This window comes from Rutilus rutilus (assembly GCF_951802725.1).
Source record: "Rutilus rutilus genome assembly, chromosome: 24".
Classification (NCBI taxonomy): Eukaryota; Metazoa; Chordata; class Actinopteri; order Cypriniformes; family Leuciscidae; genus Rutilus; species Rutilus rutilus.
In genome coordinates, this window is record NC_140228.1 from 17179244 (window position 1) to 17241231 (window position 61988).

A 61988-nucleotide genomic window follows, 5' to 3' on the forward strand; every position below is an offset into this window, starting at 1 on the left:
ACTCACAACAAAAATATGACGCTGCATGGATAAGTTGGTTTGAGATGATAGATAGATAATTAGATGATATATATATATATATATACATTTAATCCCAGTTTTTCCAATGTGGTCTCAGACTTTTGGATCCATTGTATATCAAAAGTGAACAAAACCCATTCTGTCCCAATGTGGTAAATGAGCCTCAGACAGAAATCTGGCTTCTCCTTCTTTTTTTTTCTTTTTTTTTTGCATTCCAAGGATAACAGCCCTATCAGCTCTTCCTGGCAGCCTTTAAACCCCCTGGCATATTGCTTAGATGCCATCTGAAAACATAATTGACTTCAATATTTGTAAAATAAGATTCCATGAATGCTTGATTCTTCTGAGCACTTGCAGGAACGCCTCTATTCCTCTGCCAGTCTCTCGTTACATCTTCATTTTGGCCACCTCATAAAATCAGCCTCATAAATATTTTTCATGCGTTATATAAACCAACTCCACTCCCAACTGCAAGTGGCCGAGCTGTGATTTTTTTTTTAGAAAAACACAGGGAAACATTTGTGGAGAGGAGCTGTTATTGGAAGCATTTGGCTGTTCTGCAAAGAGAAATCACAATTAGGTGAGGGTTTCACCTTCAACTTTCCCCAAGAATAACACAAACCGCCCGACTGACAAATCGCTGGTGCCTATGTAGCACGATTATAGCGTATTCCCCTCATCTGAATCCAGAAATACAGCTAAAACTGAAAATCAAAGCTTCTATCTGTCTCTTTATAAAGAATATGATCAGACAGTAGTGATGGGGACGAGACCGCCTATGCCAAGTCCGAGTCAAGACCGAGTCTTTGAAGGGTCGAGTCCGAGTCGAGACCGAGTCCGTCGGTTTTCAAATTCAGTCGAGTCCGAGTCAAGACCGAGTCTTTGAGGAAGCAAGTCCGAGTCGAGACCGAGTCTTTAGGAGTCGAGACCAAGACCATAAAAACATGTCAGTTTTCATATTCATGATTTAATATCACCCCAGTTAATAATCAACAGTTAGGCCTACAGACTAAGCTAGATTGGAAATTGTTTAGAGGAGCAGTCTTAACGTCTTAATATGGACTATGCTTTTACTATCATTAAAAAAATCCCTACCACATGCATCATCTTCTGCCTATTTTTCTAAACTGCTTCAACAGTGCTGCTCTGTCATCAACATGTTAAGCCCACCCTGACTTTTTTAATCATAGTTAGGACATGCAGAGCATTTAAATTTTCTAGTGGTATGTATTCTAGTGGACTAGTGATGGGGACGAGACCGCCTATGCCGAGTCCGAGTCAAGACCGAGTCTTTGAAGGGTCGAGTCCGAGTCAAGACCGAGTCTTTGAAATGTCGAGTCCGAGTCAAGACCGAGTCTTTGAAGGAACAAGTCCGAGTCGAGTCCGAGAAAGCAGAAATCGGTCTCGAGTCCGGACTCTGATAGTACTACATATCAGACAGTATTCATACCAAAAGAAAAGATACATTTCTGTCAATTTGTGATCAATTTAAACATCTAACATTGTTTTTGCATCATATTGGGCCCTATTTTAACGATCTAAACGCATGGTCTAAAGCTCACGGCGCAAGTGCACTTAGGATGTGTCCGAATCCACTTTTGCTAGTTTAACGACGGAAAAAATGGTCGGCGCACCCGGCGCATGGCCTAAAAGGGATGTCCCTATTCACTTAATGAGTACATTTACATTTACATTGATTCATTTAGCTGACGCTTTTATCCAAAGCGACTTACAATTGCTATATATGTCAGAGGTTGCACGCCTCTGGAGCAACTAGGGGTTAAGTGTCTTGCTCAGGGACACATTGGTGTCTCACAGTGGATTCGAACCCGGGTCTCTCACACCAAAGGCATGTGTCTTATCCATTGCACCACCCCAACCACCCCAACCACCCCAACCACCCCAACCACCCCACTGGGTGTGTTTTGGGTGTAATGGGTGTGTTTTGGGTGTAACGTGCAATAAACCAATCAAAGTCTCATCTCCCATTCCCTTTAAAAGCCAGTTGCGCTCGCGCCATGGCGGATTCGCTATTTACATGGCGGATTTGCAAGCGGAAAAACTGAAGTGCAAGTGGTTAAAAAGCGCATGCAGACCATCTACGGGACAAAGTGTACGCATGTTGTGGACCCGCCTAGGCGCATATTACTAACGTGCTCTTTAAAGGAGCATTGCGTAGGTTCTGAAATTTCTAACAGTTACTGACACCAGTGGCCGTTAGAGGAACTGCAGCCAGTCTCATGCTCGTTCTCGGTGCGCACACGCTCCTCGTACGAACACGACCACATCAACCAGGGTTGCCGCAGCAACCACTCACGGCTCGTCGAGATTCACCAGCATAATGTTTGAGGTAAGAAAACGCCATTGGAAAACACTACCGATTGCCGCTGCTTACTAATGGCTGCCGTGCCGTACGGATGTAAGCCCAAGTAGACGAGAACGCGCATGACGTCACATTTTGTGAATTTTCGCGCCGATTCGGGCCCGACTCCTCCACACACAATTGAGCCTACAGGCTGATAGAGGCAACCGTGGTGGACAGTCAAGGTGTCATTCTTTTTATTACATCATGGTTGGCTCATACATGTACAAATGAAAACTCTATCTTAAAGATTTTTTTAAGTAAAAACCTACGCAATGCTCCTTTAAATAAAAAATAAAATAAAAAATACTGCGCCATTGACTTTAGACCAAGTTTCAGTTGGTCAATGGCGCAGTCTATTTCAGTTGCCTCAAAATAGCAATGCGCCAGAATACACCTCGTTTTCAGACCAGCACGCCCATGGGCGCACAAATGCATTTGCTATTTAAACAATGTGACTTTAGGTCGTGAAAATGATAACTGCGTCGGGCTGAAACTAGCAAAAAAAAACTTGCGTCGCGCCTGGTGCTGCATTGCACCGGGTGTATGATAGGGCCCACAGACTGGAAGCGAGTCCCTAAAATGAACTGAACATATTGACTTTAAATGTACTTTGAAATCCCACATATTGTTCTAACAGTTGCTTTGCACAGAGATGAGAGGAACGGAGAGCTTTATATGACATTACATCAGTTATGATGTTTTAAGCAAAAGTGCCATACATGACGTGTTGTCTGAGAATCTGTTGCTGGGGGAAATGCTGAATTGCAGACCACCAAATGACAAAAGAGGCCACACAGATATTACATTCCCAATCCCAATAAAAACTTTTATAACGTCATCCTTCTGTGCGTGTGTGTATGTATATGTATATGTAAAATGTTAATATAATGATCTCTGGACACGCATCAGTTGCTCATATGTTCAGAAGACCGCCATTCCAAAACACTTAATTTGGAGGCATTTGATCGTAGGACCAAACAGTCAATAAATACAAACTCCATGGCAGATTATTGCAAAGCCACCATTTCAATCACTCGCAAAAAGGGGAAATGTGTGTAACAGTTCACAAATCAGTTTTTATTAATTTAAACACAATCAAATAATAAATGTCAAAAACATCTGTACACATCTTTTTTTGTAGACACAACAAACTGTGTTTCACAATGAGGCCCACATATCGTAAATTATTTCCAGTTTGCATTATGATTGCATCATTTATTTAAAAAAAAAAAATGCTGTGTTAAATCTAGAAAACATCTACTGTTACCATGATCTAGCAGCAAAATGTGATTCCCCAGTAAGGGGGGGTGGCGGGCGACGCAATAAGAGGGGTGAAATTGTAAATGTGGTGAGAAAAACTAGGCCAGAGAAGACGACCTCACCTGCAGGAGTCGAACATCATCATGTGCCGGGAGGGAAAATTAGAAACAGATCGAGTTAGCTGGGGAAATTCACAGTCGATAGCACATGTATGTTCTAAACTCCATTGTGAGTGTGTGTGTGTGTGTGTAGGTGTGAGTGAGTAGTGGCTTTCTTTCTTAAAGTCTAAGAGCTAGAGTTTCCAGTCCACAGTTACCTTAGAACTACCAATATGCATCATGAAAATCCAACTACAGTGGACTCAATCAAAATAAAAAGACTACTTCATACAAAAATTACACTTGCTGTACAAGACTTTCTGCTTTAGCGCCAGTACAAAAGATAATAAAACCTATTTAAGCTTAAATGCCCGGTTCAATGTCCAGCTCGGGCAGGAGATAGTACTGGGAGATACAGACATTTACACTCAGTTTGAAGCTTGACATTCAGAAGATTATTATTCTTATTATGCTGTTTATGTTCTTCCTTGGGAGTTTGAGCTACCGTTGGGACTTAATTCACTCTATCCGGTATGAAATTCTGACAGAAAGAGTCACATTTCATTGTGGAGAAAGTCTCTACAAGTTCTCACCACCAGAAGCGTACAAAGGAGGAAACAAAACATCACTGAAGAAAAATACGAAATTATTGACACTTGACATCCATGCTTTTGGTCATGACAAAACAATTATCACAAAAAAAAAAAAAAAAAAAATCCTTATCTACATTTATTTATTGAATTAAACCTCGAACACGTCAACACTTTCAGGCTTTGCACGAGCTACTGCGGGCAACGCCTTTACGAACTTCCATGAAGCGCTTTCCACAGCATGTACCTTATCAATATAGGAAAGAATAGTCCAGTGATTACAAATTTACACACAAAAAAATGTCTGTACACGATTGTCTCTGCAATGTAAATAGTGTTTTGTTAAATTTTTTTCCTTAAATTACTTAGAAAATCCTTTTTTTTTCTTCCATAAACTTCTTGGTGTAGTGGAATCAAAGTACTTAGTAACACAAAAAGGCACAAGTCTCTTAAAACAAAGCGCCTTTTTTGGGGCCGGTGCCGCTCCACAAAGTCTCTTGAAGATTATAAATAAGAAGAGCAGGACATCCAGGGCGATGGGGCTGGAGAAACGAGAAAAAACGACTGTCTTTGTACCATCGATTGAGAAAGACGGAGACATAGAGACAAAACATTACACCAAGTCGCAGTGGGATCGGAGTCCTGCTGAGTTCCAAAGGCATCGGTAGCTCAGTTTTTGTCACAGGTGTGAACCCTTGCCGAGTCCCCCGCGTAGACAGGGCTGTAAAACATTTTGATGGCTTTGGAAAAAAAAGCCAATTCACAGTAACCAGGGCCAGCAGCTGCAGCGCCATAAATTCACTCTCCTCCACTTCGAAAAAGGTTTAGGGTTAAGACGAATTGCGGCCATGTGTCAACACGCTGAGAGTGTCGCTCTCTCTACGTTGTGTGTGTGAACGATTTTGTTTTTGGTCTGGTGCTGTTGGAACGCAGACGCTCGGGCGACGAAGCAGGCTGACGGTGCTGGGTTTGGGTCTTCAGGGCCCTCGCACGCCCTGGGACAGAGCCGTCACAGTGCTACAAGTACTCCAGGTCCAGAGCGTGGTGAAGGGCCATGAGGTCAGAGTGGCTAGAGATCCTCCAGAAAGGCATGTTGTGCTGGAAAAGACACAGAGAGCAAGAGTGTTTGAGGGTGAAAGAGAAAATAAAGAAACACAAAACCTGCAATGAACACTTCACTTAGAAAAACAATCACGCCCATGAGTGCCGACTGAACAGCCTTGATGGCCCGTAACATCACGAGACTTGAGAAGAGGAAGGACTTGCAAACTACAACACACCATACCATTGAGGTCACTCAGTAAATATCACTTTAAATAATAGGCTAGTAATAATATAAAGATCACATTTTGACAGTTAGCTTAATGACATATAAGAAAATAAAGATAAATATATTAAAAAACATGCAAAGTTCTTAGTAATGTAGTTTTTGTATGCATGTTGGTTTCATGTGGTTTTACAAAAAACATTTAGAACTTTTAATTGAATGTAAAAAAAAAAAAAGTGGTGTAACCATCAAAAAAAAAAAAAAAAAAAGTCTTACATTTTTTCATATATATGCACAAATATGACGAATTCATAAATATCATAAAAATTGACACATGACACATGACATTTTACAACCTGAGCTAATTTTGCCTTGTCATAAAAAGATTCAATGATCTGATATTTTAAGAAACTTGGACCTTGACACATAACCATGAAGGTGTCCTGTTTATCATTTCCTGTTTAATGTTTTTTTGTGTGCATGTTTCTGCACGATGATTTGGCAGCTAAATGTTTAAATATTAATAGGCAGTGAACAATTTAGACATAAAAAATGTAATAATTTTTCGAATTCAAAATGTCTTCAAAAATATTACATATTTACAAATATACAAAGTAAGGAATCCTCATAAACCCCATAATACTCCTCAGGAAAAAGAATCTCCAGGTGGGAAATGAAAACTATTAAATGCACTATATATACACAGCACCTCTGCACAAACTTATCCGGACACAACACTGCAAATGAGGCATTGTTCCTGGGAGAGGCCACAGGGAAATATGATTCTGCCAGAATGAAAGAAGCTTGTCAGCTCAGAGACGTCCACACACAAACCATTACTGAGTCTTATCAAAGGTATAGCCTCTCTCAGGCATATGTTCCGCTTAGAGAAGCTTGCACTGACCCTTAAAAGACTCTTTTCTTTTGTTTTGTAAATTGTCTTTGCTTTTAACTTTAAAAGCCAGAGATGGTATCTCCCTTTGCCTTGGTCGGTTATTAACTAGAGGGGAATTGTTTCTGGGATACGATGGAAAAAAAACGAAAGTATACAAAGGTTTGTCTTTGCTTTGGTGGTTTCATACAATGTCACCCTTGACACCAGTGTTGTATCTGACAAAACTGCAGGCTTCTTAAGTGCCAAGGACTTATTAAAATCCCCGGTGTAACATCTAAACACTTTGTTTCACAGGAAATGGGGACTGACATGTAAAACTTAAACTTGGTGTTGACTTCCTACGTTCACATTCCTTCTATGATTAATTGACAACATGGAACTAATCACTTGGCACAATATAATAAAGAATCACATCAACACTCATTCATCTGTTTGCAACCTGTCTGAACAACAATCGGCTTTGATAATTACATGATGAATAATTTCAGGTTTTGTGGTTTATAGCTCTGGATTTACATGAAAACTTGGCAGAGGTTCTGAATACACAGGCAGCAGGTAACATAAATCTTCTGGTTCGTTTCGTGAGTCGTGGAAAACAACACTAAGGTGTTTGGCTGCCCCTCTGACGGTTCTAATGTTCTTCTGAATATCCTCAACTTATCAAACAATGATTTAAGCCTCTCAAATGCATGTTAAATTTATGAAACGGGCTCTCTAACATGCCTGAGAGGACTTGTCTAGCATTACAAATGGTGAAACGGCACAGTCACATGCAGGGACGTGTAATTATGTCATCTTGCCTCCCTTTACACTTGAGCTGTCAAAAGAATTGAGCTGATTACAATGTGAGATTTATTCTCTCGCTGGTCCAATGACATTTTTCAGAGAATGGATTGAAGGTTTGAGGGAAAAGTGGTGTAGAGTTCTGGGTGTCTTCGTACCTTTTTCGACCCTTGCTCCTCCTCCACACCGTCCCCCACCACCACATAAACAACTTTCCTCCCGAACCTCTGGATTACTCTCTCGAAGCAGCTCTCTTTTCCTGGGGAGAGGAGAAACAGGTTAAGTTTGCTGCGGAAAGCAAGGAAGCCACATCCAAGACCAAGCCCCGGTGAGGGGCTCTTTAAATTCGCAATAAGTTACACAAAATTACGCAGTGTAAACACTTTGCCTTGGGTTGGAGATACGATAAGATCGATGCTAAAATAAAAGTAGTCTGAAAAGCATTATTCCTCCCAGAACGTGGGACAAATGGCTAAAACAAGCCAAATCAACCTCACATGCAAATGCCGCAGCAAGGGCTTTGCGCAAACGAAAGTACGAAAGTAAAGGTTGGTGTTTATTTTGCATTCGAAAAAGTGCAGAGGCTGAAAAGAAGAGAAAAAAAAAAAATGTCAAAGTGGAATGACATAAATTTGCCGAAGTGGTTTCATATGTGGACCTGAAAAGGAGAGGCCCAGTTCAGGCTGAGCTCCAAGAAAATAATCCCAGCCTGATTAGACCTCTTCCTGAACATCAACCCTCTCTTGTGTCTGCCACTTCTGCAGCCTAACCCAATCACACGCCATGTGTCTTGCGCTGTTTACACATAATATCATAGTAATTACGGCCACACTCCAATAGAATCCGTTCACACACAGGTAGTTAATACAGAGCTCACACTTACCTATTTTCGTGGCGCTATAAATGTTTTCAATTGGAAATACTACTCCCAGTCCGTACAGAAGGACCTTGGCGAGGGCAGGTATGAGCTGTGTTGTGGTCACTAAGATGTTCACACAGTTTGATCTGTAATTGAAAGGCAAATTATGTCAAGTTAAAGCACACAGGGGAGGACAAGTCTAACAGGCGTGCCATTCGTCATCCAAAATGCCCCGTGATAAATGGACCTTTAATTGTGCCCTAAAATGATATCTTTTTTTCAAAATAATACAGAGAATAAGTGTTCTTTGAGGTATTGGGGTATAAAGAGCACCGTTATTCATGCCTCTCCCTGATTTATGTGTATCAGTGATGGGCTCTATATAATTCGCTCGTGCTAAGGCCTACCTTGAGTGGATTAATGTTAGTGCTTTCAGTGCCAGTGTTAACCAGGAGTCAGTCAGGGCTTCAATTTCTGCTCGCAATTGCAACCAGGCTTCCCTTTTGGCCGGGCCAAGCAGACCTAAAATGAACAGAAACATTGTTTGAGTTGGACCGTCCTGCGAATACTTTGAGAAATTTAGAAATTTACCCAGACCAAGTGGTTTCTGCATAAGGGATTATTTGAGAAACTTATGAGTGCTTTTGTTGACGCACCACCCCTCTTCCCCAGCAATTTTAGAAAAGCAGTTTATTGGGGGATTACCTCCGACGTTATTTTTATAGGTGGTGTAAATTTCTTTTACTCGTCTGTAGCGGAAGGCAAGCTTTCTCATCCAGTCCACACCTCCTCGTACGCCGGTGGCCAGGCACAGGTTGGCACTAGTGGCAGCAGCGTGGAATCCGTCTGTGCTAAAATTATATGTACTGAACGGAGAAGAGAGAAAGAGAGAGGGCTTTTGAGCTCGACTTCAGCCAGAGTGAACTGTGAAATGGCTAGTACGATGCCAACTCTACCTTAGATCCTGCCCGTTGTCGTCCGACGACACATCGTCGATATGGACTTGATCGCACTCCTAGACACAAGCAAAACAAAGGATGGTGAGCCGACTGGAATTCAAATATACCAATTTGATTAATTGTTTTCATGTGCAAAATTGGGTTCGATTTGGCAGCTTGAATCCATGAAGTGAATAATGTCAACAACTGTTGAATTCCCAATTGAAAGCTCTCTCCTAAAAGCTCAAATCAACCCTCAACCACTTCCAGCCCCTAACCCCCCCACCTGCTAAATCTTAATGAAAATAAACACCATCATCAGGGGACCAGGGATCCAACCCATTTGGCCTCTACCACTAGGGGGATCTCTTGATATGCACATCTGCTGGTACGGAAAGTCAATTGGGACGGGATCGGTAGACTCCGGGAAGGTAGAGGTGGCCTCTCTGTGTTAGGTCTGCTAGTCCAGAGACTGGTGCCTGAACAAAGAGATAGCTGTGGGATAATGAGTGCGTCTGTGCCCCCTTCAGGGTCTCCACTTCTTGGAGAGGCTGAATGATTCTACAGCTCAAAGCTGATTCAGCCAGTGTACACAGTAACACAAACCAGACTTTCTGGTAAATGTAACGTACTAGAAAAATTGAACCTGATGCTAACCGCCAATGAAATTATGACCTCTGATTGCTGCTGAGCCACACACCAACACAGCCTGAGGCCAGCTTTTTGGAGAAAGCAGACTGAAAATCTGTTATTAGTTTTCCATTTATAGTCGTCCTCTCCCACCTCCCCTCGGAAGAGCTCTAGATATTAGTGAGCCTGAGCATTCAAATCAAACAAAAATCACATGGAAAGACAGAGTTGGTGGCTTGGGCGTTCCAAAAAAAAAAAAAATGTAATAAATTAAAAATAATAAATACATACACTTATAAATTAGCTGACCACCATTCAAATTTCAAGTTTAATCTAACAATTTACTTGGTAGTAGAATTTTAGAAGAGGCTATTTCCTTTTAGCCATTCCTTAGAATTTCCTTTCCAGAACATTAAGCCTTTTAATTAAGTTTCAACTGGCTGCTAAGACACAAAAATACAAAAAGGACTTCCTTGTTTTAACTCAATCTGAACCTGGCCAAATGCTGACGTTATTGCATTCCTGTCTAATGCTACAGCAGGGTAGGGGTAAGCGCTTTAGACCGTAAACCTTTTTTATTTTACTGGTTCCCCTCTGAACAAATTTTTCATCTCTCTGGATTTGTGGGGAGAGGGAGGGGAGAGCGACGTGAAGAGAAACTCAAACCAGCTGTTCTTTAACAGAATTAAAATCTTGACCCCCAACCCCTGCTCTAATGCAGCCATTCTCTCGCCAAGCCTCTCCCAGCAAGCCTCGAGATCCAAAGAGGAAAAGACTTTGACCTGGTGCCCTGCTCCTCCTCTCCAGGGCTCCACAGGCTCAGATAAGGGGGAGGGGGGAAGGAGGCGGGAGGGTTTGTGAGGGGGGAGTCGGGGTGACCTCACATGGAGAACTCGGAGTGTTGCGGGGCCAAAAGATGGACTGCCAATTGCAGCCGCGGCTCAGGAACACCTCCAGCTATTTGTGTAATCTGTTTCTAGATAGTCAGCAGTGGATCTGTAATACTTCTGAAGTACCAATTTGTTTTTCAAAGAGGACCTTTGGACAGGCCAAAATCATTACAGAAAGCTGGGGCCGCCGCCACAACGTTTAATCCTGAGTATTAACCGTTATGATGACAAATGCGCCATTGCAGATAAATAAAACATGGAGTATTTGAAATATTTCTAACCAAAAACATCCAAAACATAAAAACACATTCCAGTAGTTTTGCCCTTGTTCAATTGTGCGCAGCTGTCTAGGTCTCTTGACACGTTACCATCGCCCTTTGACGGAATCACCGCATGTTTACATTGCCTTTTAATTCTCTGGTTATTACGACACACAATTAACAGTCTTGTTGTGGGCTTCCAGACCTCCGGGATGAAAGTGAGGGCAGAGAAAGAATGCACAACCTCTAGCAATTACTGCACACAGCTGGAGCCCACATAAACCACTTGACTGCCACTCTGGTAGCTGCACCCGGACCCTAATGGAGCCGCCCGGTCCTAATGTCTTACAGTAACTCATGAGACTCATTAGGGCAGCTTCTTAAGCGCTCGTAAACACCGTTAAGCCTAATGACCGAGGATGGGCCAGCTTTAAGTGGTTAAATACAGCATGTGGTTGATCTTCAAGGGTGGCTGTCTGAAGGTATCTTCAAAAACGTGTTATGTTGAAAGGAAGAGATACTGTAAATATTGCTTGAAGTTTAGCACAATTGAGCTGGTGGTAGGAATTCAATTGAGATAATGGGGTCAATGATGTTTAAGAGAGTTCATGACAGCATGTACTTTAAACACACTTTTTCTATTCATGTTGGTTGCATGCTTTTGAACTTTTATACCATTTTCAAGGACGGTTTACATTTAATGAACTGGAAATGTAATATGGTGTATCCATTAAGTAAAAAGTGATAAATATAAATATACTATACATATTTAAATTTAGTTTTATAGCTAAAATGAAATGAAATAATAATAGTGAAGCAATTGAAATAATAATAAAAAATAATAATACAAGATTATGCAACAACAATCTCATTCCTGTAATGATTTTTCTGCATTGTAATATAAGGACATTTATTAATTCTTGACATTATACCTAAAAAATATAAAATAAAATAAAAACTAAACAAGCATAAATATTTTATGCATTTGGAATGAATATATAAGAAACAAATTGTGTCATGTTGACCCCTATAGATGGCAAAGTGTAAATAGGTCTGTCTTTTCTTCATTGTGGATCTCCTTGTTCACCAAGAAGTGGTTCTTACAAACCTAAAATCACACCTAACCAAGACCAGATGTTCCTACAGTAGGCTGTGTAAAGATCCTCCTCTGCAATCCATACATAATTACGTCTTACACAAACACTATGTCTCTGTTTAATTCATCAATTTTTTGATCTCCTCTCATTCGTTACACTATATGGCCCTGGTAGACAAAACAAATCTGTAAATGTGTGGGAAAAACTGTGGGAAACTGCAAGAGAAGCCTAACAAACTACAAAATAAACACCTTGAAATCAGCTCTTCTCTATTTCCATTCACTCGCTCTCATTTTCTTTTCAGTTCCTCCTCTGACTATCCAGGCCTAGAAAAACCTTTTCATTTATGCGAACTATCAGAGCCTCCTTTGTTCGGCTGGCATCTGTCATTAAGCAATCAGGCTGGACTGGCTGATTCTTCCTGTTGGCCAGAGGAAGGGCTTTGCTGCCGACTGCACAGAAGCAAATGCTGCAGAACGTCAAAAAAGAAAATGATTATTTAAAACTACAAACCTCACTTTCTCTCTCGTCCCGAGCTGGAAACATCCGTATTGCATTACTCTCCCTGGCTACCTCCGTTTCTCTTTTTTTTTCCTCTCTCTCTTTCTTCTCTCTCAGCCCAGGCTTTCATCCCTGGCCGTGCCTTTGGGCCAGACCCTAAACTTTGCTGAATCTCATTCTGGAGAAGGAACCAGCTCCCCACACAGGTGAGCGGCCCAGGTAACAAAGGCACAGTGTGAGTGATTACAGCCATCATCACAACATTCCTCCAAGCCTACAAGCTAAGTCCATGTGAAAAAGCCCAATCCATGGTTCGCAGGTTCTCAATGCTGCCACTCCATTGGCAGGGTCTGTCATCCCCCGTCTGTGAGGGGGGTTCATGACCCCAGTGTTTGCCCCCCCCCCCCCTCCCCCCCCCCCCTTCACTTTCCCACCACAGTTGGCCCACGCAAAGGGTGAGAGAGGTAAAGGGGAAAGAGGGAGGGTGCAGCTTACCTGTGGGTCGGACACAGGATATGGAGAACAAAGAGAGTTCTTCAGACCCACTTCATTCCAATCCACAGTTTGTGCTTGAACAGTCATGGAATTCAAACAGCCGAGTAAAACAAAGCTCTCTGGAAGCGCGACTTTCCTAAAACCGAGGCTTTTCGCACTCTCTCATATGAAGATAGAAAAGAGAAGGGGCCAGATTGATGAAAATCTTCTTAAGAAGATTAATTCTGAGAAGTTCATAAAAACATTCCTAAGTACAATTATTAAAGTTCTCCAAAAAAACATCTTATTCTTTTTCTTAAGAAGAAAATGACAGGCTTTGGTATTATTTGATTCTACGGCAGTTCTTGCCGAAGACAACACACCAAAGGAAGTCTTTTTATGCTGCCTGTAGATTACCGTAATAATCATAAAAAGCATGCACACTATTTTTGGTTTGTGAGGTTTGATGGGAGTTCAGCACTCAGAATCCCACTTTTTAGGGTTAGGTTAGGTTAGGGTGCCATGTATTTTAAATCTTTTTTTAAAGAGTATGTCACAAGAATGAGCAGAGATGTTGAATTCATTTGCGCTCCATTATTTTACGATGACTTTTAAGAATTCTTTTCAGCAATTTAAATACTTCTCAAGTTGTGTCTTTAGAACAATCTTAAGAATAAAAAAAGAGATAATAACAGTCTTAAGAAATGGTTTTGGGAATTAAAATTATTCTTAACTTTATTCTAAAGTTATATATATATATAAAAAAGCAGTTAAGAAGAATTTCATTCTTAAGTATGTTTTGTGTGTAGTAAAGTAAGTATGATGGTGAGAAGATAATGGAAAATATGGTTTGAATGTGGTCAAACATGGTCTGGTACATCAACACCAAATGTTCCACTGCGTTTCTACCTTATAGATGTGACGCAAGTAAAAAAAAAAAAAAATAGGAACACAAGCAAAACCTGCTCTTTTTAATACCCTACCGGTTTGAGGATTATATCAAATGATAAATTATTTTCACATTTTGTCTTAATTTAGGGACTTAAATTTAAACCACAACCTTGCTTTAATCCCAAAAAACTCTATTTATACATAAGGGTGAGCAATCAGCTTCTAAACCATCTTTTGCCACCACATTGTTTGTAACACTACATTTTCCACAGACGCATAACCTTTATTGCTTTTAGGCCCCATTACTGAGGGCTCCTGGGTAAGAGAGGGGCCGATGCTGAGAGAAGATAGACAGGCCGACTTTAAAAGCTCTCCTTTCTCTCTTTAGTCATTCCAAAACACATCAGGGCTCCTGCCTGGGGACCTCTGGAGCTCTGACAGCCAAAAGACACTACCTGCGTCTAGACGTAAAAACACATTAAATCCACCGAGTCAATCGTGTTCCCGAACACACAACACGTGCAGGGAAAGTTATGATAATGACTTATTTCACTTTCAAAAGAGTCACTCCTCTATTTTGGTTTGCTCCAAAGAGCTCGAGGAATTGTGATGGAACATTTGCTTGTGGTATTGGCCAGAAATACAGTATATTAAATAACAAAGCTATCTACCTAAATAACCGAGAGGACAACTGGAAACTACGATAGTTGAATTGCACTGTAAAGATGTTAAAGCACTGTGTTGTTAAATGAAAAGAAAATGTCACAATTATGCATTTGTAAAAAAACACAAAAAAAAACACCTCTACTTGATTCCAGCTGTAAACTGATAAGCGATGCCCCTCCATCCCGGAGGTGCTAAACCCGTCCCGTTTGCAATGTCACCGGGTTGGCCTCAGGTATGCATCGGCCGAGGTACGGCCGGGGATAATTGAAACCGTTCCCACCTCAGCAGAGTCAGGGAGGAGATCTCTGTCCCGCAGACGGCTCTATGTTGTTTTCTCTCCCGGCGAGCCGTGGCCCTTCCCTGCTGAGAGGGAGCACGGCCGGGCCTCCAGAGACGCACATTCCCACACACCAACCCGCACTCCACCTCTCACCCAACACACAAGAATGCTTTCATCCCCAAAACATCCTCACACTCAGGTACTGCACGCAGCATATCTCACAAGCTGGGTAATTGCATACAAGAGTTATGGTATAACCAGTTGTGGTATAACCAAAGAGAACAACGCCAACAAGTCTCTGCGTCCTGTGCACATGTTAAATGTGTGATTTGTCCAGTAAAAAATAACTTAATATTTCAACAAATTAAAGGATTATTAATTTGTTAAAAAAAGTTTTGGTTTAAAAATCATTTGTGCTTCCAATTTATGTACATCTTTTTAAAAGAAAAGAAATTAATATTAGGTAAATTCATAATATTAATATTAATATTTAGCAAGGCTGCATTACAACTGCTCAGTTGGTGACAGTAAAGGTATCTATAATGTTACAAAAGATTTAACTTTCAAATAAACATTCATCAAAGGATCCTTGAAAAAAAGTATCACGGTTTCCACAAAAGAATTAAGCAGCAAAACAGTTTTCAACTATGATGATAAGAATCAGCATATTAGATTATGATTTCTGAAGGATCATGTGATATTGAAGACTAGAGTAATGATGGCACAGGCATAAATTACATTTTAAAATATATTCAGATAGAAAACAGTTTCTTTAATGTTTTTTTTTTTCTTCTGTATTTTAAATAAAATAAAAGCAGCCTTGGTGAGCATAAGAGACTTATTATTATTTTTATTTTTTTTAAATATCTTACGGACCCCAAACTTTTGAATGATAGTGTACTTGTATTTATAAATGTAAAAATAGAAATGGGCCTGGAGATTTTTAAGAATATTATATTTTTAAATATACAATAAATTGTTCAGCAACACACATTTTGATTATCCATTTAATGAAGTTATTCGTAAAAATGGCACAGGACATTCTGCACACTCTATTTTAGTATAAAACTTGTGGTCCCTGAAATTTTCCTTTGTCATGAAGAAATTTGAATCAATATACTGCAATCAATACAAGGATCATATTGCTGACAAGCATGAAATATATTCCGTCATTGTACAATATTAATAATTATGTGAGCCAAAAAATCTAAAAAACAATACAGAGTGTCTCTTTTTCCAAAGACTTCTCTTTATGTGTCTGCTCGGTCACAGTAGTGTGTGTGTGTGATTTATAACCCTTAAGAGCAATACGACATGCCTCTTCCTTTTCATTACTTTCCTCTATATCAACATTCATCTGTTATTATCAGAATATATAAAACTCCCATCAAACACAGGTGCAAGAAAGCGGGCGGAACGACGAATAAATACCAACCCATCGACTGCACCGAATAGTGTAACACAACACAATGCAACATGACCCCACACATCACCAACACAGACCGACACTTTAATCAGACAGGATGTGACCACGAGAAAATGTATCCATGTGGATTTATACACTAAATACTAATAATTACAAGTCAAAGTCCCCAAAATGAGCATTGCAAGTGCTTGGCACAAAGCAAAAGCTGAGAGGCTGATAGTGTATTTCTGGATTGTGCCGGCTGTCCTTTGCACATTTGTCTAAGTTACACAGTTGACAATCACCAATCACCATTAGGCATTTGTATGTGCAAAGCCAGAGGGAAATCCCTTTATGGCTTTGACTAAATTAGACCGAGCATGTGCATTTCTACAAGGTCTAAAATACATATCTGCTGTGGTATTATTTACAGTTTGAAATTCTCCCACCAATTCAGTGCTGAATTATTTTTTTATTTTTTTGTTCTGTCCATCTGAACACCCCGTTTAGTTCAAAGAAAACATTCTGTAACGGTCTAAAGTACAGAAAGTGAAGTATTCAGCTATTGCATGCAATTGTCGTTTTAAGAGAAATGTCCTTAGCTTTAAAGTGTCAAAACGAAATGTAATAATTCCGTTGCTGAGATATAGCAGAAAGGAAAAACTGCACATTGCACAATCCAATCATTTTACAAGATGCCTCGACAGCCGAATCATACGCGAGCGGTTTAAACACATGAAACGAAATCAAAATACAGGACAGATGTTGTGAAAAAGCCACATTTAAGCTTTGTCACAAAACTGTCATATTTTTATTTTTTTAAATCGGGGGGGGGGGGGGGGGGGGGGGGGGGGGGGGGGCATACCCATTATACAAAGTGCAGCGGGCACAATTCAGTGTAGCCAAACATACGGAAATATTTAACAGCCAATTGCTGCCAATTAACTTTGATCAAGATGAGTGCGATTGGAATCTCCCCGTCACTCGAATGTCTCGGGCAGCACAAACATTTTCTTTCTCCCTGGTTCTCGTGGCAGGAAAAGCAGAGCGAGGCCGTTGACTAATGAGACTTGGCAGGCTCGCAACAGTTCTCCTCACACTTAAGTATCAAACAAAACATTTCCTCCTCCGCGAGGTCAGCCACAAGCAGGACACGGAGGAAAATCAATGGGTCAGTGGAGTTGGGTTCTGGGACGAGGGAAAGCGGCTCGCCAGCGGTGTCTGGGATCGGGTGGGTTCAGCGGGCTCGGTTAGATCTGGCCTGCAAAGTCTGCTACTTAAAGCAGACTTCTTTTATCGTTTATTCACCCTCATGTCGTTTCAAATCTGTATGACTTTTATTCTTTAGTGGAATTCAAAAGGATAAAGTTTGAAGAATGTTCAAGCTGCTCTTTTTCATGTAATTACAATAAATGGCAACTGAAGCTTTCAAGCTTCAAAAAGAAAAGTTATGTATCATAAAAGTGGTGCATATTACTCAATCGCTATATTCCAAGTCATACGATTGCTTTGTGTGGGAAACAGACTGAATTTTTCTATTTTTTTTATTATTCTTTGATAATCTTCCACTGCAACTGGATCCATGAATCAGTGAGTTAAGTAAAAAACATTTTTTATTTTTTGTCAGATTACGTTTATTGAACCAAAATATAAAGAAGTTTTTTGTTGAGTGTTGAAAAACACAAACTATATATATATAGTTACAAAGGTCTGTAGTTTTTATTTGTGGAAGATTAATTCAATACTGAGAAACGTACACTAAAAAAAGTCACTGCCTTACATTTTTAAGTACAATCAACTTTAAGTCATTTCAACTTAAATAACATTAAACTGACTTAAAAATTAGTTGAATCTAGTATAACTTAAAAAAGTTGGAAAATGTATTAACTTATTTTGATGAGTTAAAGCAATGTAAAAACATATGTTGTCAACTTATCGATCATTTATTTTAACATGATTTTTCTAAAAAAATGATATATGGATAAACAAGTAAAAAGTTGGTTCAGTCGAGTGAGTGTTCATCTGGAAATATTAGTAACACTATAAAAGTTATTCTTACATTTACTTTATAAACAATCTGTATGAAATGACCTGAAGGGGATGCTTTGAGAATGAAATGAAAAGGCCAATCAGAAGACTTGTAGTTTAGGCTTGTAGCAGATTGTGTACAACAGGTTTTGAGCATGTTGATAATTTAGAGGCCTTAGAAATACGAATACCAAAATATGATACAGTCGGTTTTATAGGGTTAAGAACTTCAGAACCAGATCTGTTCGATTTGTGAATGAATCATTCATAACAGTTTAATCTGAACTGAATCAACAGATTAATTTAATAGATAAATAACAACTTAAAGTTTGGTCTCTTCTAACACAAAGCCATGGTACGACTTCAGAAGACTTGGAATAAGAAAGAAAGTCAGGTGAATAAATGATAACTGAATTTTGATTTTTGGATGAACCGGCTTTTAAGGGTTTGTTGAATTATTAGCATATTTTTAAGCCTGAAGCTATTTTAACAATTGATCAGTTTAAATCACTAAATGACGTACTAGATCGAGCAACACCAGATCTGGTCAAACTGAATTACACTGTTATGAACACATGGAGTGCTGCCAATCACGAGTAGAAGTGACCCCACCAGTTTCGTTTTCACCCCTCACCAGGCGGGGCAGACAGACACCTAGATACCCTCTCAGTAACTGCCCCCGGGGGCAGATTTTACACTGATCCTACATGAATCAGGCAGAGCGGGCAGAGCAGCCGTTTTCAGACCGTGACTGAGAGTCAGAGACACCGAGCACACAGCATGACACGCAGACAGTCAGAGCACGCACAGAAATATTAGAAGCTGACAAATTGGCCTGGGCGGCAGGGAAGGGAGGGGGGTGGTGGTGGTGGTGGGCGCAGGTCGGGGAGACTGACAGCGCATGTAAAATTCATAGTGTCCCATGGGCTCCGAGGTAATACTTCACCACTGAGGGACGTTAGCGAGAAATAGGCACCCTGCTATTAAATGGTTGTTGATGCTATGGCTTAAACTTTAATGGACTGCTCTTGTGCTCGTAATGTAATGTATACACTCTGTTGTGACTTATCCACATCTTGGGGCTGGGTTTTAAATATGGCCGCTAAAAAAGGCTGCAGAAGTAATCACAGTATTAGAAGGCTTGCAGTGAGCTTCATTGAAGCCAGTGAGAATAAAAAAACAAAAAAAACAAAAGGAATTCCCAAAGCCACAAAAAATGATGGACCTACTTCCAAGTCGTTGAAGAAGAAATGTGTGTCGGCCAAGTTGAAGATCATCTCTTCCATTCTAAGTCCCAATGACACCGACGTTGGTGGATCCTGAAAAAAACCACACAGAAAAAAACCACTCAATAATTTTCCACAAAAACAATATAAACAATATATAGGCAAGCCTGATATTCAATCCTAATATGATTCAGCTAAAACACGATGATGCTTCAGAATCAGTAATATAGTATATTTAGCTCTGTTTAACACATTTCCCCATATTTACTTTGGATAATGTGTATTTAATAAAATAATACATGGCTTAAACACAATAATAGATAGAAAAGTAAATATGATCCATCCATCCATCCATCCATCATGCATACTTAAGGCATAATTAATAAAATACATGATAAAACACATCTCTGCCTATCCCGATACTACAAGGCTCAAGAATTAAGAGCTTCATTTTTCTCTAAAAAGAAACTGGGCTTAATTTTACACTCTGTAGGCAGTAAAACCCAGTCTTAGATGTGTTATGCGTTGAAATGAGCTTGAGGTCAAAGTGTCATCATAAATATATCACTGTCCACATACCTCAGAGCCAAGATCATCTTTCTACACATTACTACTGATGCATTTCACCCCCATTTCCCCCGAACAATCTTCTACCATCAGATAAAGCATTTTCCCAACTATTTGTAAAAGGCTCAAGTTGGGAATTTAATAGAAACTTCTAGGAACAGGAAGATGCACATTTTCCTACACAAAACAGCGCTAGCAAGTGATGTTTAAACCTGTGCACTGGCAGTAATCAAAATGGATTACTCACTTAAAATATAATGGACTCTTTTTTTTTTTAAATGTATTCAGTTTCCACGGTAATGCAATACTGGCAGTAATGGTGATCTCATGGTTGTGTTAGAGCTGACACAAAGATTGGAGTGACTGCTCTCTAAATTGTTAATGAACCAGTTGCAGTGTGTTTTTCTTCAACACTCACTAAGGAAGCTCATTACAAAATGACACCTTTTCATAATTACAAACTTGTGTTGGTCTAGTTGTTCCATCCATCCGTCCGTCCGTCCATCCATCCATCCATCCATCCATCCATCCATCCATCCATCCATCCATCCATCCATCCATCCATCCATCCATCCATCCACAGTGTATATATATATATATATACATATACATACAGTACTGTGCAAAAGTCTTAGGCATGTTAATATGCAGGAAGGTTTCTTCAAGCATCTTGGAGACGTTCCCGCAGTTCTTCTGGATTTAGTTTGTCTCAGTTTTTTCTGTTTCTTCATGTAATCACAGACGGACTCGATGATGGTGAGATCAGATCATCCTGGCTATTGTCAGATTCCTTGTGCATACATAAATCTCACTGGATTATTACAATTAATGGCAAAAAGAATGTTTGGAAATGTAAACTGATATTTCCTACTGACACACTACAGCAAAAGATATAGGGGGGGGGGGGGGGGGGGGGGTATTAACATGCCTAAGACTTTTGCATGCCTAAGACTTATATATATATATTTATATATATATATATATATATATATATATATATATATATACACACACACACACACACATACTGCTTGATTTCTATCTTAACTAAACTGCAAATATTTAAGAGTCAGTGCATTTAAAGTGACAGTACACAGTGTTGAGACAAAGAAACACTGTATTATAAGACTAAAACAAGGCCACAGGGTTTATTAAATGACCCGTTTAGACTAGCATTCAGTTTAAAATCATCTTTTTGTAATCTTCATTCCACATGGGCTTATTTTTCTAATCGGAGGCCACTATCCCGTTGTTCATTAAGAGGATAAAACGAGTGTGCGAATGAGAGAGGAAAGCAAAGGAGGGGATTTATTCCAGTGTCTGTACGGCCGTGCTGAGTCAGAGAGCTCTGCTACAGGGATTAGAGCTTAAAGCCACCTGAAGAAACGGCTGAGCTTTTTACTGATTACTTATCACACTCCACAATGAAAATGTTTTAACTACGGACAGCAGGAGAGGAAACCACACAAGAAGAACAGAACCAGCAAAGATACTGATGAGGCTTTTAAGTTGGTGTTCACACACTTGAGTATCAAGAATTGTGTATAATAAAATATACAAGTCTCTTATGCTCACTTAATTTATATGATCAAAAAATACAGTAAAATAGTAATAGTGTGAAATATTATTACAATTTAAAATAACTTTTCTATTTGACTATAGCTGAATTTTCAGCATCATTACTCCAGTCTTCAGTGTCACATCATACTTCAGAAATCATTCTGATATTCTGATTCGGTGCTTAAGAAACATTTTTTTTATTATTATTATCAATGTTGAAATCAGTTGAGCTAATTAATACTTTTGTGGAAACAATAAAAAACAGATAAATCTATTTGATAAATAGAAAGTTCAAAGGAACAGCTTTTATTTGAAACAAATCTTTTTGTAACATTTCTTTACTGTACATTTTTGATCAATTTAATTCAATCTTGCTGAATAAAATGATTAATTTAACTTTTTTACTTACTGATCCCAAATTTTTTAAAGTTAGTCTACTTTAATTTCAAACAATTAACCCTCATGTTCTGCTCAGACTGAGTTTTAGAGACTCCAATTATGTACATGTAATAAATTAAACCTCTAATTCTTCCATCAAATACTTGTAATATGTTCCTCTGACCAATCAAAAAACAATTAGACAGAAATGATTAAATGTGAAACATGGCTTTTATATATTATAGTAACAATTGTAACTTCCAATTTGGGGTCTGTTTGATTTGAGAAAAAAAAAACACATCGTAGAAAAATCCAATAAAACAAATGAAATGGGCAGGAATGCATTTCTACGGTCCTTTTTGCATGTGAAAATCCATTGCAATTATTCTTTGTTTATATCTGAGGTCTCTGAGACTCCAAACTGAAGTAATATATTTCATGGAGGTCGTTGGATGCATGTTAGCAAGTTAAAATTATGTTTATAATCAGTTCTCATGAGTGCAGGAAGTCATCAACCTGATACTCCAACGTTAAGTATGTTTTCTAAGCTATAAAAAGAGTCACGGAGTCTCTCAGACTCCCAAACAGAACATGAGGGTTAATGAAAAAAATGATCAATAATTTATACTGTATATACCGAGTTGCTCTCATGTTACTTTTAATTATGAAAAACACTTTTAAATATATAGCCTAATCTAAAATAGGTCCATTCTTTGTTAAGGGTTGCTTTAAAACAGCACGTCTCAATATTGCTCCCCTCCCATCTATTCTGAGCTTGCCAGTCAGTGGACTGAATATAAACACCTGTGTATGTATCTGAAAGTTAATAAAAGCAGGTTTGGTGGTGAGAGGTATGCAAAGTGCACTTCTCCGGCCCGACGAATCCTCTCCAATTAAATCTAAACAATCATTCAGCAGGAGAGTTAAGAATACAAGCAGGCCGGAGTGCCAGAAGGTCTTCTGCTCTCGCTGCCACCTGTCCCCACACATCAGCGCCACCCGACGGGCGCCAAGTCCTCCCCTCCGAAACCCCCTCACCCCGCAAGCTTTCCCTCCGGGTCTGACGGCCACACAGCTGGCCCGAACCATCAGCTTTATGGGAGCGAGCTGCCCTGATGCCAATTAGGATAACTGAGAACCACAGCAGCGAGCTCTCCAACACGGCTCTATTTATAGAGCTCTTCCTCAACGGTCTCCCTGGAAGAAATGCATTTCGCTGGGTTTTCTTTCTGTTTATGTCATCTACGCCTCATATCGGAGAAACGTGAAGCACCTTGGTTTTTAATGTAAGGGTTTGAGATGAGTGCGCTGATATGATTTAAGAGAGCATTATGCGGTTTGTAATGTTGCAGGGTAGATGGGAAAAGCATATTTCTGGTAGAAGGGCAACGCGTAATCAGATTTCGAGAGCAGAGAGGAAGAGAAAGAATGATGGGGGCTCGCCGTCACATTATAAATGAAGGTTATTTTGGGAAAAAGACCTTAAAATCAGAGGTGCTTATTCTTATTATTATCAATGTTGAAAACAGGTGTGTTGCTTAATATTTTTGTGGAAACCGCAACACATTGAATGTTCAAAATATCAGCTTTTATTTGAAATAGAAATATTTTCTAACATCATAAATGTCTTTCAATTGGATGCATTCTTGCTGAGTAAAAGTATTAATTACTTGAGTTTAAACTCCAATATGTATGTCTAAAAGTAATAACATAAAATTGGAAATTAATTCTCTAATTCTCCGTTCAAATTCTTGTAATATGTTCCTCTGACCAATCAAATCCCAGTAGACAGAAATTATAACACGTGAAACGGGCAACTTGTAATCAGATTTTTAGAGCAGAGAGGAAGAGAAGTTCTGATGGGGGCTCGCCGTCAAATTATAAATGAAGATCGGTTTGGGAAAAAGACCTTCAAATCAGAGGGGTGACCAAAGGCTCAGTTGAAGTGTGTGTGAGAGAGAGAGAGTGGATGCGGTTGAGGCGCTCTCAGAGTTTTGCTTCTTTACCCAGCATGCTCAGCCAAGATAAAGTAAATAAACAGTGCAGGGTCGAGGGCCAGGGCTCCCTCACCCTTAAAACAAAACACCACCCCCATCAAACACCCTGCCTGAGGAACAAAGAGAACAAACCAGCCGCCGGGCCCCGTTCCACTGACATCCGAGCGCTGCTGTCATCTACACTCACCACAAAGAAAAAACCCTTCAAGAAGCTCAGCCAAAAAATGCCAAGTCTGTGATTTATTCCCTCAAACAAGGAAGCAGCTTTCTACATTCTTCAGACACAAAGCGGGTTTAAAAACACACGCATGTTGAACCCAGACTTCGCGATTTTTGTCAAAATATAATCTGGTGAATTAAACGAGCAGTTGCACAAGTAAAATAAAAGCATGAGATCATTGACGAAGCCTGAGAATTTCAGATCGCCGTATTTCCCAAATTGTTTGTTTTGAAAGTTCAAATATAGCTTATGATGGTTTATGTTAAAATAACAAATACAATGACCACAGAAGTAAACTAGTTCTTAATTGCATGTTCATAACCCTTTTGAACCTGCTAAATTTGTCATTATGTATTAATACAATTATCCTGTAAACAAATGCAAAAATTTAAATTGAACAATTTGGTATTTACATTTTGTATATATTACACAAAATATGACATGCTTTATATACATTACAAAACGTTTGGGGACAGTAAGTTGTTTTTTTAAATAGATATTAATACTTTTATTCAGCAAAGATGCCTTAAAATGAAGCATAAGACATAAATAAATAATGTTACAAAATACTTTCTAGTAATTAAAAAATCCTACAAAATGTATTACAATTTCCACAAAAATATTAAATAGCACAACTTTTCAGAGCACCATGTTTCTTGAACAGAAAATCAGCATATTACATTATGATTTCTGAAGGATCATGCGAGTTAAAGATGCTGAAAATTCAGCTTTGCCATCACAGGAATAAATTACATTTTAAAATATATTCAAATAGAAAACTATATTTAGTCAAATAAATGCAGCCTTCTTTCAAAACCATATATAGGGAATTTTTGAAAACATGTTTCTTCACTTTCATCAACTTTGCTATAATACATTAACCTCACTTAAAGGGTGGTTTCGGCAAACACTTAATTAAACCTAACAATGAAACATTTCTGAAGGACAAAAAACCCTTAAGAAGTGTCAATGGACATTCTCGGTGCAACTGGTTTGTAATCCATGCCTGTACCAGCCACATAACTCAGACAGCTGCGGGCCGAGCTGAATGCCTGCGAGGCCTCGACGATCATATTAAAAAAAGAAACAATTACTCTGAACTCTGAGTTCCTCGAAGCTGGACGCTGTACCCAAACAGACCCCTTTTCTGTGTATTTTTCTAAACTTTGCCGCAATATTTGCCTGTGTTTGCATTCAAAATACATCACTTACCCTTCCGAATCTGTTGGCGTAAGATCCTGTGAGCAAGGAATGGAAAACGATGATTGTTTCATCCAAGTCCCAAATGAACACGCGCTGAGAAAAGAAAGAGCAAAATCAATGGCTCACTCAGCATGCAAGATGATCTGATTGTCAATAAGAAGGGTGCATGGATTCATGTGCCCTGGGAATGGTAGATACACAGCCCTGATGGTCACCATAGCACCCCGCAACTGCGGGAAGAACCACCACCGGACCATCCATCCATCCCCTGCCCCTGATGCATTAACACAATCGATACCAACAAACTAATTAACTAGATTTGTTAACATGCTATGATGTCAGCTTGCTAATGGGGCCGAAACGTTCCTGAGATTCAGATCATGTTAATGAAAAGACCACGACCCATGATCTGAACAGTGCAGCTCAAATAAGACCAAGATATAAATAATGCATTTCTACATGATTCAAAACCAATCTGAATTCTAATTTTGAGCTCTAAGTGTTTTTACACGCACAGCTTAATGCTGACAATTATCAGAAATCTGTTCATTATAAAAACTGTTTATAAGAGATTTGAAATCTGTTTTTTCTTTAGTCTTCATGTCGAAACATGTGATGTGCACACTAAATAAACCGACAGAATGCCTATTAAGGTGTTTGCATGCAAAGCGAAGCATGCAAAACAAAGCTTTCACCAAAAAAAAAACTCTGTTTAGGGCATTTACATGTTGTAACATGTAAAATTGAGCATGTAAAAGCACACTTTAAACATGTCGATGCATTGTTTTTAAGGTAAAGCAGAGAGCAGAACTGACACTTCTGGATTATCAAAAGTATCTGGATGGTAATGAATTCTATCACTGCCTTTCCAGTCAGATACACTGAGAGAGCGGCAGTGGTCCAATACCTCAAGGTCAGAGTCAGGAGGTGGGGACGGGTTATTGTTCCTCCTTCCCCGGCCACGTGACTTTCCATCCGAAGCTCGGCGCAATCGATCTGATTCTGAATCTTTAATGGGCGTTGATGGACTGTGGATTGTACTGTACTCTCCTGCAAGGAAAAAAGAAAGGCAAAAAGTATATCAAAAGAGGAAAATAAAAAAGGCTTTCACCTTCACATTGTGGCTGGATCCGTTTACCTCATCTGTAGCTGCTGCCCACATGCTCTAATATCATGCTGTTTATCTGATCTCCTTATACCCTAGATACCATTTCAGCTTTAGTTATGGCAATGGGGGTGTTATGCACTATATCATCCTTTCTTAATTTTGGGTTTACAAGCTTTTGGAAATAAAGGCGTGAATGAAATACTGTATATATATTATAATAGTTTGGTTCTCGACTTTGATTGGCTGAACATCATTTCAATAGTGCAGATACATAGTCCAACAGCACTGAAATGTTGCATCGTTTGTATCTGACTGTCTGCGTTTGCGGCATTCCAGGGCAAAATGAATTTGGGCATCATCATAATGAATATATATTTATAAAAATACAATTTATTATAAATATATAATATTATAATATATTTTTATGAAATATAAATGTATAAAATTATAAAAAAAGTTGAGATATTACATTTTTTTTAAAATCATTTTCAAAGATTAACTTAGATGACAGCACAGGTAATCTAAATGTACTCACAACAATACTGATATTAAGTACAGAAAATGAACAACTTAACTAAACAGTGATAAGCTACAGAGGTGTCACACTGTAAGTAAAAAACAGAGAAAAAGTCCTGGCAATTTTCTGGCAAATCTCTGGTTTCATAGACAAGGCTTAAGCTAGTCCCATACTAAAATGCATGTTTGAGCTGTCTTAACGGAAAGCAACTTGCACTGACACATCTTAAAATATATCAGTGCCATTGTTTTGTCTCATCATGCACATCATACATGCACATCAGTAATGTTTTTTTTCTAAGGCACATTTATAAAAGCTACTTAAATGCCCTAACTTAACCAAGGCCTAATCCTGGCTTTAATCTAAGCCCTGTCTGTGAAACCGGGCCAATGTGTAATTCAAAATACAGGTAAAACTCTTGTGAAAAATCATTGCGGGGAACTCCAGTACATTTATAGACTTTTTTAGTGCACCACCAGTGTTTAGTGTTTCAAAATCAGCCAATCACATCTTGTCTTTGCAGCAACTTTTAGGACTTTTTTTTTTATCCCCAACCTCTTTTTCCCCAAACTGAACTCTCTTACCTGCCGGCGGCTCTGAGAGGGCCTGGCTGGTGATCGCTGATGGAGGTTCCTGTAGGGTGTAGGTGGCAGTGGTGGAGGGTGTGGTGGGGCTGGTGTTGTTACTGGTCATGTATGGAGAGGTGTAGGGGCTACTGTTGTAATACTGCGCATACTGAGTCTGGCCAAAAGCTGGGTAGGAGGGGTAGTCCTGCAGAAAGACATCAAGGCGGTAATGTGAGATAGCAGCACACAACGCTGCTACTTTACAGCGCAGATTCCAAAACGTAAATGTGAACATATGTCTCCTGTGTGCTACATCTGGACAGCGATCTGTCTTCACTTTTTTTTCCCCTCTGCTCGTGGCATAATTCATACGCGAAAAGAGCAAGAGGTAATCCTTGCGTACAGTGGTCGAGACATTTAGAGTGATTCATATCATGTGAGTAATATGCGAGCGTACACATGTTCTATAAAGACTTACAGGAGGAAGGAAAAAAAAATACTGAGCACATGTGCCAAATGGAGGAAATACAATTTCAACGTGTGCTACAGACTAGATAGTCAGAGATAGAAATTCAATTACAGCTACCTGTTGTGTACTATTAAATCCAGTTGAGTTTGTGAGGGAATTGCTTCCAGCGTACAGCCCTGAAGTTGTTGTAAAACTGCCTCCTACAAGAGAAAGAGACATAATGGTGAGAAATCACAATGCAAAACACACAGAAAGACTGAATCGAATGAGGCTTTGGCTATGTCTACATTAATCAGGGTACATTTGAAACTGTGAAACACTCATGCTTTCCAAAAGTTTCTCGTCCATACTGAAACACCGAAAAACACTTAAAGGGATAGTTCACCTAAAAATGAAAATTCTGTCATCATTTACTCGCCCTCAATTTTTCCAAACCTTCATGGATTGCTTTCTTCTGCTGAACACAAAATAAGATATTTTGAAGAATTTGGGTAACCAAATGGGTAACATAGTAGGGGGGAAAAAATACTACGGAAGTCAATGTGGCCCATCAACTGTTTGGTTACCAACATTGTTCAAAATATCTTCTTAACACAGCAGAGACATAAGGCCAATTCACACCGCACAGACAAACTGCAAAAAACACGTTTTTGGGGTTTGTCAGATCAGCCTGTCTGCGTTTGTCTGCGTTTTTTTTTAACCCGACTGAACATGAGACAAACTTAGAGATAATTATGCTATTCAAATGTATCCAGATTAGTATAGACATAACCTTTGTTTGCAACTGATGTAAAATAGTTCACATGTCAAAATAAATGACATTTATAAATCGTAGATGGGGGCTGAGCCAAGCATGACCTAAACTACCTCAAGCACATTTAAGACAAAGCCTTGCAGGTACTATAGGGGCATGAGGGGTTGTGTATGTGTGTGTGTATGTATGTGTGTGTGTGTGTGTTGGTGGGTGGGATATAACAGTGGCTCTATCTTTTCTCTCTCCATATCAGTGATTGGATCTTTGCTGATGGTCGGAAAGAAAGAGGAAAGGGGGTTGGGTCTATTATTTCATCCATCGCTACCTTTACAATGACAGACACAGTGCCACTGTTGTGACCGAGGGGGAGGGAGATGGGAGGTCTTTTTTACCTGACATCCTGCCTCAATAAATATGCATATCTGTCTTCTTTTCAAGCTGCTCAAAGAAGCACCTTCTGGGTAATTAAATCTCTCTATGGAGAGATAGCATCTAATGACTTAAATAACATACATGACATGAGTTATAGGGGCCGGGACAGCCTGGAGGTACGTTGTGTTTCGAGGTGTTTCTTGGAGTCAAAGTACTCAAATCACATTGAAATTCTCAAGGGGGGATATTCTGGGTTCAGTACAAGTTAAAGGGTTAGTTCACCCAAAAATGAAAATTCTGTCAGTAATTACTCACCCTCATGTTGTTCCAACCCCGTAAGACCTTCGCTCATCTTCGGAACACAAATTAAGATATTTTTGATTAAATCTGAGAGCTGGATCACTCCTCCATAGGCTTCTAAGACATTATAACTTGCTGGCCCAGAAAATGTATTAAAGACATCGTTAATATAGTCCAAGTGACTACAGTGGCTCAATCTTAAGTTTATAAAGCGATGAGAATACTTTTTGTGCGAAAATAAAATAAAAAAAATAACGACTTTATTCCACTTTTCATTTCCTTCTCTCTGGGCCTCGAGTGAGTTCACGTAGTGTTTTAGCGCAGCGCGTCTGTGTTGTACGTCACACGTAGGCTCACTATTGGCCGACACTGGTCATGTGTGTGATGAGTGTGACGTGCAACACAGACGCGCTGCGCTAAAACACTACATGAACTCACTCGAGGCCCAGAGAGAAGGAAATGAATAGTGGAATAAAGTCTTTGTTTTTTGCGCACAAAAAGTATTCTCGTCGCTTTAAAAACTTAAGATTAAGCCACTGTAGTCACTTGGACTATATTAACGATGTCTTTAATACATTTTCTGGGCCAGCAAGTTATAATGTCTTAGAAGCCTATGGAGGAGTGAGCCAGCTCTCAGATTTAATCAAAAATATCTTAATTTTTGTTCCGAAGATGAACGAAAGTCTTACGGGGTTGAAACAACATGAGGGTGAGTAATTACTGACAGAATTTTCATTTTTGGGTGAACTAACCCGCTCAATCAACAGAAAATTATTTTGAATTGTCACCCTGGGTTACAGTGAGGCACTTATAATGGAAGCGAATAGGGCCAATTTGTAAACATTAAAATACTCACTGTTTCAATAGTATAGCCATAAGATGCAAATAATATGTCTTAACGTGATTTCTGTAAATTGCTTACTAACCACGACAACATAACCCTAAAACCCCCAAATGACGAAGTTTTGAAGTTTTGAAGACCAAATGAAGTTTTCTTTTGCAAACTAACATAACCTGGCGATAAACTAATGAACACAACCTGCTGCTAAGAGTTGTGGGTTTACAGCATTCACAACATGAAATGGGCACAAAATTAACTCAATGTGTTTAAATAAAAGGGTAACTGTACAGAAGCTAGCAACAAAAAAATAAATAAACAGAAGCAAAGTCTTTCATCTTCTGGTCTTCTGGAAAATGTGTGTGTGTGTGTGTGGGGGGGGGGGCTTCAGACTGTAACAAACATATAACAGCTTTACTTGTGGACTACTGTCTGGCTCAATCAGCAAGTTTGTTTCTTTTGTTCCAGTTTTTTCTTCTTCTTTTTTTCTGTTAAATAACAGCAAGAGGTGCTCTAAAAGCTGTTGACTTCCTCTCCAGACTCAGGCCGTCATTTAAAGCGAGACGCATCAAACTCCCATTGCACAACAAATTAGCTAAATCCACAGTTCAAAAAGTCATAAAAGCCAGGACTCGTAGGAAAGCAGTTGACTCCAGAGAGAGTCCGGAGCCACATAAAAGCCAAGTAAGACCCCCTCCGGTCCCAAAAGAATGACTCCATGCTGGGGAGAGGCCTGGTTTTTCCCAGGGGCAAAAAAACTCCCCCATTCCTCCCCCTTCTCCGCTCTGTCTTGCTCCAGTTAGTTCACTCAAGACGAGACACTGGCTCTCCTTATGGCCTCTCCAATTGGGAGTCCATTTGCTGTGCTTGATCAGTCCTCTTGCCATGGGCTATGTCTATCATCAGTGCACAATATTTGTAGCAGAAGTTTTGTAGGCCTCTCTAGGGAGCAAGCGATCAAGTCCAGATGGGCTTCTTTAAAAACCAGTCTGCTGCTCCTCTCACACGGTGTGCAGAATGGAGGGAGGCACAATTGTTGCTGTAATTATCATCTACTTTTAGTGAAAAAAATCAGCGAGACATGCCCCTCTCTCGCTCTACTCTTGCTTTAGAGCCGTTATGTTTATGAAAAAGGAAGCAAAGCTCAAACAGGTGTGAAACTGGAAAATTGAGTTTTAAAAACTGAGTGAAGTGCTGTCAAGAACATTCATAGATGTCATAAAGCGAATTAAATCTCAGCTAATTTACAGAAAATGTATTAATTAAAGGTCATGCTTTTATGTTTCATTTATTTATATTCATATTAATTCAGACTAAAATTATTTATTTATATTTATTAATGAAAGATCATACGTAAATCAGTATATTAATTTTTATTTAGATTAATTCAAAAACTTTTTATCTGTATTAAAGCAATAAAGCTCAAATATACATGTTTTTTAAAATAAGTCTCTTCTGCTCACCAAGGCTGCATTTATTTGATCCAAAATACAGCAAAAACAGTTATATTGTGATTTTTTTTTTAAAGTGTATAATGTTACAAAAGCTTTCTATTTCAGATAAATGCTGTTCTTTTTAACTTTCTGTTCATCAAAGAATCCTAAAAAAAAAAAAGTCAACACTGAATGATTTCTTGAATAATAATAAATGTTTCTTGAGCAGCAAATTAGCTATATTAGAATGATTTTTGAAGGATAATGTGACACTGAAGACTGGAGTTATGATGCTGAAAATTCAGCATTGCATCACACGAATAAATTGCATTTTCAAATATATTCAAATAGAAAAGAGTTATTTTAAATTGTAAAACAAATATTTCACAATATTAAAATTGTTACTGTATTTTGGATCAAATAAATGCAGCCTTGGTGAGCAGAAGAGACTGCTTTTGAAAACATGAATCTAAAACGGTAGTTTACAGTATATATTAAATTACTTGATATCCAGATTAATGAATCAAAGGAAATAATCACATTATAAATTTAATTATACATTTTTGGCATACCGGTAAATAATGTAATAGACATCACAAGAAGTAGCTTTACATGTCAATATATTATTTGTTTTATTTCCATAAAATTTAACAAAAGCCTGATCACTGACACCCGAATTTTGATACTGTCAGAGTGTTCAAATTACCATATTATCACACTATTTTGTGATATTTATGATAATCCCACAATATGTGATGACTCCAGACCTCATCATTTTAAGCCAGGAAGGTTCTTCTGTGTTACATTTCTGGATCGTGATCAGAGAAAGCCAGTGCTGTTCCATTAGACATGAAAGAGCACTGTAAAAACATTAATTTAATTGTATTCCCTCTGACAGCTGGGTGCAGGCTCGCTCTACTAGGGTTATGGGACAGCAGTTGGTATATCGTATAATGGGGGGTCTACATTTGGCTACCGTGTTGAGACTTTTCCTCTGAGTCCAGACCTGCCTAATCGATGAGGCACAGAGAGGAAGCCAATAGAGACAGACTGGCCTGGTTAATGGTCATCTGTCATCTGCTCTTGCAGTTAGTGGCTAATGTGTTTATGGCTGAATGGGCTTTGAAAGGAAAAAGGAAAAAGGAATTTTGAAGAATTTTGAAAGACATAGTCTTATTTTTGGAAAAGAGCTGCGTGAAGATGATCATCCGGTTTGGAATGACATAAGGGTGAATAAATTATGGCATAATTTTTGGGTTAATTATTCCTTTGAGGACTATTCATACCAAATTTTTACTCTACATCCTTATGCATCGCTTTCTGCCAGGACTTTTACGTGATTTTCCCAAATCACGGAAGTAACCATGACGTCCGGGTTAGCGGTAGCACAAGCCATCAGGCAAGTGTTATTTAAATAAACTCCTGATGTTCTTACAAACTTTCCAATGCCTCGTTTTATGAGTACAGAACCTATTTGTAATACTGTAGAAGTTTGGTACCATTCCGGGCATTATTAGTGGGGTAATTTACGAGATACATCCTTGGATCCATTAGCGCCTGCACTAAGGACCCTAGGTTGATTTTACTCCGAACCAGCCCTTTAACATAACAAAAATTTTAAATGAAACAAAACATCTCTACAAACTCCTAAGTCCAAAATATCCTATTGCGATGAGCATTCTAGTGCTTTTATTTGACAACTAGGTTTATTTTTTTATTTTTTTATTTTTTTTTTATCATCTGGATGCTAAACAAGGTCCTTATTCCCAAAATTATTCCAAAAATGTCTCAGATTTGGTATCACACACCTTGTGAATAGATTTGATGCACACTTTGGGTTTTATACTTTCATGACATTTAGTCTTATTGGACTTGAACGGTGTGAACAGGCCTTTAAACTTCTGCGGTCGGAACAGGGTAACACTTACAACCCTAGTGTTGAAGCAGCATCAGCAGAAACAGAAAGTTTCTACTTATAAGGCATGGAAAAGAAGCTTCCACAGACCACATATGTCACATTATTTATTGTGAGATGCTCTGGAGAGATTTCAAAAACATGGAGATGTTTCTACTGTCACACATTATTTGGAGATTAGAGAGCTCAAACTAGCACTAACTGTTGGAGGCCCGAAGGAAAACACTAGAGGGAGAAAGACGGGAGAAACGGAACGACAGAAAAAGACTGTTGGCTTTGGAGCTGGGACAATGTCTTAGAAAAAAAAACAAAAAAACACTGGGTGGCAGGAAATTTGCTTGATGCACGTTTAATTCCCAGTACGTAAGTGTGACTTCCATGAACTGACCTCAAAGACGAGAGTACTTGAGAATGTACATGGCCAAGTGCAAAGGAGAAAAAGATTGGTCTTAAAGAGGAAAAAGGGATTTTTTTCCCATCTGTGTTGTTTCTCTTCAGGCTTAACGCAAAAAAGACTGTGTCCAACTACAACCTAATAAAACCATCTGCTCGGGGATGTTATGAATTGGTCCGTGTCTGCCATTAATTGTGTCCTCTTTTGAAGGGGGCCTGAGAGGAATCACGGCTCTATTTTGTCACTCCATTGGGAAGAGCAAAAAGGAAAAAGAGAAGAGGGTGATCCTGACCTTGCATCTGGTAACTGTAGGGTGCTTGTCCCGTCTGAGGCGTAGAGAAGCTGGAACTGTAGCTGAGGAAACCACTCTGGCCTGGAGACTGGGCCTGGGTCAATCCACCCTCTGTCTTGATGCCTGCCCACAATGGACCTAAATCAGTTAGTGACACCAGAGCAGTATGATGCACAATCCTCAGTGTTACTCTTTCAACTTCAATCAAGAATGAAAGATAATGGTGGCTTGTTTCGCACAGGGCCATGGTTCAAGCAACCTTTGCATTGAAGTGTTTGGGCCAAACCCAGCACAGATTTCCAAGAATTTGCTGGTCGGAGTTAAAACAAACCTGTTTTTTGATTAGATTGAATCAGGCCCAATGAAGGTTTGCGTTTTGCTTCCACTCAAACAAACATGTGAACTCTCTGGAGCATATTCGAGATTGTTCTACCTAAACAACATTATCTGTGCGCATATTTTCGCAAAGGTTTCACAACGTTCAAAACCCTTGGAAAAACATTTCTAGCTTGAGTTGGGTTCAGTGTGTACACGATGAACTGAAATCTTTATATCTCCCATATCTGTCGAACTAGCATGAAATTAGCAACTGTCAGGAAGAGTCACTGAGTCTGCAAACGCAAACAAAAGGTCAGCAGAGTCCCAAGTTTCGACTGAAGGTGGGAAAAGGAGCTACTAAGGGCTGAGGTAAGCGTTAGCATAATCTTAGTGATCAGTATATTGTTAGCTAAGTTTTAGAATTAATCTTGAAAGCTACATGCTAAGTTTTGAACTAAATGCTCCATCTCATTTTTTGACTTTCAGTTTAATTAAATGCATCAAAGGAGCCAAGAAACATTAAATATTGACCTGTTTTCACCAAAAGAAGGAAATATCTGAAAAGTGAGGTATGCACAATAAACCAGGTAGTAAGGTTTAAAAAGTTAGGTAAGTAGGCTAGACATAATAAAGATGTTCAAATTTCCATCACAGCCCATAAATAATCAGTCATTAAAATACATTTTAAAAATGGCCAAAATTCTGAAACATTTGCACACCTTTTAATAAAGATTCCATTAGTCCATATTAATGTATTGTATTGTATTTTTAGAGAATGGCAGAAATGGGTCCCATACTGTATACGGATCTTTATATTAGGTGTCTTTAACTACTATGTACTAACATTTGAATTAATCATTTGACACAATGCACTTATTATGTACATGCATCTTTTTACAGAGTATTTATATCATTATAATTACCTGCATTTAATTACATTTGTAATGCTATGATTACACTTTTGACCCTTCTTTTCTCTTTTAACCCACCCTTAAACCTACCGATACCACCAAACCTGTCCCTAAACTTATCCATATTCCACCTCAATAGCAGCACAAGTGTTTTGCAATACAACATCAATACAATAAGTACATTGTAGTTATTTTTGTATGCAAGTACATAGTCGTTAAAGACACTATGTAAGGGTTTTGTAAGGGTTGGAGTTCATTTGCTTGAGTGAAAAGCAAAGCCCAACCAAAACCTTTAAAGCATAGAAAAGAATAAGCGAATCAGTTACCATAGGCTGGAATCCCATAGGGCTGGACTGGCTGAGAGTACGTGCCATAGGCAGCAGCCTGCTGCATTCCTGTGGTGTATTGCGTCTGTCCGTACGCGGCCATATTTTGGGCGGAAGGAGTCGGAAGAATGTGTGGATAGGGTCTGCTATTTGAGAGCAAAGTAAGAGAAAAGGGAGACGTGTAGTTTTACCCAAAAGCCCATATCGTAAAATTTGCTCAAAGACAAATTCTGTGTGATTCTGCTACTTAATCATAAATATTTGGCCAAGCTGTGAAACGGAGAAAAATCTAGCCATTAAGCAGCTGATATACATTGCGAAAGAAAAATAAATCACAAGGGAAGATAATAATTACAACAGATTTTGGAATATGCAAGCTGCAGACATCAATGAAAACAAAGCAGCCGGAGAGTCCAGAATCTGGCAGAAGGATCTAATTAAAGGCCCAAATGAAGTTGGATGCTGCTTATTTTTTAAAGAAAAATAAAAGAAGCCTTACTTGGAAGGGTAAATCTGGGGAGAGAACTGGTGAGTTTGTCTTGGGCTGAAGCCACTGGTTCCAATGGCTGTGGAGAGTTAAAAAGAAAAGAGGCAAGCACATTCAAACATTAAAAAATAAGGCAAATATTATTCTTTGCCAACAGAACTTCTGGAATCCAAGGAAACAGTAATTACATTGCATTACACTATTTATTTCACTAACCTTATTTTAGGTTGATAAATTAAGAGCAATAACGAAGTAAAATAATCAGGTAATATGGGAGCGTTTTTCTGCTGACTTGTATACATAAAAAAGAAAAAAAATAACTACACAGGATGGAAAGGCCTAGTGTCCACAAACACGCACACACACAGAGCTGGGAATGATGTATAGCTGTGCACACTGGAGGGTTTAAAGTGGACTGTACAATGAGAAATCATCAGGCCTGATTGCAGGTAAGTAGTACACATAAGGAGCCTTCATTAGACACATACCGGCCCTGTGGTTCCCAGCCCTTAATGACGGTGTGGAGGGCCATTCAGTTAACTCACACAAACACCACAGAGCAACATGAGATCTTTTGATGTGCCAGTGAATGCATGGCTTAAGTCTGGGAACTTGCGCTCAAATTGTAGTGCCCTTAAAAGGTACCTTTCACGGCAAACAATATAAAACATAGGATTTCAAATCATAACTAAATAATTTATTAGTATTACTGTAATAAATGATATAATAAAATTATAAAATATGATTATTATTATAGAAGATTATTTTGTATTGTTTAATTTAATACTAAAATGCAAATAAATAAATATACATACAATAAAAATGTATTATTATTATTATTCATTAATGTTTAACAACAGCAATAATAATAATACAAATATAAAGAAACATTTAATTGTAAGTATTCAACTTTTTTTTGGTATAATAACTACTAATAATATTATTAGGCCGGCTATTGCCATTTATAGATTGCTAGATATAAGCATAGGTCCTTTGTGCATTCCCATTTGTAGGGTTTGGATGTCTTTCTTTGAGGTGAAGGTATTACGAATATTGTGGCGATCTTGCCTTTTGTGAATAATTGTCTGTGACATCTAAAGTAAGGGCTAGTTAAGTAGCTCTTGCTCAATGTAACTGTATTCTTCTCAGTGCCCTGAAAACGGGGCCTTTTCCCCCACACTTCAGCACCTGGTCTGGGCAAACACCGAACCTCTGCACAACTGCATCCCCTGAGTATAAAACAGTCTCAAATGACTTCATTTCATTCATATTCTCAGAGATAGAAGTCCGAGCCATGATTTATATAAATCTAACATAAAGGTATCAGGTACTTAGTCAAATAGGTAGGGAAATAAGACAAATTAGCAGGAATGTAATACTCCATGAAGAGTTTTTGCATTTGCTTAGTAAGTAATGTGAGGAGTCTATAACATGGAGTAGATCTATCTAAATTTGTATGCGCAAGTTTGAAAATAGACCATTGAGAGTATAACGTTTTTGACACGGTGCAAGCGAGCTGTTTTTTTTAGCTCCAAAATGTTCAGTTAAGTTCCTTAGAAATAGAGTAAAAACAGGCACTAATATCAATCAATTTACACTTCACGTCTTACAGTTATTGAAATTAAATCTGGTCCAAAGTTCTGCGGTTTAGAAAGCCATTTCACAATTTAGGAGACTGCATGTAAAAGTGTGAGGGCCACGGGGACGGGGTGTCACTCGATTAGGGCCGAGAAGGGGGCTGGGAGGGTCATAACTCAACGCCTGTTGGCATGGGAACTGAGACAGAGCCTCATGCTACTAGAGCCCAAGCCACAGGGACACTTCCTGGGCCTCTGCTTATCAGTAACCCATCTCTGGGATCATCTCCCACCAGTCAGCTCTACAGCTTTGAGTGTGTGCGTGTCGTACCTGATCCTGAGAAGCTGTCTAGAGAGCCGTCTGCTACAGAGGTGGCGATTTCGCTGCTGCTCATTGGCTCTGTTTTAACTGCAAACAGAAGGAAAGCAGAGCATTTGTGGCACAGCACTACCAACGTCTGTTGTCAGTCACACTACAGGCAAATGCCTCTCTGCTTGTAAAATCAACATACTTAATCTCAAGGTAATGTGCAAATTTAAAGCACAGCAGAAAAACAAACTTCTGTAAATGTCAAAGTGCTCATCCAGATGGTTTCATTGGCTTACAATGTGAAAGGATCATTAGGAGGTTGGGTTTTGTAAGGGTGTAATGAACTGGGGTTTCTATTGAGATGATAATAGAGCTTTCAGGTTTCGACAGTTCTGTCCTAGCTAACTCACAGGAGAGGCCAACAATTAAAGCTAATCTCTTCTGCAAATAAGACAAGGACAATTCCCTTCCAATACACACAGCTCTGGTGTTGATTTAAGGACAACAGTCTTATAATAACCAGTCTTATTTAAATGCATAAACCTCTCCAATCTACTTCTGACAGAATGACATGAAACAATGTTCAAAAGTTTGGGGTCAATACGTTTTCTTTTCTTTCTTTTTTTTTGGGAAAGAAATTCAAACAAAATATTTTATTTCCAATTAATGCTGTTCTTTTGAACTTTCTAAACCATTTATCAAAGTTCCCAAAAAATTACTAAGCCGCACAACTGTCTTCTTATGTGACACTGAAGACTCGACTAATGGCTGCTGAATATTTAAAAAAATTAATAATATTCCACAATATTACTGTTTTTACTGCATTTTTTATTTTAAAAAAAGCAGCCTAGGTGGGCACTGGAGATTTACAAACACTAAAATCTTCCCAACCCCAAACGTTTGAATGACAGTATACATATTGTTGTTGTTTATTATTATTATTATTAAGAGTATTACTTTTTCTACATTGAAAATTGACCTTTTATTTAATGCCAACTGATCTATTCTAAAGGGTTAGTCACTTGATTTCTTACCGGAAGGGTTTTATGTAGCATCAAGGGAAAACAGGCAAAAAAAGGTGGAATTTAATGGCAGGAATAAACTGTGGAATGCATGGACGTGCAGCATAATTGATATGTCAAGGCAATGCATGGTGTACAAAAAAAGTGTTTGACCCAACCGCTCGAAATACAATGAGGGCAACCGGGAGACGATTTCACAGCGTTTAGACAGGCCCGGATCTTTGAAATGAATCCATCTCTGTCTCAGGAGGGGGTGGGGTGCAGGTTTACATTTATGAAAACAAAATTCTCTATGTGGGTACAGAGTCATGCCCACTGAAATCCCTCATGTCTGAGGTAGCCATCAGCTTGTCATGTCGAACATGTTGCAGCTATGCTCTCCCTCAAAAGAACACATGTCGATGGGGAGCGGTTTGAATACGTACCAACGCTCCCCCCACCCCTCCTTCTCGAAGGGATACGGGAAAATAGTGGCACGGCACATGCAGAAACTAGTGCAGTCAAGTCTTATCACATACCACACATAACCATAAAACCGTCCTGCAGAACATCAAATAAAAAAGCTAAATGCACATTACGCGTGCCCACAGCTTTACCATTCATTGACAGAATGGAATCAAAGCCAGAAAGTCTCAAACCATGCTTTCAACAGATTCACCATAACACAACACAGAATGCCAAACAAGAGTCCAAATGAAAGGCACAATAGTTGAAGAGATGTGAGCACATCAAATTGGCTTTTCACATTCGTGAATGTAATCAGATTTGAAACGTTAGGATTGCCTCAGAGTGAAATGACTATAAAAGCGTGTGTTGTTTCACATATGACGCCAAGTATTGTCCTTTCATTGTTTCGCCAGAACTGCACAAACCTGCAGCGGACTGTGAACTAGAACTTAACAACCAGTCAGCTGTGGTAAGCATAGTGATGTTATCACCTATAGGGAGAAAGAATGGGACAGGACACATGACAATCTGCACTGTCACAGGTTGGGACTTATCACTACAGAAATGGAGAAAAACCACAGTCAAGATTACATTATGTAAACTACTTCAGAGCTGAATAAAATTCTTATGGGCTGTAACATGATCTGTGAAAACACAGAAAGATCTAGTTTATATAGTGCACCTAAAAGTGCACTGTTGCATAAAGAAGAATTTATTTAAAAATTTTGAATTAGAATATTACAGCAAAAAAGTTGAGATCAGGGAAACAGATTCACATATATTCATTATTAAGAATGTTAATGTTTGACCAGATTACAATAGTTAAACTGGAGTTGAAAGACATTTGGCATATGGCAAGCATATCGCATATCCATCAGAGCAAAAAAATATTAGATGTTTAACACAGATCTAACTTTTAACAAGAGCATAAATGCTATACAAAGGGAATGTGCATGTTAAAAACGAACGTAATGAAGGTATAAGACCAACGGGAGGCTGAGAAGACGTACCTTCAGTGCCATTTGGTGTCATGGAATTGTTATTTATATGTGAGTTGTCGATGTTGGGACCGTTCGGGGACTCACTGCTTCCACTTACTCGGCTGTGTGGACTAGCTAGATCCTGCATTTCCATAGACCTGAGAGGAAGAAACACACAGACAGTCACATGCTATTGAATGACACACGCCCACACACACACACACACACACACTCAAACTAATCAAGAGGAGATCTGAAATATGAGTGCTCACTAAAATAAATATTAATGTATTGCATTTACTAAAAAAAAACAATTAAATAATACACTTTTAAAATTAAAACATATAGGCTAATACATACAAATATGTCTAACCACATTATTGGCAATTATTTTTAAGTACCGGTAGGTAGAATATTGTTTTCCCCATTTTAGCTATACATTCTGAACAACATACAATTACAGAATGACAATAATGATAATAATAAAAAGAAGAAGAATTATTATTATCATTTAAAAAAACGACATTAAACAAGAACATTCCAGCAGCTCTCCAGAGAAATACACTTAACAAAGACCTTCCCCTGAGGCACATCAAATGACATTTGACACAAATTTAACAATTAATGAGACATCTGATGATTGATTGACTTTCTCATTTTAGGCATTAAAAGTTAACCACCATTGGCCCCTTAGCGCACGCTGCAATTTTCATACGTTCATTTCCCCCAGCGATCTCTGATCTGAAGCAGCAAGAGCCGGAGCCGTGTGAGAGAGATGTGTGATTGCGAGGCCTCAAACCTCAACGAGAGCGACTGAAGAGTTCACTAAAGCATGCTGTTTGCTCTGGCGAGCGTCTTAATTGTTTCTTTGTTTATGTACCGAGGGCCACGCCACTGAAAACATTATTCTACTGGCTCCATAGCGCACTCGCGGGATTTTATTATGCATAGCAAATGGAAGGTCAGGCCAGTGTGCGTCTGCGGTCGGATGTATGTTACGGGTGTTTGTGTGTGATGTGAGCGTGGCCGCAAAACTAAAACACACATCAGTCTTCAGAAAAGCATTATTGCGCTAATTGCGCCAAAAACATTATGCCTTGCGTGCCGCTCTGCCAGAATCAATTAGGAATGGTCGTGTCCCTGCTATCAACAAACATTTGGATTTTTATGAATAACAAAGAGGAGGAAACAAGAAACGGTTTATCAGCGTAGATTATCATACCTCTTTTTCTTGATCGGCTATAAAATATCCGTTACAGCTGGTCGCAGTTAAAACAAGGGAAAAATAATCCATGCCATGGAGATGTTAAAACTTGACTTGCTTTTAAAAATAACGTCAGTTTCTGACACAAACCGTATTTGTCAAATGTTTTCCTTTTCTGACACTCCTAAATACCTCTGTCCTGTTTCTTTCACACTTCCAGCAGTTTGCAAAAACTTCCAGACACTTTCTCCAGAAGTTCTGAGCGCTTCAACGCTGAAAACCGGCGCACTTTGCTAAACAAGTGGTTGCTTTTCAGTGATGCTGCTGGCAGCAAATCAACTCCCTCTTACCTGAAACTGGACGGACCTCAACCATCTGTCAAACAGTGTTTTTCACCCTCCCTCTCTCTTTTTCTTTCTTTCTTTCTTTCTTTCTTTCTTTCTTTTTCTTTCTGTCTTTCCTTCCACCTGCCAGGACCCTAAAAACAATATCGCTCCTTGTTATTTCAGCTCAGTGTCTCTGTAAAGAGCCATCCGTGACACAATAGACGTTGTCTGAGAAAACATTTTTGTTATTCTCACGCAGAATGGGAAGAGAGGAGTCGGTGGAACAGAGAGGCACATTGTCTGTAGGCTCAACCCCTCCACCGTTGTTTCCTCCTTCCAGGTCTTCCCTCCTCCCGGCCGAATGACGGAAAGGTGATTCATCATTGGTCTACGACAGCTGCAAACTGGATTAGTCCTCCCCCAATCAACATGCAAAGCGGCTTAGCCAAGGTAAGCAGGAAAGGGAGGGGCGGGTGTTTGGAAGGGGGGGGGTGTTTTGGGTGAGCGAACTGGGGGCGCCTGCTTGAGGTCGCTGCCGCTGTTGCCTCTGGAAGTGTATGGGGGGGGGGGGCTGTGAGAGATGGGACTTTGTTGAACAGAAGCTAGTCAAGCATGACACCCCTAGCATCTTTCATCTGCAATTGACACTATCTGAAATTTATCTACACTCCCTCTCCAGGCACACTGACAGTTCTTAATGACGGTCAGGGGGATGATTGGGACTTCGCCTGAGGGTTTAGGGAACACCGGATCACTATAGATACCATCCTGTACAATAAATCAGAGTGGAGTGTATTGAGTGCATCTTGTACAATGAGTTGAATTAAAACATTTTGAGTGCATTGCAAGCTATATGACAAACAAAACTATAAAATATTATCTTTATATTGTAATATTATTCTGATATAGTAATCATAATGAGCACAAGTTGTAATTGCTGCCTAACACGTTTGTTGTGTCTGCTTACCTGAATAAATGACATTAACTATTAACATGCGTTACATTTTAGCTGTATATCTCTGCTATATGGGCATTACTTTGACACTCATCTCTGGCTGATAACAGAATATTTATTAATTGTTAAAAACACTGAAAAAAGCATTTTCTGTAAAGCTGCTTTGATACAATATGTATTGTGAAAAGCAAAAAAAGGTTGCTGCCTTACATTTTTTTAAGTACAATCAACTTGGATGTTTAAGTCATTTCAACTTAAATTACATTAAATTGACTTTTGAGTCTTGTATAACTTCTAAAAAAAGTTGAAAATTGCTTAACTTATTTTTGATGAGTTAAAGCAATGTATAAACATATGTTGTCATAACGTATTGATCATATTTTTTTACAGTGTATAAATAAACTTGAATCTTGTACAATCAGTTGGAGTGGGACGTATGGGGCCACATATGTTTCATTTGACACTTCAAATGCCACTATCACTCTTATTTTTTTTAGTCGACAATTACGTTTTGCCGTCCACTTCTGCACTGATACCTGAGGCGCTATTTCCCAATATCAGACCGGAGCCGAATTGTTGGATCTAGGTCACAGTGATCCGGCCTTTCCACCAAAAATGTCTGAAAAATCCCTGCATGAATTTTTAATGCTGGGCTGTTTTCATGATGTAGTAACCCGAGCTGTTTGGTCTTGGTGTTTTTTTCGCCCCCCTCTTCTCACAATGGCCGAGTCGTGATGAATAATGGTCAAGTTTTTCAAAATTCTTCTTTCTCTTGACCCCGTCTAGTCACATTAACACACTTTCGTGCCCTAAAGTCGTTCCTTACATCATCCGATGCTTGGGAACATTACTTTGGCTTTCTATAAAAAGTTCAGCACAAGTTGTTTCATTGCAAGAAAGAGGGAGAAATAAAGACCTTGCCACGGCCTGCGTTCAGCGCCCTGAGCTTACGAAGCATTACGCATACCGGTCTCACGGCAGAGCCCCTCATCCAGCAGGTGATTTTCACCAGGTGAGCAGGGAGGGGCTGGTGGGTTTTTAAAAGCAAAAACAAGCCCTTGTCCCGTACTGCTAAATATTTATTGTTTAAACAAAAAAAACCCCGAAAGAAGTGCATTCAGCATCTTTGATGTGTGCTTGAATTCAACCTGAACTGAGCTGTCTTTGAAGCTCTCAGGAACAAAGAGCTGCGTTGGAAGTGTCATCAAAAAAGCCAAACTCGCTTCACTCACGACTGTTTGCACGGCTTTTTGTCTCGCTTTGCTTATTTCAAGCGCTGCGTTTCCATCGGCAAACACCGCCGGGCTTTTAACATTGATCATTATAGAGCACGCGGGCTGTCTGAGCCGCTCTGGCACGGATGAGATTCACCTGAATGCTTAAGCTCTGATGTAATAACACATATTTGGTTGCATTTATTATTGCATTTATCTTTTTGTCAAATATATGAGGTGCACAATTTAGGGAATAAGCCAATCATATTTTTCAAATTCAAAAATTCGTAATGAAACGGTTTATCCTGCTTGATTCCAGCCATGGTTTACAAGATTGTAATTTTATAAGGCAAGACATGCATGTTCCTTTTTGAATTTCATAGATTATGCAAAACATGTGTTGTAAGTTTTTAGTTTTGAAAAAAACAACGCTTTAATCAAAATAACTTTAAAACAACTAATCCCAACTTAAGCTGGTCAGCTGAATCCACATGGTGGCCCAGGAAAAATAAATCCACATGCAAAGAATGTCGATGTAGACAACAATTGAACACAGATGTGACTAGAATTAGACACAGTTTACAAAATGCTACACTTCACTGGACTCTGTGAGCATAGAGCAAAGAAATGTGCACCACCAACAAAACACTGATTACCATATATATATATATATATATATAAAGGACAGAATGAGAAATGTGTCTATAATATCAGGCTTCATTTTATTGCAGACATGCTTTCAGGTTTTTTTTTTTTCTGTAACTGAATTATGGATTTAAAATTGTGAATGTACTGAAATACTAATAATGCATTAATAAAGTGTGACATGAAAACTATTCACTCAGGATAATCAATATGTATTGATACATGAGGCCCATAATATTAATTATCAAATTACACATTTATGCGCAAACGCAGACTTGGACACGTACTTTTAATTTTTAATTTAAAGAATTTTGTGTAATTAAAATGTAAATTCCGAACACATGCTGTGGTTTGCTGATGTGCAATTTGTCCCTTCCATTTTGTTCAGTCTGACATGAAGCTCAAGCGGTGGACAGCGCAGCTACATTAAATCTGTTAATTCTGAGCTCTTCAACCCTTAAATTATTTCCAGAAGTCCGTCCGCTTTGAGAGTCCATCAGAGAAGATTTAAGGTACACATCTGATCGAATTCTCCCCACCGCAGTAACAGAAAAAAAAAAAGCGATCACACTGCGAACACGTAAATTGTTACTGAAAACCATTATATTTTAATGCATCCTTTATTTTATTGGTTTCTCGGCTTTTAATTTTGCATTGTAAAAAAGCCTGCTCTACAAATTAATTTAATCTTAAAAAGAAAAAGAGAAAAAAACTAGAATAAAAACGGATTTTTATTGTTGGGTGTTTTTATGTTACAGTATTTATTTATTTTCCGCCCATTTTCTTTTATTCACTACACTAAAACCTGAATCTACACAAAAAGCATCCTTAAAAAAAAAAAAAAAAAAAGACACTCAGGTTTAGCTCATCCTCTGCTCTCCTGCTTAAGTAAACGAACTCCTTGATTACATGTAAACAAACACAAAGGAATTGTGAATGTAGAAGAGCCGTGATCAATTGAGCTTCTCAGCCCTTATTTCCTGCTCCCTGAGCGACGTTTTCCTGAGACCAACAGTGGCATGTTAACAAAATAACATTCTACTGTATTTAGTAAACAGCTAATCGCCACAAACCATTTCCGCTGTCTCTATCTCATAAACAGTGGAGCGCAGCAGTTTCAATTAACCCTGTGTCTTTCACCGCGCACCGTTTCCAGCTCGGCCGCACACACACACACGGGGACGCATTGGGCCTTCGGCAAACAACGGCACGTCGCGAGGCTGAACGCATGAGGGCTTATCGGAGAGAGCTTAATGCTGTCAAACTTATGCCTTATTAAAACAAATACAGTGTGTAAACAGTCCAAATCAAGCAGCACATTATGAGCTAATTAGATAAGCAGGGTTATTGTGCGAAAGGAACACAGAGAGGGCGGCTGGAGGCAACACAGTGCTCACACACTCCGGAAAAAAAAACAATGCGAGTCGGAGAAACAGCTGCCGTAGAGTGACTTTTCAATTATTATAACATAAAAGCATAATTAAACGCCTTTTTATTTTTTGGTGTTCATTTACTGGACAAAAAGTGAAACAAGATATCTGTTTTGAGAAATATTTAAGTCCTGCATAATTACGCATTTAACCGTACAACACTTCATGCTGGATACTCAAAGAAACTGCATCCCCGGATAGAAAACAACCCTTCCAAAAATGCACGGGTGTCTTGGTTGTGGTGGCCGTCTGCCGATGTCTTACAAGACAGCAATCCGCCTGTCTGTCTTCCCTAAAACATTCCTCCCTGCAGCAGATGGCATTGGATGTCAACTGCTAAAACTGAACTGGTTTTGTTTTATTCTGCCAGCTGAATAGAATCTTGGGTTTTACTTACTGGATGGAAAATTATGGAAAACTTTATTATCTTAGACCTAAAATGAGGCCATTATTTACAATGCTATCTCTTATTTCAGTGCCTCGTACACCTGTTTTAAAGTACCAAAAAAAAAGGTATAGTTGTCACCTGAGGGCTCAGGAGATGCAAAAAGGTGAATTCGAAAAGGGTGAAGGTGTGAATCAGGTGTGTAAGAGAGAGACAGGGTCACTGGGGATTTAAATTTGAGCGGCAAACAGCGACATGATGCTTTTAGTGCAGTATTAAAGACTTTAAACTTAAACGCTGTTGCTGAATTTAAAGGGAGTTATATGTTAAAAAAGACTGTGAGTGTATTTATCAGAAAATTTTAAATAAATTGTAGGAATGTTAACTCAATATACTATAAAAAATATAGCTTTTTTTTAAAAAAAAGAAAGAAATACTTAGCAAACAGCTTTTTATGAACTTTTATAAATATGTTTTGGAAATTGTGAAGTCAAAGTATACTACAGCAATTTTCACTTTTAGGCATTTTGCAAATTGCTATTTTAGTCTTTTATGAAATTTAAAGTTGACACTATTGAGGTTTTAAAAGTAAATTAGGCAAAGTTTAAAAAATACATATTTGGTAAGAGATAAATCGCTAACAACTTTGATAGAATAATTTGTCAGAGGTTTCAAATGATTTTAATTTTGTGATTCAACAAACTCCTTAACTGGCGTTCATAAAAATATGTCAAAAAAGATGTCTCGATTTAATCTAGACCTTGATTATGTAAAGTTAAGACACACAGCTGCATTTAGCCATGTTTAAAACTGACATAAAAAAGTTTAGAACGGGACACGTAAAATAACATATGTGGAAGCAAAGACCGTTAAAAGATAATCAAAATAGTACTCACTGCAATTATGGTAGAATCCTTGCACTTTTTCTTTTATTCCTCCTTTTTTTGCAATCTTCCGTTGAGTGTCTGTCTGTTCCACAGCAAATAAAGAACTTAAAAAAAAAAGAAAAAAAAAAGAAACTTCTCTCTGAGTTGACTTTAAATGCGCAGATTAGCGATAAAAGACAACTTTTTTCTTTTTCATTTTAAGGGTGAAAAGTAATGGAGCCCCGTGCTAGATCTCAAGAGACAGACTCCGAGCAAGAACGAGAGTTGTCCGATTACTGCTGCAGGCAGTGACTAGCTAGTGTCTGAGGAAGAGGAAAAAAAAAAAGGAGAGAGAGAGAGAGAGAGCCGGTTGAGAGAGCGAGAGGGAGAGAAAGAGAGAGAGAGGGAGGAAGGGAGGGAGCATGCAGTCTGAAAGCGCAGAAAGTTGCTCGCTGCTCTCTCTCTCACAGGAAGACTTTAGTTTGGAGGAGGCACTGGGGAGTTTTCTTCACACCAGTCCTCCATATGTCATTCACTCACAGCTTTAAGCAATATAGCCTTCCTCTAGATTGTATCAGTGATCCTAAGACAATGAAACGGCAGATCCTGCATGCATCTCTGCTAGTCTGCTGGATCCCGTGGCTCTGCACACACACAGCCCAGGGGCACAGCTTTTTTCATTTTCTCTCCTGTTTATTTTTATTTTCTTCTTTCCACAAACCGGTTCTTTTTTTGTGGTTGATTCTTTTGTGGTTTGTCCCTGACAAAAGGATCCTAGTAGGTATGCATTAAGTAAATATAGTTTAGAAATGATGGAGCTGATTTTATTGGAGCAAACTGGCTCGTCCGATCAGCGTTATAGTGGAAGCCTTCCATCAACAAGTAGACCTCTCACTGCTGTTTGCAAGGTAATGACTGTCGTCTGTCTGCTCCAGCTTATTACTTCATTTGTTTCCAAAATGTACCTTCATCCCTCACAACGGAATACTACCAAACGCAATCTATTACATAAAGAAATACATATATATATATATATTCAAAAATGTCTCAAATCTCAATTTAATAGACCTCGATTATGCAAAGTTATAGTATATATTTATATAAATAATACACATACCTGCAAACTACAAATGTAAAGTAGATCTCAATAAAAAAATTAATAAAAAAAATACCGTATGTACTAGCCTACATAAAAAAATTAAACAAAAAAGTAAATATTTAATTTACCTATAGAATTACAGATGAAAGTTTACATTTTCATAGGAACACACACAATGTGGAGATCATATTGTCAGATACGCTAATATTTATAAATGATATAAATTGAATAAAATTTCAAATTATATAATGAACAAAAGCAGCATGTGCCTTATTTTATAGACATACAGGCCTATATTAAAGATATATCTTTGTATTCATCTTTTGATAGGCCCTAAAGACATAGTCCTAAATATCATTCTAAATATAAAAGAATAGCAGAGTCCACACCACAACAAAAACGTTAACGACACAGAGAAACGATCTCGTTGGAATCACTTTCAGAACCATTAAACCATTGACAGTCAATCAGAATCCATCCTGCTTTGAAGAGCTCCAGCATTTGAAGTGGCAGACGACATAACAGCAGTGCGCTTATAATAAAGATAACATTGTCATCCTAATATCGTTATCATTATAGTTATCGTTCTTGGTGTGAACGGCCCTAAAAATAAGCTAAAAAGTGGTCAAAAAGACAAACCAATGCTGATTTACACAACTTGATGATGTGTGATGTGATGAAATGAAATGGACTTGGCAGCCATATATGGGACAGCGGGTCAAACCTCTGCCGTCCTCTTCAGTATAAATAGACCCGAGCTTGACTTTTCCTCATCTAGATGTGGCGCACTACTAAAGCAGTTGTCATGCAAATGCACAGGCGTTCACGCTACAGATGTGCCTACAGGTAAAAGCCGGCGTTTCACATTACAGCCTGAGAAAATTAAATATATTGCATTTTGAAGAGGCTCTTGATAACTCAATAGACTAATAAATGCAGAGGGGATCTCAAGTAACTATTCACCGTAGCTGAGGGGTTTATACGCCAATCGAGTTATAACCCCCTCTCTCGCACATAAAATTAACTTTCAATGTAATTTTGCAGTTATTTTAAAATTGCACAGCATAATTATCCCAAGTAGTTTATGTCTCCCAAGAAAACACTTTCATTTTCCCCTAAGCAAAGGCATCATCGTCAACAGAAAGGTATGTTTCACATTACTGTACCGTATAACTATAAATAGTTCAATATCAGGTGAAAGATTGCTTATAATATTCAATAAGACTGAAATTAAAATTCTGAAAGACTCATTAACATGAATAGCAAAACTGAATTCATATCTTGGGAAAATAAAGAAGTTGATAGTTTGTTATATATATAATTATTTTAAAAAAGTACATTTAAAAAAAATATATATATATAATATAAAGGCTGATCCTAAATCTGAGAGCCTAAAGGCTTTAACAGCCTTATTTTTCCCCTAGACTTAAACGCTTAGCAAAACGCTCTTTAGAATTAGACAATCAAGCTTGCAATGTTCCTATTATGTGCCCGTGATGGACTTAACAAAGATGCATTGATAGTCCTAGACTGACATCAGTGCTAAAACATTACTTGCCAAAAACTATATCAGGCTAGAAATATGAGAAGTGGGTAAGATTAAAAGTGAAGCCGTTCTTTATTAAGGATTATCTTGATGGGACCCTGCAGTCTTACTGGGAGGCTGCAGAGATGCCTGCTTGAAATGTAGACACATGGGGGGATCTACAGTGTCCTGCGTTGCACTGGGGGTTATCATGAAATTATGTCACAAATGCATAATTATGCTATGATTCATGCTTTGCCCACAGCTGAGCCACTAAAAGCAACTGGCTGAAGTTGAGCTACTCATTACTCACTGAAGTAATTCAGCTGAAAAACAATAAATGAATGCCCTGATGGAATGTCATTATAGGTATTGTATAGCACAATTATACTTCTTTAAACTATGAGCAATACCTGCTCAGAGAAAACGAGAAAATGCACAGTGATTGTGATGCTAATAATGCTAATGCTATTAGACAACAAACTAAAATCACAACGTCACCGGTTGTTTGCAATCTGCTACCAAAGTGTTTACACAATGTCACACTTCGAGGGGATCGAGTTGCTTTCTCTGCCCGTCTCCCAGAGCACAAAACTCTAAAGCTTCCCCCAAGATACGAAACCTGAACTTCAGTCTTTGTCTAATGAAAACAACTTTTTATACATTTTACACAATATTTACCAATACTTCTAACGTGAAGGGGGAAAAAAATCCAGGCCTTTAAATTCACGTCCCTGATAGGTAGAGGATGGGAGAGTTGGATCTGTGGTGATTTTAACGAGCAGCTGATATTGAATATTTATTGAACAATATTTATTGAATAGTTATTGAACAATAACTTGTCTTGAATGACTGACAATGTAAAAAAAAAAAAGACAACCAGGTGAAAACTAAAGCGCAATTTTCATGTGCTAAACTCACGCAGACTTGACTAATGACACCTATGGTATAAATCAATACTTCAAAATGAACATTTTACTATAATACTTCAGATACTTCAACAGTGAGAAACGCTAAGAGTTATTTACAGATCACAGACAATTTCATGACATATTTAGCAAGAGTGTATAAAGCCAAATAGCACATTGTCTTATATATTATTATTCATAACAGCCAATGGCCCTAGTAGTTATTCATATGTAAATTAAAAGTAACGTAAACAGTAAAAAGTAAAAAATAATAATAATTGTCTTATCTTTATTGTTCCTGAGGTCTTTAGCACTTTGTGGGCTGAAATTTTTTTTTTGCAAGATATTCTTTGTGCAGTAAGATTATTTTTTCAAAAGGAATTAATTCATTATTTTATTCAGCAAGGACACATTAAACTGATCAAAAGTGACAGCAAAGACTTTTATAATGTTACAAAAGATTTCTATTTCAAATAAATGCTGTTCTTTTGAATTTTCTATTTATTAAAGAATCCTGAAAAACGGTTTTATCACGGTTTCTCCAAAAATAGTAAGCAGCATAACACTGATAATATGTTTCTTGGGCTTTGATTTGAAGACTGGAGTAATCAGCTTTGCCATCACAGGAATAAATTACATTTGAAAATATACTAAAATAGAAATAGTTGCGATAATATTGAACAATTTCACTGTGTGTACTGTATTTTTTATCAAATAAGTGTAGAGTACCGTATCAACATTAGTTTCATACCAGGTTTAGGTATGACAAATAAAAAGGATTCTGATTGTTAATCTGAAAAACTCCATCTGATACAGTTGCATTCAGAAAAAAATGATCAAAGCTAAATTCAAACACAATATACAAGACATTTTATGGATTATACGACTCCATCAGTGGGTGTTTTTCTCTCCTCCTGCCTGATCCCGCAGACTGCACCATCAATCTCCAAAACTACATTTGCTGATCCAACCTGCAGTGCTTAATTTCACTGTTAGAGAGGAGAACCAATCAGATGGAATCTGCTCGACAGAGCACCATGCCCACTATTCCAAAACCATCTTCATTTGACTCCGGGGCAATCTTTGATGATGATGACGAGTTGTCACCACAATAAAGATTTCGACAGCAGAGACAGATAATTTTAAAGCCCCCTGAGGTAAATTAGTAGCAAGCAAAGTGCTTTCAAGTGGTGAATAAAAGCTGCAGTGAAGCTCCATTTCTCTATAAACAAACATCACGTTCATCTGCTGGAAGAACTAATGGAACTGAAGTATGTTCATATTCATGCCTATGAAATACAACTAGATTTCTCCTCAGAATAATTCAGCTGGTTAACCTCAAAAGGACGGTGAATAAATCGAAATTTGCAATCGCAGGCAAGACCAACCAAAAAGATGTTTCATATTCAGTTAATTACATTTATTCTATTGTAAACTCATCAGTATGAATTTCAAACTACTTTCATGTTTGTACTTTTAGAGATGAAAAAACATCAATGCCGACAGAGTGTTTGTTTAAGAGCGGCACAAAGGACACTTCTGCCCGTGAGTGCACTGCAGGCCGCGCTTTATGAGGATTCAAGCACACCTGGTGAAGTTCTATGAGGGCCCTCTGATCCTCAAGAAGGCAGTTTATGACTCTCCAGGGCTCTGAAAAAACAGCAAAACAAGCAAACTACAGAGACCTATTACTCAGAAAGAGACATCACAGAGGATTGTGCTGATATACAGGACATACTCCCTACTAGAGTGTTTATTTAAATGCTGTACTAGGGTCATTGGGTGTTGTTAAATGGAAGGAAAAATGGCAAGGACCGAAGCAAGTTCAAATGTTTATTTGTTCAATCAAGAGTGCATTCTAGACACCGTTGTAAAAAAAATGTTTCCAATTTCCACCATTTTGGCAGTGTTGATGTTGACAAACTAAACTAGCTGCAGGTGTTGCAAGTCAAATGAAACCCCAGAATGCATCAGTGTAGAAACTAAAACAGTGGCATCATGTGCCATAACAAAACTGTTGGTCCGGAGCATAAGCAAAAATACTACTTGAAAATATATATGAATTAAAATAATTTTTTTTTTAAAGAAATTAATACTTTTAGTCAGGAAAGATACATTTAATTGATCAAAAGTGACAATAAAGACTTTTTCATTGTGACCAAAGATTTCAATTTCAAATAAATTATGTTATTTCTATTTATCAATGAATCCTGAAAAAACATGATCAGTTTCCGCTAAAATATTAAGCAGCAAAACTTATATAGACACACACACATACACACACACACACAACAAACTTTTATCCCTGGGTAAACCATAACTAGAATCTTAAATTCTGGAATGGTAAAGGCTGCTGAACTCCACTAAATTTAAATCAGCTGCGCTCTAAAATACCAATACGTTTCGTAATAAATTTCCAGGCCCCTTTCTAATAACTCCAAGCAAGCATGCCTGGCGTCCATAGGAACATTTGTCAGCGCTGGCCCAACTGTCTTGGTTTTGGTCAGAAATGTGGCATTCCCAGCCTTCACAGCTGCCTCCCCCAGTTGGGTCCAGGTCAGCAGAGTGCCGGGGCCAGACCGCTGCTCCCTGGCCCCCGGAATGGGCTCTCCCCTGCAGAGAGGACACTTCGGCTCTCAGGCGGAGGGATTAGTTTCAGCCCAGCAGAACTCCCAGTGGGGGAAGAGCACTGAAACTACAGAGGTTAGAGCCACTGCTTCCTTCCAGCCGGCTGACATTTGTGAAGCCAGGAGTCCACATAACAAAAACACATTAGGCAAATGTCTGGTTGGGGTTGTCTGTTTAAATTGGCCAGATGAAAGCCACTTTGACTGGGGCATTGCCATTCTGCACAATGGCAGTGGGCAGTTCCAGTGAAGGGGAAGGCGCATGGAAGGAATGCAAGAGGGAGAATGCGACTGTGTCTCGGCGTAAGGGAGAAATGGATCCGTGTGTGCCTCAGCGGGTAGTGTAAATGTGCTAGTTGATACCAGAGCTTAGAAAAGTGCAGCCTCATTGATATGTAGGCATCATAGGTTAAAGCAACGCAAGCATTGTGAAAGGCCTATAACAGATATTTTTTGGGGAAAAAAATTGGCCCAATGTGCGCTGCTTTTGATTTCACATTCAACAGTTTTGAATTTTAGCCTGGGAAGCGTCTTCGGCCTACCAACTCCGAGGAAGCAACTAAACAATCTGTACTAAAAATATTTCCACACTTGCTCTTCAGGAAGTATAATTAAATCACTCATGGCTGCTTACCATATATAATGGCAGGGTAGCTATTGGGCAGCGGATTTCATTTTTAACTCTAGTTTAGACATTTAACAGCTGAACTTCCCTGGCTCTTTCTTTCTCCTTACGCACATGCATTTAAAATAACGCTTGGATTATATGGATATGGAATGGCGTTCATTTTATAGGACAGGAAGATGCTGCAGCGGCCCCTGAAGTGTGTGAACTATTAGCAGCTTGCTTGGCCAGCGGTTGCCTCCCATCATGCTGGCGTCATATAAAGTGACTTGAAGCATGACCAGAAGTTCAAAAATAACCAAAGGTTAATAACAGTTTAGGACTATGCATGAGGGAGAGAGAGCAAAGACACATGCTAATAGCATCCCCCGATGAGGCCTAACTCTCCGTGACTCCGTACTCGGCTCTGGGTCTCGTCTGCTTAATTGACAAAACTCACAAAGACAGTTGCCTTTAGTTAGAATAAAAATCTATCACCCCTACTTTTTTTGTAGAAGACTTTTTCAAGGGCAAGTGCACCAAATGCTCTTAACATCAAAACACTGGAGCAACAAAGTCAAAGTTTTTGGACTGACGTGCCAACTTTCCATGTTTATTTCCTTTTTGTGCGGTGCTCAGAAGGTGATTTCCTCTTCGAGGAAATGGAAATTGCCTAGTGGGATTTCAGCCTGAACTCTTCAAAAATATGTCGAACCTTGTCTTATATCTAGGCCTCTGAATGATTGACACGATGGCCAAAAATCCCATCCCAACATCAGTGGGGTGTCGTAGACATACTCAAAAGAGTAACAAACTTAAAAGTAAAGCCTCTATATGCAGATGTTCATTTCCAGATGTATATATCACGTCCAGTCCGTTCTGAACTTTCATCACAAACACATTTCTGAGATCCAAAACCGCAGGGAAAGGACTTTTATTGCTCGGTTGCATGTAGTATACTTGCTCCATGACTTCACTGGGGTGTCTCATATCACCGCGTCTGAATGGGATGTACAGGGTGGATTCCTCGTAATGGATACGCCGGAGAGAAAAACTTGTTTCAAAACAGCATTTGAAGTTCACCTGATGACACATCCTCTTTACGGACCCTGTCGACCTCTTAGTATACACAGCCTACTGTCAGCTTATGGAAATATGACAAGAAAACACTGACAGGAAGCAGTAATCAAGGCGAGGGGCATCCGTCATTGGTGACGCAATAGTCCTGGAGCGAAATGTGTTTCGACGAGCAAAGAACTGAAGTAAAAACAGGCCACGATGGAGGTTCGACCATTGTGAGAAATGCTTCCATTCAAATACACCAACAAATGGGTTCACAGAATCCCTGCTGCCCTTCATTTGATTCGTATGACTAAAATGTTTATGGGAGACGTTGAGTCACACTTTCATTTTGTGGAAAAAATGCACAGGAAAAGAAAAAAAGATTATGCCTGGCCAACTTGAATGCTTTCAGACAGGGTTATAAAATCCTCTGCATCCAATAACATTAGCAGGCTGTCCGTATGCCGAGGGTTTGGCTTTAATAAATGATGATAAATGAAGAAAAGGATGACTAACTTTGCACTCAAGATGGCTAACATATGATTCAGTTTACCCACTGCCACAAACAGCTAAATAGATGTTCAAGGCATATTGATTTGTCATAAATTTCAACTTTTATAAAAACAAGAGTATTGAGGGACTTTATGAACTGTGTTGTTTTATTCTACTCATAATCTTTCAATGCTGTCATGCATTATCATGGTCAATTCCTTAACAACAAAACAGTTACAAAACACAATTTTTAAAACAAACATTAAGTAAAGCGATATCCAAAGTCTGGTCGTCAAACGTCTGAGGGGTATAACTCACAGCTCACAGCGAGATTGATCTATAAATAGAGAAGCGTACCATGGTAACACTCCCTGCCAAGTCTCGGTTACACGACTCGCAACTTTTTATAGGCCGCAAAACTTCCTGTTGCCGTGGATACAATGCAGAAGAATAGTCCAGGATTTGGATGTGAAACAGGTAGGACTGGTCAGGCCAATTAGAGGAGCCATTTGCTTGAATGAAAGCTACCAGAGGGACATTCAGGGTAATTGGGGGTTTGTTCATTCACTGGGCTGGAATTGTTCTCCCTCTCGGCCGCACCTGGCTTAGACTCACTAGAAGAATGGAAATGACATCCAGCTTTAATTTTAATGGCCATTCAGCATATACAGCTGTCATTTCTGTCTTTACTGCATATTAGAACAGTGGATTAGCGAGACAAGACACATTTGGAGATTGAAAAATAGAGATAAAAGATTAATTTATCAGTCAAATACTGTAAAAATGCTATGGTAAAAACCCGTTAAGTTACATACTGTGAAAAACACGTGTTTTTTTTCATGTTTCTTCTTAGTTTTTTTTTATATTTTTATTTATGTATATATGTACATTAGGTTTTTTATGTTTTTATGTTACATCTTCTGTTTGGTAAATTACTGTTTATTGCGTTATTTTAGAGTTGTGTGCTACCATGATGGTGTTTTGTATTTGTTTGACACTGTGCACCTTCTATATATTAGTAAAAATATTTTTCACTTTTTTTTAATCACTACAATTTATATAAAGTGTTAAATTCATATAAGGTGCGACCAAAATTTATGTTGTTATTCCTGGATAAACTTCCCGCATTATTCTAGATCAGGCTGATTTAGTAACAAACCAGTCAAACTGCTTTTGAGAACCGAATCAACTGATTCAATTTAAATGCTCAGAAAATCATTCATTCAGAATCTGACATATGCCATTTCTCATATGAATTTTCCGTGAACATCACACAAAACTTATTGTATGAAATAAGATAAAAAGAATAGTGACCATTTCGTATGACCACTTTTATAATAATTTCTAGACTTTTTAAACTTGAAAGCTCCAGTGTCCATTCATTCGTATAACTGCATGGAAAATAATAGCCACTACATTATTACAAATTTCTCCTTTTGTGTTTCACAGTAAGTCATACAGGTTTAGAACAGCATAGGGGTGAGTCAATATTTTCGGATGGCCTATTCCTTAAGTAAATGAAGTCTTTGACATGAAGTGAAACCTCACCTATTGTCTGTCTCCTGAGGATCTTCTGCATTTACTGGCATGACGAATGACCCATCACATGATGACTATGCTATTTACAAAATTACAAGCTAGCTGAAATTCTGTCTCACCAAACGGCTGCTCTGGGCCTGAATAATTGAACAGATATCGAAAAGCTTTAATAAAAGGAGGCAGCCTGTTATGCAGTCGACATTCTTGTCTTCGGCAGCTATAGACACATCTCTAATACATGAAGGAAAGGGCTGATTAGGCAGAAGAGGGCAAATGTTGTTCCTTATTTTTATCCCTCCAGGAGGGCAGAATTTGAAATACAAGATTAGGTTACCGTGGTGCAATCTGTCATGCTAAGGGAACATGCCCAACCAGTGCCAACGCCAACTAGTTAAGAGCTCCCTGCTGCATGAGTAACACGATCAGAACAAAACAGCATATTTATGACATACTGTAAACAGCATAATGCACAGATATAAACAAACCAAAAATATGAAAAGATGTATAGTAAAAAGATTTTTGTTTTGCCACAAAAGAATAAAGAACACCCAGTCAAATGGATAGACCCCAACACAAAACAAAAAACACTGAATTAAAGATTACTGAGCCATGCCACCTCATAAAAACAAAGCCTGTCAGAAGGCAATGTCTCCTAAAATATCAGATCATTTAACTTGATGACATTACAAGGTTAGGTCAGGTTGGAAAATGTCATGTGGTGTGACAATGTCGGTAATATATGTAAATGAACAATGCCTTCTCATTCTCTGTGTTACCTGGGCCGAGAAATTCATGTTTATTTGTCAGCAAAAGTACATTTTTGAATCCCCGCCCACGGACAGTCGGATCGACATTGTATCATACTATGTCTACTTATTAAACAGCATTATGGTAAAAATGGAACACTATGGCAACAGCTTTTTCACTTTTATGAGACGGTGTTATGTGGGGGGAGAGATCTGACAGAACGGCAGTTTCTTTCAGTTTTTCTCCTCCATTTGGCCTACAACAGTGTGTTAGTGGTCATCCACTTTGAAATGTTGACTACAAACAAGGAGGTTTTTTCTGATTTTCCGTCACAGTGTTCTCTATATATTTACGATTCTTTGCAGCCTTTAGCCGCTGCCTACAACGTGCTGCATCCTTCACTCGAAACTGAAATTTCCTCATTTCTGCTAAACGTTTACTCTTTAAATTCTTGCACCCCGGTAACAATACAAGTCAACACCATTATAACTAAAAGTTTGCTAAGAGGTATTTTCTACTAATGCAAGGCGCTATTTGACTCTGGTAGACATATAGCAGACTGATGGGAGTGGCCTTGGATGGCAACATGCCAAGTGCATTATGGGTGTTGAAGTACCTATTTGGCAAAAGGAAGACAATATTTATATTTATATTAATATTATTAGTATTACAAAATATATTATTTTGATGTCTTTAAAATTATTCAATGTATTCCAAGCTTTGGCAATATTGTATTATGTACAGTCATGCCAATAAAGACATTTTGAATCGAATTGAATATATATATATATACTGTATGTATGTATATATATATATATATATATATATATATATATATATATATATATATATACACACAAGTATTTTATTATTATTTCATAGTTTAAATATTTCACAATTAAAAATATTTCAAATATTAGGATGTGTACAGGTGCAAGGAAAATATACAAAAAAGCTCAATTTTACTTGATGGATAACCCATGGTTTTCAGTGGGATTGCTTAGGTTGTAAATGCAACAAATCTTTACATCACAGAAACCAGGTGTTTTAACAGGGGTGTGTAGACTTTTTATAAATATTGTATAAACTATATTTTCCTTTCATGGGCAATTGTACATCATTAACCCACAGTTTTGCTTCTAAACCATGCAAATTGACCAAACTCATCTCAATTTGACCCCAAGGGCACCACCTCCCAGCATCCCTGACCCCCAACACCATCAGCTGTGGTCTCTTTAATAAATTGTACTTTTTACCAAAGAGAAAGGTGATGAATTGAAAAAATGTTTAGCAGTGCGATCAATTATTTACGCTGTCTTTTACTCAAATCAGCTCTTGATGAATAATTAAAATTAATCTCATTACATGAGATTTCATTAGGAGATAATTTAATTAAATGAAAGCCCAAGGACCTCAGACGTCTGTGAGACTCGCAGTGCTGTCTTAATGGGCTGAGGGGGCACAGAAGTGGGAGGATACACACATGGGCACGTGCATTATTTAATGGCTTCTAAATAAAGACAAATCAATAATAAGTTGTCATCTCATCAATATGTTGAAAGCATTCCAGAGGCACGGCTTATCAGCTGAGCTACTTCACCCCTCTGTCATTTAAAATATACCAATAGTTTAATGCTTTAAAACGATATACCCGCATCAAGGCTAAATGCACAGACGCTGACTGAAAAACTACAGCAATGAAAAGAAAAGGCTACTTTTCCATCGAGGTCAAATGTGCCTGTACAAATTATGAAGGGTACAACTTGTAAATCTGATCTGAGAAATACATGATATCACGGTCTTGTGGGAGCCATTAGGAAGCTTTCTTTGTGGGGAGATTTTTTGCATGTCTTGTCTTCAGGAGCACTTAAGAAGCCGAGGAATTCCTCTGAGCCTGTGATACACATCTAGGTAATGTTCCGGCTCAAGCCATTTTGTGCCATCCAGATATCAAGTGTTAAAGGTTTTTCACACACTCACACACGCTCGTCCACATCACATTATATCATATCACAGGTGGATTTAGGTTGAGTCCCAGAACTGCACATTGCTGAAATAGTGGAGGAATGTTTGAATGAGTCACGCGTGACTGTTTGAGAATGTCATGCCATGACACATCACAATACCTGGATATTGTTACAGGTAATGTGTTAATCATGTACAGGTTCAAAAGAAAACAACAATGAAAAGGGTATTTGGCCTGATTTCCTGTTTGAAATTGGATGCTCAAAAGTAAGAAAATATCTTAGCATTATTATTACACAGCTTCTACAAATATACTGATTGGTCAAACGCTGCATTCAGGGGTCAAATACTGAATATTTCTGAACACTGACTGTTATCCATGGCAACAGTGTTTAACTGACTGATCCAGGGAACTGGTTTCAAATACAGCTGGGCTCTCCAAGACAGACAATAAAATTATTAATTAGTTTAATATCATGTTTATTTACTTGTAAAATAAACAAATGTCTGACACAAATTGGAGGTTCAGTTCATTTGAGGAAGAGACCTGGAGGAGTATTGTCGGCATCAGAGGCTAACGTTGGCATCATCACGCTCATGGAGGGGCTTTGGTTCGGAATCGACGACTAGAGACAGCTGGTGATGCCGCAAGGAAAGTCCTACTGTACGCTGGCTGAGTACATCAATTTTGCCCTATGGGTCAACAGATTATTTTACTGAGGGCGATGTAGAAGAGGATCCCAGCGTCCAGCCCAACTCACCATCCGTCACCACCCCAGAGCCAGACCCTGCGCCCACGTCCACTGAGGATAAGGAGCCAGAGTCAACCACAGACCGAGAAACCTAGCTGATTCCAGCCATGGAGATCAAGCCTCAACCAAAGCAAACTAAGGAATCAGAGCCAGAAGCCACATCCATCCCGCAGGAGAAGCCAGAGGTCCCGGTTGACCAGACGTGTGAGCCCGCCATAACATCCGTGACAGTAGGGGTTTTAGTGGACCTGGATTTCTGCAGCTGGTCCCTTCCTGCAAGAACACCTCTGTCTTCATCATAGGCACTGGTCCTGTCCAGTCCTAGTTTGTGGTCGACACCAGCCCTGTCCATCACAGTGTGTTCTTCGTCACCACCACCCCACCCATCACAGAGTGTTCTTTATCACCACCATCATTGTCCCAAGCTCCACCTCATCCCTTAGAGCCCTTAGTTCCACCTCTGCTCATCGACCAATAAGCTCCATACTGGCTATTCACCCCCTGGGGTCCACCTGGGACCGTCGTCCCTTTGACTTCACCGGGCTCCCTCGTCCCACTGGTTACACCTTGGTCAGTTGTCGCCCAACCATCGCTGCGCTTCATCTAAGCTTCACCCTACGGCTCCGTCAGGCTCCTCCATCCCTCAGGCTTCACCGTGGTCCTTACTCACACTGGCGTCATCTCAGTCCTCCGGCTCCCTAGCTCCACCTCGGCCACTCGTCGCCTGGACTTCGCCATGGTGTCCCAGTCCTTCGGCGTCACCGGGTCTTTTGGCCCCACGGACTTGGTCTGGACCTGTACATCTCCAGGCATCATTGCTGTCGGTTGGGCTAAAAGAAAAACCTTTTCTCCTCTCTCCATCACTGCTGCCGTGGGTCGCCTCCCTCATGGCCGTCTCGCTCTGGGATCTTGTCAGCCGCCTGTTCCTCCCTGGATCCTACCACCACCCACTCCTCCA

At 38.9% G+C, this 61988-nt stretch overlaps 1 protein-coding gene across 7 annotated transcripts; it reads right to left on the reverse strand.

Moving 5' to 3' along the window:
• Window positions 1-3443: 3443 nt before the first annotated feature.
• On the reverse strand, window positions 3444-48035 carry eya1 (EYA transcriptional coactivator and phosphatase 1). Of its 7 annotated transcripts, none has more exons than XM_084398267.1 (18): window positions 47741-48035; window positions 40716-40843; window positions 40131-40196; window positions 38258-38335; window positions 36362-36428; window positions 35863-36008; window positions 34308-34430; window positions 28127-28209; window positions 27559-27745; window positions 26257-26399; window positions 25359-25442; window positions 19428-19517; window positions 9095-9153; window positions 8844-9004; window positions 8546-8660; window positions 8163-8284; window positions 7438-7538; window positions 3444-5432 (listed from the first exon to the last, which is right to left on the reverse strand). In XM_084398267.1, exons 2-18 carry the CDS (start codon window positions 40837-40839, stop codon window positions 5352-5354), a joined length of 1830 nt encoding a protein of 609 aa, XP_084254393.1. In that variant the 5' UTR covers window positions 40840-40843; window positions 47741-48035; the 3' UTR covers window positions 3444-5351. The 7 variants fall into 7 exon arrangements, with proteins under 7 accessions (XP_084254393.1, XP_084254392.1, XP_084254391.1 ...); XM_084398266.1 differs by having other exon boundaries at window positions 3445-5432; window positions 35863-36005; window positions 47741-48020; XM_084398265.1 differs by lacking the exon at window positions 47741-48035 and adding an exon at window positions 42240-42257 and having other exon boundaries at window positions 3445-5432.
• Between the last annotated feature and the right edge of the window lie 13953 nt (window positions 48036-61988).

Excerpts from the sequence above, each read along its gene's own strand:
- eya1 (XM_084398267.1), bottom strand. The coding sequence starts at position 40,839 with ATGGAAATGCAGGATCTAGCTAGTCCACACAGCCGAGTAAGTGGAAGC. Across the intron at positions 36,009-36,361 it reads CCCCAGATTTACCCTTCCAA|CAGACCCTATCCACACATTC; the intron begins GTAAGGCTTCTT and ends GCTCTCAAATAG. Across the intron at positions 5,433-7,437 it reads AGGAGCAAGGGTCGAAAAAG|CACAACATGCCTTTCTGGAG; the intron begins GTACGAAGACAC and ends TGTCTTTTCCAG.